The sequence below is a fragment of the Spinacia oleracea genome, chromosome 6 (assembly GCF_020520425.1).
Source record: "Spinacia oleracea cultivar Varoflay chromosome 6, BTI_SOV_V1, whole genome shotgun sequence".
Classification (NCBI taxonomy): domain Eukaryota; kingdom Viridiplantae; phylum Streptophyta; class Magnoliopsida; order Caryophyllales; family Amaranthaceae; genus Spinacia; species Spinacia oleracea.
In genome coordinates this window covers 93,420,872-93,492,960 of record NC_079492.1, presented here as the reverse complement: position 1 = coordinate 93,492,960, position 72,089 = coordinate 93,420,872, and the positions used below count along the sequence as shown (strand labels likewise).

Sequence of the window (72,089 nt, the reverse complement as noted above, 5' to 3'; positions counted from 1 at the left end):
TGATAGAACAATCAGATTTAGTTAGTTTAACAGTTCATAAAAAGGGCGAGGAAAGCAATTAAATCATCGAGAAGGGGCACATTACGACGCATCCTTGAGAGGTGCGTCACGGTTCTCAGAAAACTAACCACTTTGACTTTTCTATTTCTCCTTTTTATTTAACGAATCTCAATTATGGGACAGGATACGTTCTGTTCGATTTATGGATCGATTGCGACAGAACGCGTGAACAATTTCGCAGCGTGAGGCTTAGGCTAAGGGTTGGAGTCAATACTCAGAATATAATTGTGTTGTGTGTTCCTTTCACGTCGAATTTGGGGCTGTATTTATAGGGAAGAGTTCGTGGAAAGATAGAATTGCAGAGTTCTAATCAACAAAGAATTAGGAAAAAACACGTACCCAGGTATTTTCAGCGCCCAGGCCTGGGCGCCGAAGATTTCGGCGCCCAGAGCCAGGCGTTGAAAATAGGGTCTGGGCTGTTTTCTTAGTCAGATTCGGATTCTTGAAATCCGTAGAGTTTGAGACTTAATCGAGTCTTTCAGTGCGTATTAATCTTGTGACGGGATGCGTCTGGGCCCGTTACGAACTCTAGGCTCGTTAGGATTTTAATTAATACGTAACTCTTATTTCCGAATCATATTAGGAATAGGATTCTCGTAGTTTTCTATCTCATTTAGGATTTATGTTGGAATGCAACACCTAATTCTGACAGGTTTCTATCTTTTATGATTTGCCACTTTTAGAAGCTACCTTTTACGGCAGTTACTATTTTTAGCAGGTTTCCATAAATAGCAGTTTTCTATAGATATCAGGTTTCGGGTGAAATGAAAAGGGGAATTGAGATTCGTTTACTTTATAGGAGATGCGTTGTCAAGTGGAGATTTACGCTTTCATCATCGAACCTTTCCCTTTCGGGAATGGGGACAAAAGTAGGTGTCTACACATACCCAGATGAGAATTTTGCACTGGAGGAGCAGATTCTTACCCCAAAATCAGCGCTTCTTGATTTGCAACAACAATCACAAGCGCGAAGCACCTTTGGTTGCAGGGTGGAAAGAAGTATCGTTTTCAAAAAAAAGATACTTTCAAACAAGTACATGCTCTCAACATATCTCCCATGGTTTGGTTTGGATGACCATCGGTTGCAGGGTGGAAAGAAGTATTGTTTTCAATGTTTTCCCCAAGATTCAACTAGACCCTTTTGCCAAAATTTCAGGCTTTTATGGTCGGTAAGGATCTCAAATGTTTTCATATAAAGGTAATGTCTCCAAATCTTCAAAGCGAACATAATAATAGTTAGCTCTAGGTTATGGGTAGGGTAATTTGTCTCACAAGGTTTCAACTGACGCGACAACAGGGGCGGAGGTCAAACTCTCTTTTAAGATCTGGAAAGCTCCCTCACATTTCTCACTCCACTCGAATTTCGATTCCTTTTTCATCAAGTTGGTCATTGGTTTTTCTTTCTTTGAAAAGTTCCTCAAACCTCCTATAATAGTCAGCTAGGCCTAGGAAACTTCAGATGTCAGACACGTTTTTTGGAGAAGGTCACTCACTCACAGCTTGAATCTTAGCAGGATCTACAGAAACTCCTTCTGCTCAACTTTTCCTTTTTACTGAACCTCATTTTGCCTTTCATGGATGTATAAATTTCGGGCTTAACTCTTAGCTCTTGCACCGATTCATGTACTTCCTCCCGTCTTTTCAATACAATAAATGATTTCTAACGATTCTGGACAACTCGAATCTTCTCTTAAATTTATTCCCTTACGTAACGTAATTTTCAATCAATTTAGTCCTTCACTTTTCCGTCGGTGTCATATAAACACATGACTTCAAGATTTGTATACTTCATTCACATAAAAATAAATTCTTTCTAAGCGTCTCCAAAATAACTCTCAAGTGTTCATCATGCTCTTTTTCACTCTTCGAGTAGATCAGGATATCATCAATAACATAATAACGAACTTAATTCGGAATTCGTGGAAAATCTTATTCATCACATCCATAATTATGGCAGGTGCGTTGGTTAACCCAAAAGACATTACTCTAAACCCATAATGACAATAACGAGTCCTAATGAGGTCTTTGGCCCTTATCAGCTATCCTCAATTGGTGATACTTCAAACACAAATCAATCTTCGAGAACACACTCGCCCATTTCAATTGAACCAATATGTCATCTATCCTAGGCAAAGGATACTTGTTCTTGATGGTGTTTAGCTCCCTAAAATCGATGCATAATTCCATACTCTTATCTTTATCCTTAACAAACAACATATGAGCTCCCCACGGTGATGCACTAGGCCTAATATACCCCTTAACGAAACAACTCTTGCAACTGTGTCTTAATTCGCTCATTTCAGGAGGTGCCATGCTATAAGGTGCCTTGGATATAGGTGCCATTCCAGGATTTAACTCTATAATGAACTCAAGGGCTCTAGCAGGTGACATACTCGCAATTCCACTCGTAGACACATCAATGAATCCAATCACAATGGGAACACCCTCGATTTTCACTCCAACTTCTTTACTCACCTCTAACACACTACAGAAAAATAGTTCACACTCTCTATTCATCAATTTCCTCACTTGAATTATAGAAATAACTAAAGGTTCTTCGACTTCTCAAAAGTCTACATGAGGTCAACTTTCCAATAGGGTTCCTTAAACTTACTTTCTGAATTTCACAGTCTACCTTAGCCTTGTACAAGCTTAGACAATCCATTCCCAGAATTACATTTAGGTTTCCCAGATTAAACTCTATCAAATCAGAAGGAAAACGCAATATTTTATCTACAAAGGCAAGTTCTTAAATAATCTTATACACCTTATGGTTACACCAGTAGGCATAATAACAGGTAAATCAATCATTCAAAATCTACTAACTTCAGACTCTTAATAACAAATGACAAAACGAAAGAATAAGTTGCTCCCGAATCAAATAATGTTTTAACTAGCACGAAGTTAATAGAAAAAAGTACCATGAACTACGTCCGCAGAATGTTCAGTTTCATTTCTACTCATCACGAACAGTTTTCCCTGAGCCTTATTCTGGTTGTTGTTCTCATTGGCAGACTTATTGTGGTTTCCCTGGGTATTTTGCGACCCTATAGGCTTCGAACTCTGATTTTCGGATTGGTTAAACCCTGGTTTCCCTTGGTTACCACTCTCACTACCATTCTGCTCCCTCTTCTGCTTAGTGAAGCAATCAAACTCCCTATGCCCCTTTTTCTGACAGTAGTGGAAATTCACCAACTCTCCCTTATAGTCCTTCCCAGGGTGGCTATTGTTGCACCTCTTGCAGTGGTACGCTCTCTCAGATTGGTTTCTATTGTTGTAGTTATTTCCCTGGTTGTTTCTTCCCTGGAAATTACCATTCCCATTACCATTTCCATTCCCATTTCCATTCCTATTTCTTTTGAAGTTCCCTTGAGTTCCCCCAGCATTAAACTCTTTCCTTTTATCCCCAACAACAACATTTTTCTTGTCTCTCCTGGTCCGCAGGCCATAAATGTGAGCAGCTCTCAAATACACAATGTCTAAGGATGTAAAGGTTTCCCCACCTAATCCCAGTTGGATCTCATCGGTCAGCCCTTGCTCAAACCTCTGAGCCTTTAGCTCCTCTGTAGCTACAACCTCAGGTGCAAACCTCGACATCGCTATAATTTTCCTATAATATTCAGCGATGGTCATACCCCCCATCCCAAGGTTTATGAATTCCTGCGCTTTTCGTTTTGTTATAAAAGGAGGATAAAACTTTTCCCTCAATGCAACAACAAATGAGTCCCAATTAAATCCTTCAACAACACTTAGCTTAGTTCCATTCTCTTTCCACCAAAGATCGGCCTCATCTTTTAGGTAAAGGACAGCTTGACCTACTTTCATGTTTTCAGGACAGTTTACCGCCCCAAATAGTTTTTCGAACTCCCTAATCCAGTTTTCTAAGAAGGTCGAATCTGCTTGCCCCTTTAAGTATGGGGGCTTAACCTTTGCAAGCCTTTCAAACATGTCTCCTGCAGAATCGGGGAGCTCAGTTCTTTCCTGGGTTAGTTTTTCCGCCAAGAGGAGAATATCAACAACTAGGTCATTAATATTGGTCATCCTAGAGTGCGACCTAAAATTAATACATTCTACTTTTGGTTCGAAAGTTCACTTAACATTATCCTAGCAATGTAATATCACACCAACATCCAGAATTCACATAAAATAAACGATCATATATGAATGTGCAACAGTTATTTACGAAGGTGATCCCCTCGATCATTTATGAATGATATTCACATACAGGACATTCAACTGAGAAACAAGGAACAAAATCCAATCACCACGAATAACAAGGTAGCATAAAAGAAGAAAACATTCCCCTTGCGTGCCCAGAATAAACTCTTGATCCCTTGGATGATCAATAATCTAACTCTATTCCTTAAAAGAATGTTAATAACAATCCTAAATATTAACAACACACTTGTCCTCAAAATAAAATAAAAGTTCTATGATATAAACATAAACTATTGTTGGACGAACTGTCCAACCTTATTCCCAAACACAACTAAATAAATAAACAATCTAGAGAGAAACATCGATATTTTTATCTTTGGACTCATCATAATTTTCTGGGATAAATTGATCATATTCCGTTTCATCCTCATTGTCGGCATTATAATAATAGACTAGTCTTATTCCTCTTGTGGATCTCCGTGGAACTTCAAGTTGAGGCTCGTCCTCTTTAGGTTTAGAATCAGTTTCAACCCTCAGAAAAGCATTTTAGATATCCCTTTTTGTTTGACCCACAGCACGGTCAAACTCACGAATTGACCCATCATCACTATCATACACACCTACTCTCATTACCTCGCGCCAAGTGCGCTCTAGCTCACGAATTCTACTGTTGTCAGATTCATAATTCATCACATTTTCATCATCGCTCAGAACAATAGGGCTAGAGTCATCATCGCTCAGATCAATAAGATTGGAGTAGCTCCCTATTCTACTTTCTTCTATGTCAGACATGATCAGTGATCTATAGCAATCAAACATAATTTATATTATTAATTAGTACTCTCACTTACCGTACAATCCCATAATACATAATAAGTAAGGTAAATGGCAATCGTAAAGCATAGGAAAGACATAAACAATTAGTAAACAAAGAAAGTACAACCATGTTGAACTAAGTATTCAATGCAGACATAATGTTTCTATTCTATATGCCCTTTCCTATACTACCCATCTCTCATAATAAATCATAATAATTAGAGCATTGAAGCGTTTAAAGAATAAAACAAGAACGAGTAATAAGCAAGAAATTTTTATTAAACGAATAAATAATAAAAGAATAAATAGAATAAGAAATTTATTTATTTTATTTTATTTTTTACATTTTAATTTCGAATATATTTAATTTAAATTCGAAAAGAAAAAAATGTACTTAATTCACATAAACAAAAAGTTTCGAATAAATAAGTTAATTTCGAACTTAAATAAGAAATATTAATATACTTTCAAACAAAATAAAATGAATTTGGTCCCCCCAAAAAAAGTACGCATTTTTTAATGATATAATAAGTAGGAGCTCAATTCTAGGAAATTCGTTTTAGGAAACTAGCTAGTTTAGGCGCCTAAAAATTATTGAAGTAGACACAAAAAGTCAGTAAAACCTTTAGCTCAAAAATACCACTTTGTAACACCCCGACAATTTTCCTTTTTTCTAAAATAACCCTTTTTATAAATATAACTATAGAGAATTATCAAAGTATTATCACCTGTGTGAAAACGTAACGGCTTATTCAGAATTTTGCAGCGGAAAACATAAAACTAACTTTAGGTTTATAAATTATCAATTACAGAATTAATCCCAAAAACCAATCAACGAAAATAAGGAAATGTAAATAATACGACAGGTTTAAAGTCCAATTTAACAAACCCAAGTCACTTAGCAAAACAAAATAAATACAAGCTCTCTAATCCCGATCCCAATGATGCATCATCTTCAAACCTGTAGATGGGGCAACGCTTATTGATCCTTAGAGACTGCTCACCAAAATGGGTTATCACATGATCAATAAGGCATAGCCATAATCAACACACACAAACAAAGCACGTAATCATCAAAGCTGAGTACTACATACTAAAACAATAATAATCCTAACATGATTCTATTAAACGAACAACCCTAACATGATGCTAACAAAACATAAGCAAGGATAACCAAAACATATTAACTTGAAGACTATATTTGACCGAACTAGACCTTTGTATCATTAACATTATTTTAAATTGAAATAGTCAATGGACCGAGTTGCTACTAGAATTCTTCATTAAGAAAGACGAGGTACGTGCACGACTCCGTAACCCCAATGACCTGCGATATCGAGGAACTTTTTAATAAAATAGAAACGGTGATCAATTCGGCCCCAGAAAAAGCCATAGGCGACCTATGACCCCAACTCCTGATTGTCCGTCACTTCAGACGTGCACAGTCTAAAGCTATTGCTACTCAGTTTCACTTTACACGATTTACAGATTAATACTTTGTTATGACTCAACAATCACATAAGTCATACAATCAACAATTAATCACAATTGTTTTTATCTTGGAATTAAGTAAGTGATCACAAAGGTATAAATCAAGAACTCATTCCAATTAATTCAACCTTTCCTTTAACAATGATCAACCCCTCTATATGGGTATAAGGTTTCAACTTACTAAACAAGGTCCTCGGCCCTCATAAAGTAGTGAAAAGCTAAAAGGGAACAACGATCAATCAATCTAAACCAATATATTTAAAATAATCTAGTGTTCCCGACCAACATGTTTGAATCAATCATCCATACTAACATGTTATAATTCTCATAACGAAATATATGTTCAACATGTTCATCCAACAATATTAAACATGTAAATTTCAACATAACCAAGTTCATCGACAAATCCAACATGGTTTGAATAATAACACACATCTCCAAGCACATAGGTATGTACATACCTTGTGTAGACAAACTGATAGGCCACTTTAACACTTTCAAAAGTCGCCTAAAGAGAATTCTCCGCCTAAAACAACCAACAAGGATTCCCAATCAACTTCTAATCATTCACAACTATAATAAAGAATTCTAAATACATCCTAAACTTATTTAGAACCTTCCCCAATATCGAAATTTAACTAATTAACCTCCTAGCATAATAATTATTACACTAATGATCCCAAATCGTTCTAAACTCCAATAACACATCCCTTTTTAAAATTCCAGCAATATAAAATAATTTCGAACTACTCCAAAATATATCCAACATGTTTGAAATCATAAAAACAATAACTTTTATAATTTATAATCGTCCTACTATGATTTTAAAACTATTAAAACCCTAAAATTCATGCTTTAATAATTTAAAACTCTTATTTAACAAAATTATATAATCTGAAAAATAATAACTTTACTATGTAGTACATATAATTTGAAATCTAAAACATAAATTAAATTGACAAAATATAATTAAAACCCTAACTTAAACATGATTAACAAATCTGAAAATAAACTTATTTATAATATCAACATATAATCTGAAATCTAAATATCCATCAACAAAACTAATAATTTAAATCATGAAAACATAAATTCATTTAGTAAACATAAATAATAATTTAGATAAATTAAAGGGGAAGAAATAACCAAAGGAGAGAGGTAGGGCGCCGACCGAAGGAGGGACAACGGGTGCAGTGTGGTCCTCGCGGTGGTTGGCAGCGGCGCGGCTTCACGGTGGCCGGAGGCAGTAGCTGCAGCGTTGGGGGAAATAGAAGAAAAGAGCAGGAGGACGGTTGGTGTTTGCGAAGGCGAATGGAGGAGGTTAAGGCTAGCCGGCGGCGCAACAACAATGCACGGTGGCAGCGACGGTGCGGCGTGGATGGTCGCGCGGTGCAGGTGGTGTGCGCTGGTGGTGGCTGAGCAAGAAAAGCAAAGGCAAGAAAAAAAAACAGAGCCATTGATTAAGGAGAGAGGAACGAAAGAGATAAATAAAGAATGAAGGAGAGGAGGAAGATGGAGGAGTTACCGGTGGTGGTTGCCGGTGGCTGGTGGTTGACGGCGGCGTGGACAGCAACGTGACGGAGAAAGCACCAAGGTTTGTGAGGGTTGGCTGGTTCTCGTTCACGTGAATAGTGAAGGGTTTGGCTTCTTTTGTTTTATGTAAAATTGAAGGAGAGAAAAGGAGTAAAGTGTTTGGGTCTTATTATTTGGGCTTTGCCAATTGGGCTAGAATTAGGATTTAGTTTTAGGATTTCAATCCAAAATCGATTAGTATCGTTTCCTAAATTCAATCGGTTTTCGTAATACGTTTCTTTTCAACGTAAAATTCTAAAATTAATTTTGATTTCATAAATCGTTAAAGATATTCAGAATGTAATAAAATAAACATACGTTAGTTATATATTTACTTCTAAAATTCGTAAATTCTTATTTAAATATAATTAACTATATATTAAAATATATAAATAATGTTTCTAAATTTACGGGGGATTACACCAATACGTGTGCTATATGTGGCAATGGGGTTGAAACTAGTGCTCATCTCTACTTTGAGTGCAACTTCAGTAAGGATTGTTTGTTTCTTCTCATGCAGTGGTGAAAGCAGACCAGAAACATTTTGTTTCAAATGCTCCAGTGGGTAGGAAGACATTGCAAAAAGGGGTTCAGATGTAGAGTGGTGATGGCTGCCTTAGCAGGTCTAGTGTACTAGATTTGGAGGGCAAAGAATATAGCTGTGTGGGATCTTCTTGTTCCTTCTCAGTAGAGTGTAGTTCAGACTGTTCAGTTCAACACAAAACACAGAATTCATAACCTAATCTGTAAGAAGACTAGTTGTGTAGATCAGGAGTGGTTTAACTCTTTATGAGTGGCCCTTGTTGTTTTGGCTCAGTGTGTTGAGCTTCTAGTTGCTACAGGTCTGCTCCTTGGGTTTGTTTCCTTTGGTTCAGCCCTGATTGTATTCCCCCTTTTCTGTTGATATATATATATAAATCTCTTACTTGCTTGTAAAAAAAAAAGACTGAATTTTTAAACAAATACCACAAATTTGACAAGAAGCTAACAAAATAATACAATTCTCGAATCACATATATAGGCCTTCCACGAGTTCAACTAATGCGATAATAAAAACCATGGACATTATTACTATATTTGTTAACTGTATACAAAAATAAAAAGACTAATTTTTTAAACATATACAACAAAATTTGACAACAACAACACTTTGATATCTTCAACCATAACTATTCACGGAAATTGACAAAAAATAGACTTTGAACTCATTGTTAATACTTCACGGAATTATGTAACACCATAACCAAAAACTCATAATATAATAACCACCATAACCACCATTTTTGATATTTTGAACCCCTACAATAAACTAACAATAACCTACCCTCCTCTACAAATACCATTTCAAAATAGATTCAAGTTATTCAAATTATATCAAGTTAAAATTATCCAAAAAACCTAGATTTCTAGTTTCGAATACAACATGCAGACTAGAAATTGAAGCATTTCTCACAAACACTGATGGTTTAAACCCGTAAATTAAGAGAAAACAAAAACTTACAAAAGTTCTTAATTTTACCTCACCTATAGACTAGAGAAGAGAAGATGGAAATTCTTCGATGAGTTCTCGGTCTGACAAAAAAAATCGGGAATTCTAATTCTCCTTCGCCATTGTGTTTTCTCTCTCCTCAAGTTCCTGCAATTGTGTTTTCTTTCTCTCTCTTCAACTAGAAGATTGTTTTCTCCCTCTTCAACTAGTTGCACGTTCCCAAGGAAGAGTATATAAGGTTGGGATCCGGTGAGAAATACACTTATCGTGGGAAGGTGAGAAGTAATCTTAACCGTACAAACTAATTAATCTAACAATTGGTAATTCCATACCATGCCCGCGGCGTGCGATGAAAAACAAAAATAAAAGTACATTGAGAAATATAAACCTGCTCATTCGATCTCTCTCCTCCCTGTTTGTAACCGACCAAACCCAGAACTCCACAATCTCTAGATGATCACTACAACTTTCTCATTCAACCCATTTTGGCAATGTCCCAAAATCTCACTTGATCACTCCAGGTCTCCAGCTTTCTCTCTCCTGCCTCAAGCTTCCCCCCTCTTTTCCATCTTCATCCTCCTTTGTAACATATCAAGAAAGGAGTCCAAGATACATCAACAATACATTATAAATACATTGAGAATTAATATGAGATACATTGAGAATATATATAAGATACATTTGATAATAAGTACATCAAGTAACTTTCACAGGTACATTAAGTTACCAATGAAGGTACATCAAATTACCATTGAAGGTACATCAAGAAACTAGTAACTAATAGATGATGTACATCAATAAATATAATTATGTGATATTGGCCTTAACTAATGTCATTTTGTATCTCTCCAACATATAGATATTCCTAATTACTAATTACAATCACCATTGTTAGAGTTTGGTTAGAGGAGGTGATGGAGATGGAAGATAATTCAAATAATGTCATTTAATATTGGCGCAATCCGATTCTCGCCACAGTTGTCAAATTCTCACCGGAGTTTCAGGTTTGGGAAGGGGAGGGGTAACTGATTTCATCAGATAACCTTTATTCAAAAGGGACGAAGTTTGGAGAGATGGCAGGTCAAATGAATTGAAATAAGGAAGCACTACACTCCGTATAGTTTTAGGATTCATATTGCCTGTTGATAATGGTCCTTGGTACTTCTCACCCTTTTCACCTAAGTTATGCTTCTCACATGAGCCTAAACATATATATATATATATATATATATATATATATATGTATATATATATATATATATGTATATAGTGTGTGTGTGAGAAAAATTACATCACTCGACATACAATTTTCAGGTATCATAAAATATAATTTTTTTACCGTACATTCACAAACATTTGGTTAGTGTAAGATATAAATACATAGAAACACTTTATGTTTATTACTCTTTTTCTACTTTAAGTTATTATAAAATCAATCTAAACCAAATTAATGAGTAACAATCAATCGCAGTAACTTTAAAAATAGCAAAGAAAAATGATTAATAATAAATAATAATAGAAATAAATGTGAAAAATTAAGACATAGTCATAGAAAAGGTAGAAGATACATAAAATAAAAGCATATTACCTTTAGAAATGAATGTTTCTATGGTTGATTGTGTGAATGATATAATAAAAAATGATTGGTAGTAAAATTTATTTATAAGAGGGGCATGCAGGGGAGATGAGAGGTTGATATAACTCTTATTATTTTTTGAAGTACGTAAAAATTTACAAAGATTATTAAGTTATAAGTACTAATGCTTATTGATTTGTGATTATTTATTTCAATATTTTTCATATGGCGCCTTTTGAGTTGTTTATTTTTTTCATATACAAGGGTGTCTGTTTAGTTTCCATAATTTTAATACAAGTATTAATATTGAATAACATTTTTATGAATTAATCAAAAAATAAAACTAAAGGACAAAATATGGAGATGATGGAAAAGGTGGAAACATGTCACACATGTGACTATGATTTGAGTTTTTAAATACTAGGTATAGATGGTAACACTACCGAATATACCAATGTTTATTCGACTTATAAGGCGAGTCCGTGACTACGTAGCATAATATTAACGGATTTTTCATGAAATACCCCTGATTTTTTGTAATTTACCAAATGCCCCTCGACTTTCAACAATACCATAAAATTCCCTCCATGAGCCGTATAATACCATTAAATGCCCTCAGAGTTAACGGACGTTAAGTCGCCTTTAGCACGAGTTTACTATTTTGCCCTTATTTTGCTTTTGAGCGCCATAACTCATCCCTACCCAATTTCACCCATTCTAAAATTCCAAAAAAACGTGACCCTTAAACTGCTTCTCTCTCTCTCCCATGTTCTTCCTCATTCATCCACCATAACTGCATCCATCAATCACCCAAAAAGCTCCAGAATTTTGGTGCGCATTGCTTGGTTGAAGTTGTTTTCTGGGTTTTCAACCTCAAGCGAATTCTTAGAAGGGGGTTTTGGGCGGTTGCATGATTTCAAGTTCAAGTGCTTCGTGTTCTTAGGATACTCGCGCATCGTGTAAGGTATGTAATGACAATGGCACTAATGTTTTTCGATTTTTAAAACTTCAGCTGGGTAATTTTTTGGATTTAGGGTTTCTGGAATTTTGATGTTGAGATGACAGGTTTGTTTGTGATTTCACGAAATAAGTTATGAATTAGTTGTTTGATGTCTTACATGTCAATTTGGTAATGAAAATTTAACTTTTTTCTTGGCGATTTTGTGTGTGTTAGGATGTTTGTTATTTGGTTGCTGCTACAATATAAGTCTTATGATTTTGATGTGAGGGTTGCGGACACTGATAAATGTCAGTTGATGGACATATTTCTAGATTTATTTGAGGATTCGGCTAAGAAAAATCATTTTTTGCCTAATCAGTATAGGCTGTACACTAGCTCACCTAGTGGCAAGGTAGAATTGGTAGATGATAGTGTAATAAGCCGAATGCGGGGGTGGAATTGGGGCAAGGGCACAGTAGTGGGTAGGGGAATCAAATTGTCATGGGGTAGTTTTTAAGTCTGTTGTACCTATGACTGAGAGGCAAAGGAAGGAGGAAGAAAGAAAGCTAAAGGAGATACATGAAGAGCTTTTAAGGATGCAAAGAGAGGTAAAAGAACAAAGGTGGGTAGAGGGAGAAGGCGAGGAGGGAAATGGAGGAACAATTAAGCTACACAGTTGTTGTGGAGCAGGTTCTTGTGGTGGATTGTGAGGATGATGGGATTGCGTATGTGTGGCTTTTTAAAGTAGATGATGCTGATGAAGTGTTTAATGGGGTTTCTAAGCCACAACCACAAACACAAGACTCCCCTCCTAAGCAACCTACCATGCCTAAATCTAGGAAGAAAATGACCACAAAAAATAAGATACTAAAAACTGCACCCCCACAGCCTACTAAAACCACACCACACCAGAAATAACACAACAAACACCTCCACTACAAGTTAAATCAACACAACAAACAACTCCCCCACAACCTGAATTACCTCCACCACAAGAAACAGGCCTTGAAACCACTGCCCCACCTACATAGATAACAAAACCTAAAACTACTGCCCCAACCCAAAAAGACAAGAAGAGTGACCTAAGGGGTTTAAGGTGGGGAAAACCACACTGGTGAAACTGAAAACATATGTGCCTAAACTAATGCTGGTAAGGGAAAGACAGGGACAAGAAGGATATGTAAGGGTAAGGAAAGTATTGTGTTCTCCGATGGTGAGGGTGATGAAGACAGTGAGAATGATGATAACTTTGAGGAATCTGGGAGTGATGAGGACAGTGATATAGGTGATTTAATTGTTGATGAGGAGGGTTTGGAGGATTTGGTGGATTAGATCTTTGAAAATTCATTTGAGGACTGTCTTGATGGAAGTTCAAAGATGGACAAGAATTGCAAAAATGGGAAGGTGTATATTGAGAAGCCCTATGGAACTATTAAGGTTGAACCCTGGTTGATATTTACAAATAGAGAGGCCTTTATGAATGTCCTTATGGACTACTGTATACAAGAGGGGTTTGGGTTAAGTGTTGAGAAGTCATACAACTAAAGATACATTTTTGTGTGTGAAATTGAGGGATGTGATTGGAGGATTCATGCTTTTAAGATGGTTGATAAGATTAGCTAGGAAATCATGTCAATGAATAGGGAGCACAAAATATTTGATAGGCTTGAGGTGAACCCCATAGTGATCACCAATTAGTTAGTCACGAAGTTGTTGCCAGACATTGAAGCAAACCTAGACATACCTATGGAGACACTGAAGCGACTCACTCAGGAGAGGTTTAAGATACAAGTAAAGAAGAGGTTGTCCCATAAGGTGAAATCAGTGACTAAGGAGACTATCCATGGGAGTTTTAGTGAGTTATATGCACTGTTACCTAGGTATGAAGAGATGATAAAAGAGAGTAACCCTGGGAGTTATGCACTCATCACATGGAATAGTGATTATGGGAATGTTGAACCAAGGTTCAGGGCTTGCTTTTTCTCATTTGCTGCACAAGTCAAGGGATTTCTGAAGGGTTGTAGGCCCATTATTGGAATTGATGGAGCTCACCTAAGTGGGTATTTCAAGGGGATTTTGTTGTCAACCTTGGGGATTGATGGCAACAATGAGATCTTTCTGCTGTCTTATGGGTTGGGGCTATTTCATGAGGAATATGAGGGCACCGTTTCAGAGAGAAGGCAGCATGCAACAGGGATGATTAGACCTTCATTAGTGACAAAATGAGGGTAAGATCAAAAATTTTCTCTCTTATTCCTCTTTTCATTTTTTCACCAAATACCCCCATAGTGTAAACTTAATTCAACAAATACCCCTTTAGTTTAAACGAAATTCACCAAATACCCCTTCAATTAATTTGTTTGTTTCATCAAATATCCTTCTTTGTAACTTGTTTTCCTGTTTAATTTCTTGTACAGGGGGTGGATTTAGTTGTACATGAAAACTTCCCAAGGGCCACTATATATGCTATAGAATTTGTACATGAACTCCAAGAATAGAGGTTGGAGTGAGAACTGTTCCACAAGCTGTTGTGGGTAGTTGTAATGCCGACAACCACGCCCTATGTTCACAACAAGGCAATAGAGAAGATCACTGATTTTGACCCTAAGGAAACACAGTACTTGGACACATGTACTGAGTAGTGGTCCAGACATCAGTTTGATCTAGGAGTGTGCTGTGATCACAACACAACTAACTTTTTGGAATCATTCAGTGCTCTCACCACACCATACATGGATTTACCTGTTGGCACTTTTTGAAGGTAATTTCTATATTCTTTATTTTTCTGTTTTGTCTGATTTTCAGTTATTACGTGCTTATGTTCATTTTCTTAATATGTTCTTTCTAATTTTCCGCAATTAGAAATTGGTCCATGCTGAGAATTGGGGTTAGGTTTGACAAAGAAGCAAGCAGGAGCCTCATCACTTTACTGAGTATGACAAACAAGAGCTTGAGATCAAAAGTGCAGCATCCAGGTTTTCCTACTCTACCCCATGTGGTGGTGGGGAGTATGAGGTGAGGGATGACCATGTACACTGTCTAGTGAGGTTAGACACTACAACCTATGGATGTAGAGTTTGGAAGGTCTCTGGAATGCATTGCAATCATGGTTTGAGGGTGATTACAACCAAAGACTTAACCTTGAAGATATTGTGTCTGTTTTTTTCAAGGGTGTTGCTTATAAACAGACATATGCAGAGAATATGCACCCAATGCCTGACCCCACTCAGTGGCCTGAGTTAAGACTTCCCACCATTAACTTTCCTGGGATAAAGAGGGGTGATGGAAGACCCCCTAAATAGAGAAAGAGGAGTATGAATGAAGCTAAGAAGAGGAAGATGCATGCTTCAGTTAAATGTGGAAAATGCAAGGAAATGGGCCACAATACAAGGACTTGCAAGTCTGGTACTGGCATTACAAAGGCACCACCAAAACAGAGAGCTTCAACAAGGAAGAGGAAAGCTGCCTCTGATGGTGCATGTACTTCCAAGGCACCACAAAAGGGGAAGGAATCCAAGCAAACATGAGGCAGTGCGACATTAGGAGAGTTTTTGGTGATTTATCTATTGGTATTTGATTTTGCACATATGTTTTGATTTTTCACATATGAATTAAGTAGAAAACAACATCACATATAATTGGTGCACATATTTTTTGTGAGTAAAGCTAAAACAGAAATGCTTCCCAAATGTGGGTTTTTGTGCATATGTAATTATGCAAACACAATGATGATTTATGGGATATAAAATTATTGTTCATTGACTGTTTCACTTCATGACTACAAATAGTAAGATTACAAACAAATAGTATGTTTAAAACAATTGGTTTAACCATTTCATATTTATGAAATTCTATTTTCATATTCATTTAAATGTGGTTTAGTATTAAATGATAAAGCCCAAGTGATTCAAAACATTCAATGGGATATCAAGATTGGATTCCTTGATAAAGAAACACCCATAAGTGAACTTGAATATTGAAGTCACAACGGATCCCTAATCCAGCCCATTGAAAGGTTGGACGAACAATGACTAATGAAGATTAGATTGCAAGTAGATTATGGTTTAGTTTCTTGAACTAGATGGAACTTAGAAGTCATAACGTTTTTTCATAGATACTTATTGGAATTCATATGGGATCGACCATGAGAACACTTTAAGAGATTAAAGTCATGTCATAAGTCGTTCTCATTAATGGTGATTAGAACCATTCCTCAAAACATGAGTAATTATGATTACTTGTTTGAACATTAGTTCACTTTGATGCTCGCTAAACGTCGCACAGCATTAGCCCATGTGACAGTCCTTACTAGTTCAATGTAATGATGACGGGACATGCGTTAAACTACATTATTAATCTGGATTTCTTTTAATGCACAAATATTAACTAACAGATGTCAAGAGGATGATTTAGATTAATTCAGATTATCCAAAGAACATCCTATTAGGCGTTACAAATAATCAGAGTAAAGTTAGCAAATTTATAATGCTGATAAAGCAATAAAACAGATAACGACACGTTACAATATAGTTTTAGGCTTTATTGCAGTTCTCTGAAAACTAACCACTTGTCTTTACCAGGCGGTCCTGACTTGTTGGGGGCCCTAGGCGAAATAAGGGATTAGGGTCCCTTCCGAAGTGATACGTTTGACATAAAACTGAAATATATAGTTTTACCATTGGGAAAAAGATGCGTGCGACAAAATTTTATCCAATCAACTAAATATTCAAATTAAAATCAATAAATTTTTTACTTATGCCTTTCTAGAACTTCATTCGTCTTCTCTAAACACTTGCAATCTATTAATTAAATAGACGGAGTATTAGATAGTCAATATCCATAAATAGGGTTATTATTTGATCCAAAAAAATATATATTTATTTTGTAGCAAGAGAAGTATTAGTATCAACGTCTTATATTAGTAGTTCTTAATTTACTTGTATCTTCGTTAAAGTTTGAAATTTGATTTTTCAAGAATATATAACATAGATTCAGTCCATCACACAAGTAATTTCGTCCACAAATATTTACATGAATTACAATTGAGTATTAAGAACTAAATTAGATATCAAGCACTACATACGTAAGCTCGATGGGGACTTATTTGTCTTAAACATAATGCTAATACAAAATAGAGAGTTTCAATAACTTAAAAATTATATAAATATTATGAATGAAAAAAATTAATTTCTCAAAAATAAAAGTTAATATTAAAAAAAACACAAAAGCTAAATAATAAATAAAATTGAATGCACAAGACAAAAGATGGGAAAGTTGTTAACAACAAGATAAATGTATTGTTGCGGACGTGAAGGGTCGAACCCAAGTCCCTAGCCAAACAAAGGACTTTTCCACCCAATTCACCACTGAAGCAAAGATGTTTTACAGTTGATTATCGCGTTATGTTGTTATTATATTAATAACTGTACAGATTTTTATTTTGGGCCCCTTTTCGGCTTGGGCCTTAGGCCGCCGCACTCCCCGCCTACCCTCAGGGTCGGGGATAGTCTTTACTTGTTTTTCTTTAAGCAACTTACTTTCCTTGACTTGACTAGACTCTTGGGCAGGATCCAGGCTTAGTTTGAATGCTTATACGGGCAGAGTTCCACTTAACAAGAGTTAATACGGCAGAACTACGAAGTGTACGGGATGATCATAGGGACTATAAAGGCTTAGGCTTAGGCTTAACTTGGGTATAGTATCGAGATACTGATTTAGTGCCCTGTACTAAGGTGGTTTAAGACCCTATTTATAGTGAAAAGGCGCCGTGAAAGTTAGAGATGTTCGCAGTTTTAAAACTGTCGAAACGCTTTGTTGCGTGAGAAATTTCTCGCGCACAACACGTGGGCTTGAGAATTTTCTCGCGCACAAGCGTATGCGCCATATTTGTGAGGCTGTCATTAGATTTTCTTTCAGAGTTTGTATTTGGGTTAGACTGAAATAAGGGCGTGAGATAATTCTTGCGCGTGGATGTTGGCGCAAATATTTAGTTGCGCTGGTCCATTATCCAAGAAAATTCTTGCGTACGTTTATTTTCCACGTGTTTTTTCCAGTTTAATCCGGTTTTATTCCGGATATAAACCCTTCTTTACGCTTTTCAATCTTATTTCGAGTTATTTCCAACTAAAACACTTCTTATCTTTTCCAATCTCTTTTAGGGGTTTAGTTGGAATGCAACGTACTAAAACTCTTCTTATGCTTTTTAATCTCTTTTAGGGGTTTAGTTGGAGTGCAACTCTGCCCATTTGATGTAAATCTATCTTGGACGGTTTACTACTTTTAGCAGATACTTAGGATGGCAGCTACTATAAATAGCAGTTACTATAAATAGAAATATGGGTTTGGGGAATGAGTCAGTCAGTCTTAGAACGTTCGTTGCTTGATTAGGAATACATTTGACAAGTGGATGTTTTGTTTTATCACTGAACTTATCGCTTCTAGCTTGTGGTCAAATGTAGGCGTCTACACTAAGAAAAGCACTATTGCGGATTCTATAACTGAAGCCGAGTACATTGCTAGTCCAAAGTGAATGAAACGATTCCAAGACCCTAAAAGTCCTAAATCCTTAAGCATCTTTGGCATGTCTTAAATCTTTTAAGATTCTAGGTAAGCAAAACCTATTGCTAGTAATCTCCAAATTACTCTTGGTTAATAAATTAATACCATAATTTATTCCTTTGCCACAACATATGCCATTGTTGTTTGAGTGAAAACCACAATCAACGTGTTCCTTTGGGATACCTTACCATCTAAGTCAACTAAAATAGCACCTCGCTTTGGCGGAAACCTACTACCTTAGATCCCTAGATTTTTGTAAGTGCTTGATTTGGAAGGCAATTTTAAACTCAATATTACTTTGGACCTAGTTGTTTCTATGTTGGTTCGATTATTTAGTGAACTAAATCTAATCGAGCATACAAGCAACATTCATGCATAATATACATACATTCACAATATATATAGTGCATAAATTAATTTTGGTGAACTAGTATGGCCCAAAACTTTGTCTTCAACTTGTTAGCTTGGCATCGTCTTAAACTTCATTCAATAAGCTAACTTAAAGTTCTAAACTAGAAATACTTGAAATAATTAAATAATTACATCAAAATTTCAATGGTACGCATACCATATTTAAAACTTTACATTCAAAGATAAAACGGTACGCAGACCGTATTTAACTATCCTAGATTGGCCATACTAGTCACTTTGAGTACCTGCAATACGTAAAATATACATTCTATGTATTCATCCGTTCTTATCCTAAAACGTGTGGCCCAAATAAATATGCAAGTATTTACATGATTTATTTAAAATCACGTTCACATAAAACGCGTCCTAAAAGATTAATCAATTCCGAACAATTAATCCTTAGAATTATTCTAATAAAAATTTAATTTAATTAAAATAATGGTGCCCTACGAAAATAATTCAAATAATTATTTCATTTTAATTTCATTAAATGGCTCCCACTCAAACCAATATTTTAATTTGGATAATTTAATTTTAAATATTTAATTAAACTCACGGCCCTGCCCAAGTTAAGTAAAATAAATAAATAAATATCCACCGTTAGCCATTTCATGCAAAAAATAAAATTTAAAGCCCAAACGAACAAAATAGCCAATTTTGTGCAACACGGGCTAGGCTTGCGCCCAACTCAGCATCGCCTAGTGCATTGTGTGCCATAAAAGGCCACGAGGAACATCGCCCCTGCCTCGCAAATCACAGCGCACAGCCCGCAAGCCAAGGCGTGCTGCTGTTGCTTTGCTCGTCGCTGCTCGCAAGCCAAGGCCAGCTCTGTGCCTTGATTGCTCGATGCTTCGTCGATGAGCCAAGGCATAGCTGCTGCCTTGCTCTCTGCTTCGGCCAGCGCGCGCTGGCACGCCCAGCTCTCTTGCCGGCTTCCTCGCGTTGTTGTGCCAAGCTTCGGGGGGGTAGCGCGCATGGGCTACGCCCAACCACACGCACCGCACACCCATCGTTCCGCGCCTTCGGCTCGTGCCATAAGAGCCAATTAATTATAAAAAATTGATTTCACGAAACTTTATTTGCATGACGTTATTTGTCTTGAATTTAACAAAATTAATCGTTTTATTTTTGGAAAATAACAAAGTGGGTGATTTAATTAATTTTCCAACAATCCAATTTTGCAAAATTTATTAAATCTTGGCTAACAACATTCAAATTTAACGAACGAATTAATCAACAAAAATTTGAACATATTTGATAATCCAACCCAAAAATTTCAAATCGTTCTAAACATTTAAATTTCAGATTTTTATCAATTTGGTTTATGTGACGATTAAAATTAACGAATCTAATCAAAATTTTAATCCAATATTTTTTAAAAACTTCCACTTAATATGAAATTATTTTCCCTTTCCCAAATAAAAAAAATTTAAGATCTAAATTATTTAAAAAATGAATTTACAATCTAAAAATCACCAATTTAGGGAAAATTAAAACTAGGGTTATACTTAACATTTATGGCCGAAAATTTTGCCATAAATTTAAAATATACCCACGAACAGTAGAGAAAAATTCCAATTAATTCCGAGTAGTTTAGATCGAGAAATTAATTGAAAATCTTTCCAAAATTGTTAATTTAATTCATTAATTGACAAAAACGCCCCAAAACATGAACTTTGGGGCCTGTTTTTGCAATTGTGTTCTCATGACTTGATCTTAATAAAATGTTGTTTTCAATCAGATTAGGGTCAGAAAAATCAAATTTCCGACATTTAACGAGTTCAGAATTGCTTTCTGCGATCTTTCCAATAATCCAGAAACATTCGAAAAAATCACGAAAAATACAGGACAAATTCGACAACACCAGAAACATATTAACATGCCAAAAAGTACTTAAAATACATGTTGCTCATGATACCACTGTAGGGGAATACAGTTAAAGACATATTAACGCAGCGGAATAATCCCCAAAGCCAGGAAGCATGTATAAAGTACAGGTTAAGCAAACTTACATTCGAAGCGTGTTTTCCCTAGTTCAATGAATCACGAACACGAATAAAGAACTCCAATTGTCGTTCCTCTACTTGGTTCACCGACACGTTCAGATCCGTCTTGCGATTTGTAGCTTAGACGTCACTCAAGAGTTTTTAGCTTTTAGGGAAGAACAGTATGAACAGAGGCAAAGAGAGAATTACGGTTTCTCTTTGATTAGGTTAAACTGAACGTACGTAGAATTAGAATTAGTTTATGTTGGAAAAAACATTATTAGAGGTGGTGTGTTATAACCCTAAGGTGTTATAACATGACCGTCCAAGGCACAAGGCCTTAACCGGCGAACACACGCACCAAGCCCACGAGCAGCGCGCACAAGGCATCGCAACCATGGGCCTTGGGCCTCGCTTCTTTACTTGATGCCTTCATTTTTGTCCGTGCGCTCCCAATCGTGCCTTGCGGGCTGGCTCTCGCTGCTGGCTCGTTGGGCCTTGCGCGCATGCGCCCTTGGCTCAATGGGCCGGCATCCTCGTCTCGTTCGTATTCGCGACCAATGCCTTACGGCTATTGTTTATCGTATAGTACTTGACGAATCACCGTCGTACGATACGATTATTTGTTTCGCCTAGCTTACGAATATTCGCGATACGATATACGATTCCGATCCAACGTCATATCGTATATTTATGTTTTTCCGAACTAATTCCTGAAAAAGATATTAAATGAATTTCCGATTCATTTAATCCGATGATCTGTTACATGCCATTGGTGTGACCTTATAGGTTCAGACAAGAGTAAGCTGTGAGCCTAATATAGATTAGAATTCACTGATCGAAAGCATTGCTCCAGCTAGCTGTTCCGATCACTTGATCTCACTGAATTAATTGTTCGTAATTAATCTGAACCTTGGTATGAGACTAATGCACCTTGGGTGAAGGACACATTTCCTCAGAGACTAGCATAAAATAAGTGTGCATTATACCTGAAATCATGCTAGTTGTTAGTTTGATGCAAATTTTTATGTGCTATGTGAAACTAATCAACCAGGCGCTTAGTTTAAGGTCAACAAGCTTATCGAATTCCAAAAATATACTCTAAACGTCGAAATAATGTTAAATCTACGAATCAAAAACAAATTTTCGCAGTCAGGAGCCTAGTGCCAGAATAAACCAGCGCTGCCCTGACCTGCGCTAGAATATTCTAGGGCTCAAATTTGAAGCGCTAGAAAATAAGGCACAATGGACAGCGCATCAAATACTCACGCAATCTAGGCCAGCGCTGGAAAATTCCAACGCTGCCATCTTGTGCGCTGGAATTTTCCAACGCCCGCCTACTTTTCCTCGCATTTGAATCACTAACCAGAATGTGAAAATTCAGAACCCAGTCCATCGTGCAACCAATTCGAAAGACCAAAATAGGCATCTTCCCTGAGCATTACGTAGGTCTGGCTGAAAATACCCAATACGGAACGCATATTCAAGATTGCGCCGAAGGTATCTTCGCGGAATTGAAGCCTTATTAAGTCAAAATTAACAAAAATCCGCATTCGCTTTTACCAATCGAACCCAAAGGCCAGTACGCGCAAAATACTTATCATTTGCGTCGGAATGCTGAATGTCTAAGCGCAAGAACGCTCAAACAAAGGGGCCAGTTTTGTAAAATTCAAGCTATGAAACAAAATTGACTAAAAGGAAAAAACTGCACAAAATGCCTGCAAGCGCTGGAAATTTCTAGCGCACAACAGGCCAGCGCTAGAAAATTCCAAAGCTGCAAATTCAAGTGCTAAAATATTCTAGCGCAGTTGGCTTCATTCTCGACAATTTTCACGTTCCCTTGGCTTAAAATAAAAATGATTCGTAAAGTAGTACCGTTCATGTTAAAATAACCTTTGACGTTCACTAAAAGCAAAGATTTCCAAAAAAGAAAAAAGAGTCGGTTTTCTAAAATCAGTTGATAAAATGGATTCATACCAAATTGCTCGTTATAATCACTTAATAATATTCGAGACAAAGGACGAATCAAGTCGAGTCAAAAACCTTAGCCAAGTCTATCATCCCTTGAGTCAAAAACCTTTGCCAAGTCTGTGATCCCTTGAGTCAATCATGTCAATTAAAGCCTAAGTTCTTCTAGTCTAAGTCCACCTAAAGTCTTAACCAAAATTGTTTCCTAAGAGTCTAAACCAAGTTAAAGCCTACCGTATAGTCATCATTCACCTAAAATTACACTCTATAGAATCTCCACACACTTAGAGTCCTTCCCCTAGAATCCACTTACACCTAGGACAATTCGCTTAATGCCCATATCGTAACTTAAGTCAAACCCATATAGCCAAAAGTAAAAACACTAAGACGGTCATAAAAATAGTTTTTACGAAGAACTGTGACGCCCATAACCTATCAATCCGTAGGTCTAACCTTAGTCCATCATCAAGAGTCAGTTTCAGCCCAAAACAGTTAGCAGATCAAAAGTTGTAGCTGTTTCAGTCCAACAGCTTTTTCAAAATCGATTTTTGTGTTTTGAGTCAAACCCATGCCCAACCTTTGAGTCCGAGTCGTCCGAAATATCGTGCTAACATATCCAAAATAATTAGTACGTTTATTATAGATGGAATTCACCATCTAAAAGGATTATAAAATTCAGTCCATACCTCGAAGTTAATAAATTAACACTCTTCATTTATAAGCGGTCAATGCATTCCATTAAAATCACCTAGATCTTAAAAATATAGACCATGAGAGCACTATAACTCTCACTTGACTAATAGACACAGAATTACTGCCCAAAATACAAGTTTGGGCCCTTACCCGATTTGTTATTTTGATTAAATCTAGAAATGATCATGATGACCCAATTTCTAATCATCCAGATTTAGACCAACCTATTTATTCAGTCTAATACTTAGTCAAGAAAAAAGGGCAACCTTTGAGCTGGAAACCCGAACCTCCAAGTACTCAGTTTGCCACTCAGATTGATCAAGCATTCCTTATCATCTGAACTTGCTGGTAGCATTAATCTGTCAACATTTAATCATAGAACTAGGTGGGTCATGAAGGAAATATGTCCTTCACCCAAGGTGCATTAAGTCTAATACCAAGGTTCAGATTAATTGCGAACAATTAATTCAGTAAGATCAAGTGATCGGAACAGCGAGCTGGAGCAATGCTTCCGATCAGTGAGTTATAATCTATATTAGGATCACAGCTTACTCTTGACTGAACCTATAAGGTCACACCAATGACATATAACAGATCACCGGATTAAATAAATCAGAAATTCATTTAATAGCTTTTCGGGAATTAGTTTGGAAAACATAAATATACGATATGACGTTGGATCGGAATCGTATATCGTATTGCGTATATTCGTAAGCTAGGCGAAACGAATAATCATATAGTTCGACATTTGATCGTCAAGTACTATACGATAAATAATCGCCGTAAGGCATTGGACGCAAATACGAGAAGGCAACGCTGCCGGCCCAACGAGCCATGGCGCGCAAGCGCGTAAGGCCCACTAGGCGTAGCAGCGAGCCAGCACGCACAAGGCCCATGCCTCGGCTGGGCGTGCGCGCATGTGAGGAGCAGCAGCAGCAGCGCACATAGTGCGGCCCAAGGCCCAGCGCCTGTGTGGCTGTGCGCGTACGGGCTTGCGTGCTTGCTGTCCAGTTCTTGCCTTTGTGGCTTGGCCGGTTAGTATTATAACCTAAGGGTTATAATATTATTCCACACAAGTTTTCCCTAACCTAATGCAATAATTCAGTTTACACATCAACCCCTAAAGGGAGAGAGAAACCCTAATTCTCTCTCAGCCTCCATGGATGTGTTCTTCCCAAAAAGCACAAACTCTTGAGTGATTGTCTAAGCTACAATTATCAAGACGGATCTGAACGTGTCAGTGAACCAAATAGAGGAACGACAATTGGAGTTCTTTGTTCGTGTTCGTTGATAGTATACTCGGGAAAACACGCTTCAAATGTAAGTATGCTTAATCTGTGCTTTATACATGTTAATTTCCTGGCTTTGGGGATGTTCCGCACATGTTATGTATGTTTAACTGTATTCCCCTACATGTCATATCCAACTTTTCAAAATCAGTTCTATTTTCTTTCTGGTTTTCAAAAACAATTCATTAATCCTTCTCTAAGGGTCCTGACTAATTCAAGAATAATCCAAGGAAAGGTCACTCTACAACATAAAGTCCACTCTTTCAAGAAAGTCTTTATCAAGTCTGCTCTCTTCCACTTCCAGTCCAAATAGGGAAAAGGCCATTCGACCCAAAAATTGTTGAAGCCTAAGGAATTCATTACATGATCTAATTGAGGACAGGGTTTTGTGTTAGGTTATGAAGAATATAAACAATATATTTCATGCGGAAAAACCATAAAGCCAGGAATCCAAATTAATTGCCACATAGTCAATTAACATAATTAGGATACATACAATGTGATGTGTGCCTTCCCTAGATGCTCCGGAACCGAACAAGAACAAGTTTAGGACTCCAAATGTCGCCCCTCCCTAGATAGTCCACAACACGTTCGGATCCGCCTTAGATTCAACCAACTAGAGTATTCTCTAAGGTATTATGTGCACTCGGAAAGCTTATTATTAATTTTTGAAAAATTATTAAATTCTCTCTTGAACTTAATGTATGTGAATACTTATTGAATTGCATTATAAATTGTGATCATGAACCACATATTTATAGGGTGGAAATAACGGAGTTAGAATTCTACTAGGATTCCAATAACTAAATCTATTAGGATTCTAGTTGAATTATATCATTAGAATTTTACGTTTAATCAAATACCTAAGTATTTCAGATTTAACAAAATATCCAATTTGAGTAGAATTAGGAAAGCGAGATTAATTCACAAGGAAGTAATCCTAACCGGCCAAGGGAATGGACGTGGCACACACAGCCCGCCCCTTTGCACAGCCCGCAACACGTAGGCCCACGAGTGGCGCTGATGCTTGCTTGCTGGCCCAAAGGCGCTGGCAGCATGCACGCGACCCACTGGGCGCTGCTGTAACTCGGCCTGCTTGCTCGGCGCGCGCGGGATTGCTGGGCGCTGGGCCTGGCTTCGTGATGGGCCTTGCGTCTTGCAAGCTCGTTCGTCGATCGTTTCGTACGTCGCGCTTCCGATTCGTTTTTCGATTCCGTAATTCATTTCCGATTCGAACAAATATTTAATATTTCCGATTCCGAAATTTATTTCCGATTCCGGAATTTATTTCCGATTTGAACAAATATTTATTATTTCCGATTCTGGAATTTATTTCCGATTCCGACAATATTTCCGATTCCGGTAATATTTCCGTTTCCGACAATGTTTCCGATTCCGGTAATATTTCCGTTTCCGGCAATATTTCCGATTCCGGCAATATTTCTGTTTCTGATATTTTCCGATACGTACCATGTTTCCGTTTCCGGCTACATCTACGACTTAGATAATATTTATATTTCTGTCATGATCCATATTTCCGTTTCCGGCAATATCATCATTTCCGGAGCATTCTATATTTTGCCTTTTGACGATTTCAGCTCCCACTGGAACCGAGATCCGTCGTTTCCGAATGTTCATATATAGAATATTTAATTCACTTAAATACTTGATCCGTTCACGTACTATTTGTGTGACCCTACGGGTTCAGTCAAGAGTAAGCTGTGGATTAATATTATTAATTCCACTAGAACTGAAGCGGCCTCTAGCTAAGCATACAGCTCACTGAATTATTAACTTGGTTAATTAATTAATACTGAACTACATTTATTAGACTTAGCATTGAATGCATACTTGGACCAAGGGCATTATTTCCTTCAGTGTCCCACTTGTCCTTAGGGACAAGTGTGCATTACCTGATTCCTTTGTCGCTTGTTGCTTGCTCATGAGCATAAGGTAAGAGTAGTCATCCTTATTATGTCCAGAGGTATTTCTCGGTTTCACAGTTCAACTGATCAAATAAACAGATAATCATAGCCTATGATTCATCTGAGCACGGCCATGCATTTTTCAGTTTCTAGCTCTCCGAGTAGCCTTGTACAACTTTCAACATCTCATCCCGATTTATGAGAGGACAATCCCAATCTTGTGATCTTGAGGTTAGACTTCATTTGATAGGTGATTACCTAAGCGTTTTCGTTATAGTCTCCTTTTACGGCGCAACGCTTGACAACGTCAAAGTAACCAATTCTCAAACAAGTAATCTCAAATCACTCAAGTATTGAGGATTAGTGTCTAATAATGTAATGAAATTTACTTATGACAGATTTTCATCTCTTACAGTAAAGTTTCATAGGTCTGTCCGATACTAATCTTCTCAAAGTAAGTATCTATGCAAATGATTGCAACATTGCCATGTCCACATAGTTCAAGAAACAGAACTACTAGTCATCTTGCATTCTAGTCGTCTAGCATTTTCTATGCGTCCAACTTTATAGAAAAATTCCGACCAGGGACCATTTTCAACTTTTGACATTCAAGTTCACTTGGTAGACATTTCTTAGTCACATGACTAGTCCTGACAGTCTATCTTGAATATATCGTCAAATTGAAAGGACTCATCATTTAATAAACCACAAATTAAATGGAAAAATGAATTCTATTCATTTATATGAATGGTTAACCAAAACGTTTTACAAAGTATTAAACTCTAAAACTTTAAAACATTTATTAAAGACATCAAAGCCATTCTCCAACATGCTTGATTCCCATAGCTGCAGTGTGCGAGTTGTGCTTCGCTTGCGATAGAGGTCTAGTTAATGGATCTGAGATATTGTCGTCAGTTCCAATCTTGCTTATCTCGACTTCTTTTGTTTCAACGAACTCTCGTCGAAGGTGAAATCTACGAAGTACATGCTTGACTCTCTGGTGGTGTCTAGGCTCCTTTGCCTGTGCAACACCTCCGTTATTGTCACAATATAGAGCTATTGGTCCTTTAATGGAGGGCACTACACCAAGTTCACCTATGAACTTCCTCGGCCAAATAGCTTCCTTTGCTGCTTCATGTGCAGCAATGTACTACGCTTCAGTTGTAGAATCCATAATGGTGCTCTGTTTAGCACTTTTCCAGCTTACTGCACCTCCGTTGAGGCAGAAGACAAACCCAGACTGTGATCTAAAATCATCTTTATCGGTTTAGAAACTTGCGTTCGTATAGCCTTTAACAATTAATTAATCATCTCCACCATAGACCAGGAAATCATCTTTGTGCCTTTTCAGGTACTTTAGAATATTCTTGGCAGCATTCCAATGCGCTTCTCCTGGGTCTGACTGGTATCTGCTCGTAGCACTGAGTGCGTACGCAACATTCGGGCGTGTACATATCATAGCATACATTATTGAACCAATTAATGATGTATATGGAATCCCACTCATTCGTCTACGCTCATCTAGTGTTTTTTGGGCACTGAGTCTTGCTTAGAGTCATTCCATGAGACATGGGTAGGTAGCCTCGCTTGGAGTCTGCCATTTTTAACCTTTCAAGCACCTTATTGATATAAGTGCTTTGACTAAGTCCAATCATCTTTTTAGATCTATCATTGTAGATCATGATGCCCAGTTGTACTGTGCTTCTCCTAGATCCTTCATCGAAAAACATTTCCCAAGCCAAATCTTGACAGAGTTCAACATAGGAATGTCATTTCCGATAAGTAATATGTCGTCGACATATAATACTAGAAACGCAGTTTTGCTTCCACTGACCTTCTTGTATACACAAGATTCGTCTGCGTTCTTGACGAAGCCAGAGTCACTGACTGCTTCATCAAAACGTATATTCCAGCTCCTTGATGCTTGCTTGAATCCGTAAATGGATTTCTTAAGCTTGCATACCTTTTTAGTATTCTTTGGATCCTCAAAACCCTCAGGTTGTGTCATAAACATAGTTTCTGTTAAAACGCCATTTAAGAAAGCGATTTTGATATCCATCTGCCATATTTCGTAATCGTAATATGCAGCGATTGCTAACATTATCCGAATAGACTTTAGCATTGCAACTGGTGAAAAGGTTTCATCGTAATCCACACCGTGGACTTGCCTGTAACCTTTTGCAACCAATCTAGCTTTGAAAACTTCTAGTTTCCCATCCTTGTCCTTTAGTTTGAAAACCCATTTGCTTCCTATGGCTTGGTAGCCATCTGGAAAATCGACCAAATCTCAAACTTGGTTTTCAGACATGGAGTCTAATTCAGATTGCATGGCTTCTTGCCATTGCTTGGACCTAGGGCTCGTCATAGCTTGTTTATAAGTCGTAGGTTCATCACTTTCCAGCAATAGAACTTCATGGCTCTTGTTCGTCAAAATACCTAAGTATCTTTTCGGTTGAGACCTATATCTCTGCGACCTACGCGGGGTTACATTTCTAGTTGGTTCTTGATTCTCACCAGATACTTCTAAAGATCTATGAGTTTCAACCTGAATGTCATCTTGAGCATTCTATAGAGTTTGTTGTTCGACTCAAATTTCTTTGAGGTCTACTTTTCTCCCACTTGTCATTTTTGGAAATGTGATTTCTTTCCAAAAAGATACCATCTCGAGCAACAAACACCTTGTTCTCAGATGTATTGTAGAAGTAATACCCCTTTGTTTCCTTTGGGTAGCCCACAAGGATACATTTGTCGGATTTTGGTTGAAGTTTGTCAAAAATTAATCGTTTGACGTATACTTCACAACCCCAAATCTAAAGAAAAAACACATTTGGAGGCTTTCCAAACCATAACTCATATAAAGTCTTTTCGACAGCTTTAAACGGAGCTCTATTTAGTGTGAGTGCAGTTGTGTTTAGTGCATGTCCCCAAAATTCTATTGGAAGTTCGGCATGACCAATCATTGATCGAACCATGTCTAGCAAGGTCATGTTCCTCCGTTCTGACACACCGTTCCATTGAGGTGTTCTAGGAGGAGTCAATTCTGAAAAGATTTCACATTCTTTCAGATGGTCATCAAATTCATAGCTCAGATATTCACCGCCTCTATCAGACCGCAGTGCTTTAATCTTCTTGCCTAAATGATTCTCTACTTCACTCTGAAATTCCTTGAATTTGTCAAAGGATTCAGACTTATGCTTCATTAGGTAAACATAACCATATCTACTGAAGTCGTCAGTGAAAGTGATAAAGTAGCTGAAACCACCTCTAGCATTTGAACTCATTGGTCCACATACATCTGTATGGATTAAACCCAATAGATCAGTTGCTCTTTCTCCAAATTTAGAGAAAGGTTTCTTTGTCATTTTACCAAGTAAGCATGATTTGCATTTACCATAATCCTCTATGTCAAATGGTTCTAGAATGCCTTCCTTTTGAAGTCTTTCTATGCGCTTCATGTTAATATTGCCTAATCGACAATGCCACAGATAGGTGAGATCTTAATCATTATTTTTGGCCTTTTTGGTATTTATGTTATAAACTTGTTTGTCGTGATCTAGCACATAAAGTCCATTGACTAATGTAGCAAATCCATAAAACATCTCTTTAAAATAAAAGGAGCAACTATTATCTTTTATTATAAAGCTAAATCCCTTAGCATCTAAGCAAGAAAAAGAAATGATGTTTTTGGTAAGACTTGGAACATGGAAACACTCTTCCAGTTCCAAAACTAGCCCAGAGGGCAATGACAAATAATAAGTTCCTACAGCTAATGCAGCAATCCTTGCTCATTTCCCAATCGTAGGTCGACTTCACCCTTGCTTAACCTTCTACGTCTTCTTAGTCCCTGTGAATTGGAACATAAGTGTGAGCCACAACCTGCATGTAATACCCAAGAAGTTGAATTTGCAAGTATACAGTCTATAACGAAAATACCTGAAGATTGAACGACCGTTCCGTTCTTCTGATCTTCCTTAAGCTTCAAGCAATCTCTCTTCCAATGCCCCTTCTTCTTACAGTAGAAGCATTCAGAACCAGAAGTGGGTTGGCTTACCTTCTTCTTTTCAGACTTGGTGCCGCCAGCTTGCTTAGTTGGGCTGGCCTTCTTGCCACCTTTCTTAGCATTCCTCTTCTTACTAGATTTCTTGAACTTGCCCCCACGCACTATAAGCACATATTTCTTATCACTTTTCAGCGGTCTTTAGCATATTGTGAAGCTCAGAGAGCGTTTTGTTCAGACTATTCATACTGTAATTCAGCTTGAACTGATCATACCCGCTATGAAGAGAATAGAAGATGGTGTCTACAACCATTTCCTGAGAGAACTGCTGATCCAGCCGACTCATATTCTCAATGAGTCCAATCCTTTTTACAACATGTGGAATTACGGCCTCGCCCTTCTTGAGCTTGGTGTCAAGAATTTGCCTATGAGTCTCGAATGTTTTGACTCGAGCCAGATCTTGGAACATGTTCTTTAACTCACTGATGATTGTGAAAGCATCTGAGTTGATGAACGTTTTCTGTAGATCTGCATTCATGGTTGCAAGCATTAGACATTTTACATCCTTGTTGGCATCCATCCAACGATTGAGGGCTGCCTGAGTGACCCCTTCGCCCGCGGCTTCGGGCATCGACTCTTCCAGGACATACTCCTTTTTCTTTCTACATAAGAACTATTTGCAAGTTCCTTTGCCAGTCAAGGAATTTTTCCCGTTCAACTTCTCCTTTTCGAGAATTGATCGGATGTTGAATGAATTGTTGTTTGCCATAGTTAAAACTACAATTGAAAAGAATAAACAAATAAATAACCATTCACAATTTCTCTTAATAAACTTAAATCCTAGCATTCATGCATAATTCAATATTTATTAAGCATTTTATTTGAGTTATGTGTTCCGACAGGTGTGAATAAAATGAATCCAAGATCCTAAAATCATCGAAGAATTAAGCACATTATGTATTTAGACTCAATTCTATAATATTTTAGGTAAGCAAATCCTTTGCTAATAGTCTAGAAACTACTCTTAGTTGATAGGTTCGTCTAAGAACTTATTAGGTAAACCTATCTGTTTTGCCGCGACATAAAAGGACTCCTTACTTATATCGTTGAGTTTCACCAAAACTAACATGTACTCACAATTATTTGTGTACCTTACCCCTTTAGGATCAATAAGTAAGTGTTATTTTGGCATGGCACCTTTTAACTCAATTTTTAAAGTTTGGAACTTAAGGCTCTTACTATGTTGGTTAGATTTTAAGTGAACTAAAATACTTAATCACGCAACATAATCAAGCCACAATCTCATGCATAATTAAGACATATTTAAAGCAATAAATAACTTAAAGCATGCATAAGATATAAATGTGATCTAGTATGGCCCGACTTCATCTTGAAGCTTCAACTTCAAACTCCGTCTTTGAAAATGGATTGGAAACTCCGTCTTGAATTTCACCATGGGAGGCGCCATTTTCTTCAAATAGGATATGCTATAATTGAAACTAATTACAACTATTTGATGGTACGCAGACCATATTTTTTTTTAAAAAATGGTGCATTAGACCAATTTTACATTCAAATTAATGGTACGCAGACCATATTTTCTATCCTATTTGGGCCATACTAGTCACTTTCCATAAAGTGCAAAACAGTACATTTATACAATATACCATTCACCCTTTCATTTATCAATGAATGGCCCACATAGCTGGTTAGTAGAACATATTATGCATCACATAAATATTTGCATCAATTAATCAAGGCTTCCAATAATCTACAAATTATTCAATCCTTATTAATTATAATCGTGTTGTTTTAACCTTAAAGGATCCCACTAAAACCAAGAACTTTACATGCTTTACAAATTTTGAACATAAAATTGTATTTCCTAGTCCAACCGGAAACTTACAAATTTAATTAAAATTCAAAGCTCATATAAAATATTATTTAAATCCCTTAATTTTATTTTCAGTTGATTAAAATTAATTAATTTAAATTTTATCAAGGTTTTAAATTTAGTAAAATAATTAGTATAAAATAAATTTATAATAATTAAATTAATCAATATTAAATTCCGAGAAAAAATTAAATTACGAAATTAAATTTAATTAAAATCGTTTTCAACCGAAAAATTAAAACTAACCAACGGGCTAAGACAAAGCCACAGGCCTAAGCCCATGCCACGTCAAAGCCTCGTAGTAGCAGCGCCCATGGGCCGCGTGCAAGAGTGCAGCGCCCATGGCCTGCTACTGTCAATGGTCGTAGCATAAGCGTCGAGCAAGCCACGCACAACACGCAGCAAGCAATGCTCGCTGGGACGAGCCAGCGCTCGCTGGCACGGCTTGGCCTGTGTTTCTCGTTGCCTTCGTCTCGCCTCTCGCTCACATGCATACAGCACACACCGCACAGGAACGTAGCCCCGTGCGCGTGCTCGTGTCTTGCTCGCTGCCTAGTGCCGAATAGGCGACGAGCTCCCTTGCTCGTCGTCGCATGCCCGCACCATTGCAACACCCTTTAAGGGTAACACTTAGCTTCCATTGCTTCGTGCGTGCAAGATTTGTGAACGATTTACATAAAAATCGAAACTTTTATAATTAAATTTATCGACAAATTAATAACCCATATTAATTTCATACATTTAGGCAATAAATCGAAAATTTATTATTCATTAATTTCCGATTACATGTATTTTTAGGGATTCAAATCTAGGTCATAAAATTTTAAAACTTTTTAATTTTAACAAATTTTATGGTGTTTTTTAATCATAGGATCCTAATTAAATTGCTAATTAATTATGAAAATCAAAACAAATTCTAAATTATTAAAAATTCAACAAATTAATTACAATTACAAATTAGGTTGTATAATTAACAAGATTAGGCTTTAAAATTGTTAAACATATACAGTAGGTCAATCATAGATTCAAGATTTACATACAAGATTCGCAAATATTTAATTGAACATCATAAAAATTACAAATTTTGCATTCGAAAAACTAAAACCTCCGGAAAGTCATAGTTAGGCTTCGAATTTGGGAATTCTGGGTTCGGCGACAAATCTATGATTTTCGTCAAAATTTTAAAACGTCGTTTACATGCGAAATTCACTATAAAATTATAAGATTCCGACCATTATTGATAAAACTGCCGAAAAATCATGCGAACATATAATCAAATAATCGCACGAATTTGCAATTAATTACATACACGAAATTGATCACCCTTTTAATTCATTGCAAATTTATAAAATTTAATCCATGTTAACTATAATTGATTATGGAATTAATTAGAGGCTCGTGATACCACTGTTAGGGTTATGAAAAATATAAACAACATATTTCATGCGGAAAAACCATAAAGCCAGGAATCCAAATTAGTTGCCACATAGTTAATTAGCATAATTAGGATACATACAATGTGATGCGTGCCTTCCCTAGCTGCTCCAGTACCGAACAAAACCAAGTTTAGGACTTGTAGGGGTTTTTTCGTACTTTTCCTAGTGTATTCCCCTACGAGGGCAGTTTTTAGAAACCTCTGTATTTTTGGATTTTGAAGGAGTTGCCACCAAACATTTTTAAGGGTCCCATTTGGAAAGACCAAAAAGTGACTCTATTAGGATAAGGCATTGAATCTTAGAAACGGATGGGTGAGATCCGGGCAAGGGAACGAGAAGCTTATTCCGCGAGCTTTAGAAATTATTCAAATGCATGGCACAAAACGTTTTCGAATAACCCTAGTCATGACACTATGTGGGTTTGGATTTAGTATTTGAACAAATAGAATTTCTACTTTGTATCTTGACCACTTTGCTTTAAAGTTAATTTAAGGGAACCTAAGATCGGTTTGTCCAAGAAATTATCTTCGTTAAGCGTGGTGTAACCTTGTATTTTGTATTTAGCATGTGAGGTGATGAAAGTAATAAACAAGTAAAGCAACATCACAATAGAAAATGAGTGCATAATTAGTAAGGTAGAACACCACCTAGAAATAGACTAGGTGGGAAACCACATTGCCTAGAAGGACTAGGCAAGTAAAGTTGCATAATTGAAAGTGCGGAATTGAAAGGTGCAATATTAAAAGGCGTTATTGAAATTTCATAATTGAAAGTGCATAATTGAAAGACGTTATTGAAATTGCAATATTGAAGTGCGATATTAAACTTGAACATTAGCACATGAGATCCGAACGCCAAACGACTCCTTAAGAATAAGGGCGTCGAACACGGATTCAAAGCTAAAAATCTCAACTTTAGGACAAATTGATAATCCTAAAGTGTCCTAGATTTTGAATATAGAAATTGAACTTGAAATGTTTGAATTTGAAATATTGGACTTGAAATATTGAATTTTGAACTTGAAATGTTGAACTTGAAATACTGAACTTAGGAGTCTTGAATCTCAAAGATTGGACCTTTTAATGTTAAAAAGGCTTTATCTTTGATATGGTCCTATTTTGAAATGATCCTAGTTTAGGGAAGTGATTACAAACAACCCTAAGCATCATTAGATCTTGAAATTTGGAAACTTGAACTTGTATATTGAAAAATGGAGTCTTGAATCTCAAAGATTAGACCTTTTAACATTAGAAAGGCCTCACCTTTGATTACTCCATATTTGGAAGATGATTCTAGTTTAAGGAAGTGATTACAAACAACCTTAAACATCATTGAATCTTAAATTTTGTATTTGTATCACATAAAGTGTGGATTTTGCAAAAGTATATGATTGTTGTAATTAAGTGACACTTTTAAGAATAAAAGTGCCAACTTTACTAATCATTTGAAATAGAAATCATAGAAACATTGTAATTAGGTTGGGATTCGGAAATACCTAGTTAGGTTTAGGCTAGAATTCCTTTTGGAGCTCCCAATTGCTTAGAACTTTGAAATTGTATGAGATTTTTGGAGAGTTTTTGTATTTTGATTTGAGTGGAAATTTTTGTATTACGACGTTCTGTTTGCGATTTGCCCTCCCTAAATGCTCAGAATTAGGGTTTAAATAGAAAAATTTGTAGCTAAACACCAGCTGAGGCCAGCGTCCAGCGCAACAGCCTGCACCAGGTGCTACTGACGTGGCGCAGAAGCTGCCAAACAAGGACGAAGATGTCGTCCTTGTATTTTGGCTTGTAATGGTGTACCTTTGTACGAATTGTACGAAGTTGGCACGTAGTGTTTTCTTGGGGATTAAGGCTTGGTTTGCGTCTAAAAACAAGCCGTTTCGGGTTTTTGAATTCGGTTTTACGGGACGAGGCCCGGCTTTCTCGGTTTTGTGGTCGGCACCCGAATTGGGGTTGCTTAGTGTCATTTTGACTGGAAAAGGCCTTGTAAAACCAATGGAGTAGTCCATTGGGCGAGATTGTACTTGGATTTTGAAATTGATTTTTGGAATTTTCATTTTGTACCGAGTTCCAGAATGGGAACGGCCTCGGGTATTGGACTTTGGCTCTTGGATTTTGGAATGTGTTCTTAGAAATCGGGACTTCCGCACGGAGTTTTTCCAACCACCCAACAAGGACAATGGTATCGTCATCATCCCAATGGGGAGACACGATTTAGGTGTCTACAGAAGCCCCCACTTTGACTGAGCGTCCGGTTAGTAAAGCGCAAGTCAAAGTTTTCGAATCGGGACGGAGAACGGCCAAGATGTTTTGCAATCAAGACCATTCTTTGTACGCCGGTACCTGCACAAAACAGGCGTTAGAAAAAAGGATAGAGTCTACCTCCGTTCGGTTATGACGACTATGATTTGTACTTGTACTGCTCTTCCGCCTTTGGTTTAGGACGGAGCTTGGCATCGAAAATTTTGAATCTCGGATTTTTGAATCTTGAACTTTGAATTTTGAATACCCGGAATTGATCCGCTGGGGATGTGCGTCACTGGGATAAGAGCTTTTTATTTGCTCTTTGATTTTGAAATTTTGGCTGACTTTCCAGGAGCTTGGGTTCGTTTGGAGTCGAACGCCTGAATTGTTGTATTTTTTGGACTTTGTATTCTCTAAATGCTCATCTGTCGGCGCTTGGAGATACAGATGCATACCCGTATTTTTGGAGGGTAGCATGATTTGATGTTTGATGCCTGGTGTAGAAAACCGTAGCAGCAAAGGACATGCAATCAGCACAGAGGACCGTGCGCAGAAGATTCTGCGCATGTGGCAGATCTGCGCCCAGCGCAGAGCTCGGCGTTCAGCGCGGGGTTGGTCTATAAAAGCCCCCCTTGCCGTGCCATTTGAAGAGAAATCACTTGTATTCTCTTGCTTTTTCTCTCTCAAGGTCGAATACTCTCCCCTTGATCTTGTTCTTGCCTTGCTCATGTAAGTATTTCATGTTTTGCTTATGAAATAATCTATGTAGCTTTGATTTTTGTACCTTGAAATGCTTGTTGATATGATTTTTGTATGATAGTAGGCTTCTTGAATCTTGTAGAAAATTGTTTGATAGCCACTTGAACTTGAACTGTTGGAACTTGTAGGATTTGAATTTCCGTCGAATCTTGAATTTTGAAATTTTTCTTGAACTGTCTACTTGGTACTTGTAGATAGTGTCATGACTGGTGACCTTGTAGGAGAGTAGGCTAGGATGCCTAGATGTTGTTTGTAGAACTTGCATTCCGGCTTCGGCATGGATAGCCTAGGCATTGGTGTGGAACTTGTATTCCTGCTTCGGCATGGATAGCCTAGGCGTTGGTGTATAACCCGTATATTGAAGTAGAGGTCCCTGGCTTAATCAGTACCGCAACTGGGGATTTTTTAGAATTTTGACTTTTGTACGGGCTAGTATAAGATAGCTGTTAGGTTATAATACATATAAACGAATATAAATCATGCGGAAAAACCATAAACGCCAGGATTCCAAATTAATTGCCACATAACAATTAGCATAATTAGGATGCATACTCTTTGTAGCGTTCCCTCCCTTACTGCGCCAGAACCGAACAAGAACAAGTCTTTAGGACTCCAAGTGTCGTCCCTCCGTAGAAAGTCCACAGCACGTCCGGATCCGCCTTTAAGATTGACTAACTAGAATCGCCCTTAAGGTTCTAATATTTTCGGCTATTATGGGCAAAGTGTATGACTGATTTTTTTGCTCAAAATTCTAACCTTTGAATACTTCAAAACTCTTTCTAAATTATGAGCCTTGAACTCATATTTATAGGCCATGGAATAAGCAATCGAATCCTACTAGGATACGAATTAATTAAATTAGAATCCTAGCAGAACTCTTATTTAATTAATTTATCTTTTAGGATTAGGAATTTAATCATCAAACGAATCCTATACGTTTTAGTTTTCGTATGGAACCACAAACTCTACACGAGCATGACCCGCAAGCGTGCAGGCCATGCCCGCGCACAGCCCACACGGCCGCTCGGCCCACGCGAGCTACAAGCCCACGCGAGCGCAGCAGCATTGCTCGCAGCCCACTGCTCGCAGCTGTGCGCGCAGCCACGGCCTGCTGGGCCTGGCCTTGCGCTGGGCCTGGCGTGGCCTTGGCTATTCGTGTGGCGCGCTGGCTTGTTGGACGCGGGCCTGGCTTCGTACTGGGCCTTCGTCTAGCAAGCTCGTCCGATGCTAATTCGTACGACGCGCTTCCGATTAATTTCCCGATTCCGGATTTCATTTCCGATACGAACAATATTTAATATTTCCGATTCCGGAATTAATTTCCGTTTCGAACAAATATTTAATATTTCCGTTTCCGGAGTTATTTTCCAATTCCGATAATATTTCCGATTCCGACAATATTTCTCTTTCCAGCAATATTTCCGTTTCCGGCAATATTTCCATTTCCGATAATATTTTCTGATACGTACCATGTTTCCGTTTCCGGCAACATCTACGACTTGGATAATATTTATATTTCCGATACGATCCATATTTCCGTTTCCGGCAATATCATCGTTTCCGGAGTATTCATTTACTTGCCTTTGACGATCTCAGCTCCCACTGAAACCAAGATCTGTCGATTCCGAATATTGATTAGATAGAGTATTTAATGCCATTAAATACTTGATCCGTTTACGTACTATTTGTGTGACCCTACGGGTTCAGTCAAGAGTAAGCTGTGGATCATAAATCCACTGGAACTGAAGCGGCCTCTAGCTAGGCATACAGTTCACTTGATCTCACTGAATTATTAACTTGTATAATTAATACTGAACCGCATTTATTATACTTACCATTAAATGCATACTTGTACCAAGGGCATTATTTCCTTCAGTCTCCCACTTGTCCATAGGGACAAGTGTGCATTTCCTAATTCCTTTGTCGCTCGATGCTTGCTCTTGAACATAAGGTAAGAGTTGTCATCCTTATTATGTCCAGAGGTGTTTCTCTGTTTCAGAGTTCAACTGATCAAATAAACAGATAATCATAGCCTATGATTCATCTGAGCACGGCCATGCATTTTACAGTTTCTAGCTCTCCGAGTGGCCTTGTACAACTTTCAGCATCTCATCCCGATTTATGGGAGGACAATCCCAATCTTGCGATCTGGAGATTAGACTTTGTTTGATAGGTGATTACCCGAGCGTTGCCTTTATAGCCTCCTTTTACGGTGCGACGGTTGACAACGTCAAAGTAAGCAGTTCTCAAACAAGTAATCTCAAATCACTCAAGTATTGAGGATTAGTGTCTAATAATTTTAATGAAATTTACTTATGACAGTTTTTCATCTCTTACAGTAAAGTTTCATAGGTCTGTGTGATACTAGTCTTCCCAAAGTAAGTATCTATGCAAATGATTACGACATTGCCATGTCCACATAGTTCAAGAGACAGAACTACTAGTCATCTTGCATTCTAGTCGTCTAACGTTTTCTATGCGTCCATCTTTATAGAAAACTCCGACCAGGGACCATTTTCAACTTTTGACATTCAAGTTCACTTGATAGACATTTCTTACTCACAGGACTGGTCCTGACAGTCTATCTTGAATATATCGTCAAATTGAAGGGTCTCATCATTTAATACTAAACCAAAATTAAATGGAATATGAAATACATTTCATATATGATAAATGTTCAACCCCAATGTTTTACAATCATGGGCCTCTAACCCATCTTTAAAACAGCTTATGGAATTCAAAGCTATGCTTGATTTCCAGTGCCACAATGTGAGTGTTGTTTCTCACTTGTTGCATAGGTTTAGTTATCATGCTTTGCCAATCTTAATATCCTTTTCATCGAATGTTCTTCGAGATAGATGATAAGATCTTTTGAGTATGTTTGTGATCTAGTCTTTCTTGCTACAATAGCGGTTCTACGCATTTTGCAATGAAGAACCATCAAGTCAGCAGTCATGTGATCTACTCAAGTTCAGTGAAGAACTCTTTAACATAAACAACCCTGTTTTATTGCTTCTTAGGCAATAAGTAATTTTACTTCAACTATATAGGTTGCTAGTGATGCTTTGTTTGGATTTGCTTATCCAAGCAGTTCACGGATATGTGGAAGACTTTCCATCTGTATCTTAGACCATAGAAATTAATATTTAATTTCCCACGCAACAACTCATGGTCTCCAATCCATGTTGCCATTTTAAAACACGATGCGTATAGCTCGTTCTTGCTAATGGTTAACTCCAAAGGGATCTTTCTTGATCCTTTGCCAGTGTTTATGCGTGTAGCATCAATATTTAGCATATCTTTATTTCCTTGAATCAAGAACTATTCCTATGTACCTTTTCAAGTACCATAAGTTTTTCTTGATCTCAATCTAGTTGATCTTTACTTAGATCAATAGAGATTGGTATATGTTCGTCATGCCTAAAGTCATACGATACGTTTTTGGCGATCCTCATATTATATTATACATGATAAATTCTTGTGCAGAATAATTCCCAATTGAATTCTATTCATGTAACGTTAGCTTGTTCTAGTTTCAGTAGATACTAAATGCAGCTAAATTCTTTGATATATAATATAGGTGAAGAATCTCATCTAGATCCTTTGATGTTTAACTTAGTAAATGCTTATACATAGTTCAAACATTCTTTACTTAGATTTATTCATATGGGTCGAATATCTCCAGTGGAGTCTTTCGTGTTTGATTTAGTAAATGCCATTACTTAATCTAAAACAATATTATAAGATCTTTGTAAATAGATCTTGATACCCAGTATGTACTAAGTTTTGCCTTGGTCCATCATTGATGAATAATTTCAAATCTAAGTCATTAGCATTTGAATGTCATTTCACAATAGAGAGATATGTGTGTGATACACATAGGACCAATTAAGTTTTATGTACTCCCACTAAAATTCTTATACATCTATAAGAATCATGTACATTTTATGAAACTAAAATACTTATTAGCTTCACTAAAATACAGTTCCAATCCCCAATTGCTTTCTTAAATCTGTACTTAGATTTCATAAGCTACCTTTCCTTTTCAAGCATTTATTTGGATCCACAAATCCTATGACATACAATGTACATAGTTTATTCCAACATTTGATTGAGGAATACGTTTTGTCATCCAATTGCTATATGTACCAATATGCAATCATTGCTTGATTTATAGACTTGAGCATTGAGATTATGCATGAGGCTTTAACACAATCCACACCATGAATTTGCTTGTAACCTTTAGCAACTGATCTAGCTTTGTGTGTGAACACAATTCCATGTTTGATGGTTTTTATCCTTAAAACAAACTTGCAACCAATAGATGGGAAACTATTCTTGCAAATCAACAAAAATTCAATTTTGTCATCAAAACATTGAGTATGTTTTATGGCCTTTAACCATCTAAAACATTTGAGTCTATATATGGCCTCTAACCATTTTAGGGAATCTAGGTTTCGTCATAGCTTTCTTACAATTCACAAACTCATTAATCTACATAATAATAGTTTGACTGCAAGTTGTAGGTTTCTTCACTATCTAATAGAAGAATCTCATAGTTTCATTGACTTGAACTCTATGCCTACTTGGGTATAGAACATCAAACAATAGAATACCAACAGGCACTTTGAGAGTCCTTTGAATATTCTGTTCTCCTTGAAGCACTTGTAAAGTCTTCTAAGAGATGTCTATTATTAAAGCCACTTCTAAAGTCCTTAAAGAATACTTGTTTGGATTTTCTAAAGAACTTCGAAAAGCCTCCGGAATGTCCGTTTATGTTTGTTGTTCGCCTCGAATACTTTCGAGGTCTATTTTGTCCCACTTGTCATTTTGGAAACGAATCTCAAAAAGGACATTATTTCGAGCAAACAAACATTATGTTCTCAAAAATTCGTGGTAGAAACAATACCCTTGTGTCTCATTTGAATAAATCACAATGAAACATATATCTATACTTAGGCCTTAGTTTTTCGAATGAAAAACACTAAGCTCCCACTAAGTTTAGGAACTCTTTAGATATATTATGAAAAGATATTCTGAAATTACTTTTCAATAGCTTTGACGAATTTGGTTTAGTTTGGTGGTAGTTGAGCATTTTGTTTTAGAAATTATAGGAAAAGTCTTTATGATTCATCATTGATCGAATCAAGTACTAATTGACTTCGATCATTCCAACTTAGATATGCCATATCTCATGGAGCTAGATTGTGAAATTACAACACATAATCATTGATGATCATTTTGGTCTCAAGTAATCATTAACATGATCTATCCTAGATCTTTATGATTTCTTGCCAAGTGGACGTTTTTATACTTTTCTATGAATCTTTGAACTAGCCAAACAGATTCAAAGTTATATCACATTGAGTAAATAAATCCATATTCACCCAAAACTATGTGAAATAATAAAGTCATAAAATCTTTCTTTAGCTTTGAACTCTATTGTCTAGGTGTTCTAACAATAGTTCATATCTTTTGTTACTTTCAACAAGTAAGACTAGCTTGTCTTGAATTGATCTAGAAATCAATCAACTTTCAAAAGTCCAATAAAATAGAGCTTTAGAACGTTAACTTGTGGATATGGTCTAAGCAACAATGCCAAAGATTAGTGGAACTCAAATCAAAAGTTTGATTTGAACCTAGTAAAGCCCTATTGTTAAAGAGTTGTTTGTTTAAATCAAGCATATTGACTCAACCCGTAAATGACCATTTCATTCAAATAAACAAAAAAACATAGTTTTTGTTTTTCTTGAATGTGAGTCTTTCTGTGTTTGAAGCAGAAATTTAGGTATGCTGATTATGGAACAAAATAGTCATTAAGTTCCAGCCTTGAAAGGACTTAAAACAAACCAGATGACCCTACAACTAATGTAGCATTGCCATGCTTCATTTTCCACTTGTAGGCCATTAGTGTAGCCTAGCTTCCATTGTTTGAGTTATTACCGAAATAAGAACCTCAAGCGGTATATGACACCAAGGAAGTTTGATTGCTAGGTCAATTCTCTTTAAACATAAATTATAGGTAGAAACGGAATCGTAAATTCCTTTCATTTGTTCCTTGTTTTTCCTATTTCTTGTACCCTTTTTAATAGCCTTAAGAATTGAATTCTCAACTGTTGACTTTTATACTTTGTTTAGACATGTCCAATGTCACTTCAATAAAGTTCTTACTGATGTGGGTAAAAATACCCCGCCTACGTGGCTCAATTGTTGCATGACAGGTGGCACCTCCCGATTGGCCAGCCGCCTATTTGGCTGCCATCTAGGAAGTCATTGTATGCTGAGGTATGACTGGCCTAAATGTGCCAAGTACTTTTAAGGCCCATGGCCCATAGAGAATGTTATGATAGTGACACATGTCATTATCTGATAAACTAGCCAATCATATGAGATTATCCTAGGGTTTCCCCCCAAAAGGGGGAGACTATAAATATACTCAATTCCCAAGGAATTGATACACAATTCTAGATAGAGAAACATTCTACTTCTTACCTTTAATGCTTTCTGTTCATTAATTACATCTTCCTAAAAACCCGTGTCTTACTTAAGCATCGAAGGGAATATTCCTACGGGAATATTCTTGTTTTGTAGGTACGCCGCCGACATGGACTGGACTCGACACTACGTGGAACCTGATACCTCCTCGTCATCATCCAAAGGAAAAACTCCCACAACATTTGGCGCCGTCTGTGGGGAGGTAAGGTAACATGGTAGACGTCCAGCACTTCGGAGACACGCCCATCAGTCGAAACGAAAACGACGAAACCGCAATCAATGGTGATCGTCCTCCTCGAGGGAGGGACGACAGAAGCCACCAGTCTGTGGGGCAGGACGGTCGTCCTGAACCTCCTCCTGAGTCACAACCCGAGCAGGTCCTAGTGGAAGATGAGACGGGTCAACCTTTGTTTCCTCCAGGTGGCCACTTGAGGGCTGATGCCTACACAGTTATGGAAGAGAACCCAGAATTGCCGGTGTCTGCTGGGTAGCTCAAAGATATCCTTGCTGGATTCAAAGCACAGATGGACACCCTACAAGATGAGATCAAGATTATCCGTTCTCAGTCTCATGGGACGGGAATTCCGTTCTTTAATGGACTCACTCGGTCTAATGTCTGGCGGCAAGACCAAGCACGAAATGACAATCATGACAGACTCTTTGACAGGACAAGAACTTCCTTCCAGCCCATAGCTCCGCGTCGGATCCTGTCAACTTCTAGGCCTGAACCTGGACCGTCCCGAAGAGTACCGATCATTCAGCTAGATAGGCCCCAAGAAACTGAGTTATCAGATATAGGTTCCACTCCTGTCATGCAAGATTCACCCCTCGCAGCCCCTTCGCGCCGTCTCACCAGGACTCATGTCAGCCGCGCGGACAGCGAACGGCGCAGAACATCCCAGAATAGAAGGCAGGATCCAATATGCCATATTCAATAAGGGGTAGCCGCATCATCCTCGATTACACCACCCCATTCTGTGCTGATATCATGAATGCTCCCAAGGAGCCTAAAGTAAAACCACCTGCTATTGACGCCTATGATGGCACGTCTGATCCTGATGTACACCTCTTGGCCTATCGGCATCATATGTATGTCCAGGGAACTACTGATGCAACCTGGTGCAAATACTTCCCGTCCACTCTGAAAGGGGTTGCCTCCAAATGGTTCGAGAAGTTGCCTGCGGGAACGATCAACACATATGCCGAATTGGAAATGTTATTTTCAGCAAGATTTATGGCTTATAAAGAAGAGAAAAAGACGAGCATGCATTTGGGTCGAATACAGCAAGGAAAAGATGAATCTTTGCGAAGCTATGTTCGACGTTTCAATTTGGAATCAGGGCAGATTCCAGACCTACCTGACGGGGTGGCGTTTGATAACTTCTTTAGGGGACTTAAGAAGGGGTCCTTTAAGTTCGATTTGGTGAAGAAAAGTGTGAGAACTATGGCTGACGCTCTGGATGAGGCCGAGTCCTTTATTCATCCCACTGAAATCTGCTCCGTCCCCAAAGAGTCTAAGGGAACGGAGGCCACGGATCATCCTCAGCGCAAGGATAAGTCAGACAAAAAGACCAGCCGTCCGAATGGGACATGGGCCATTGAAAAGAAAGGATATCAGGCAGACTGCTCCCAGGGACAGAAGAGAGGAAGACCCTATGACAAAGAAAGGTTTAAATACAACACTGACCTGTATACGATACTGCTAGATGTCAGTGATAGGTATGAGATTGATCGACCGTTCCCCATGAAGTCGCCGGTGGAAACTAGGGATAGCTCGCTTTACTGTAAGTTCTATTGTGATGTGGGACATGAAACAAAAGATTGCAAATCACTATGAAGGGCTCTCGATGGATTAGCCGCTAAAGGGTTCCTGAAATCCTATCTCAGCGCAAGCACAGAGGGAAATGGTAAAAAATTCTACAAGAAAAGCAAGTCACCGTCATACCGACGTGATGACAACGACACTGACCCAGAAATTGTAGCCGTCATCTCAGGAGGTCTAGCCGCTGGAGGTCCAACAATGAGAGGTCAAAAAGACTATGCGAGCCGGTTGGGACAGGTCATGTTGTCTGGAAAAGCTCCAATTGACCATTTCCCTAAAGTGGAGATTTGTGAATCTGACAGAGGCAAGATCGCCACTCCACATGACGACCCCTTGGTCATTGAATTGAAGGTAGCAAACCTCAAAGTAAGGCGTATTTTAGTAGATACGGGGAGTTCGTCAGACATTATCAGCACAGCTTGTCTAAGTCGTCTTGAGCATGATCCAAAGACAATTGAAAAGATACATTATCCGATCATTGGATTTGGAGGCGGCATAATTCATCCCCAGGGGATAATCACTCTGCCCCTACGAGTTGGAGGCCGGCATCAAAGTAAGAACTTGAACGTCCGCTTTCTAATTGTAAAGGACCTCACTACTTACAATATCATACTGGGTCGTCCAACTTTGAATCAGGCCAAGGCAGTGGTCGTCACTCATCTTATGCTCATGAAGTATGTTTGTGATAAAGGTCAGGTCGGCACAATTCATGGTGATCAACAACTAGCAAGAGATTGTTACCTCACTACGCTAAGTCCCGAGGCTTGGGGGAAAACTGACGAAGCCAGAGCAAGCTCAAAAAGAAAACTAAATGAGATGGAGGAGAAAGTCAAGAAAGAGACCTTTACCATTACCACGGCTCACATGGAAACTAGGCGCCCTGAGCCGGTTGGTGGATATTATGAAATCATCCTTGATGAAGCCCGTCCAGATAGGACGGTGCCAGTAGGGGTCTCTCCTAACGACCAGCTTGGGGCACATTTAGTCACTCTCCTGAGGGAATTCCAGGACATTTTTGCTTTTGCTGTGGAGGAGATGCCAGGCATTGATCCAAGCATAGCTGTCCACAAGCTCAATGTAGATGAGTCCTTAAAACCTGTTCGTTAGAAGAAGAGAAATCATGGGGAAGCAAGAAACAAAGCCGTAGCTGAAGAAGTGCAGAAGTTGTTGGAGGCTGGGTTCATTCGGCCAAGTCAATATCCATATTGGGTGGCAAATGTAGTATTGGTGCCGAAGCCCAACAAATCCTGGAGAATGTGTGTGGACTATACAGATTTAAACAAGGCTTGCCCAAAAGACAGCTTCCCTCTACCCAAGATAGACCGGTTGGTAGATTCAACGGCTGGCCATGCTTTGATGTCTTTCATGGACGCATACTCGGGCTTTCACCAAATTCCTTTGTGGCCAGATGATCAGGAAAAGACGTCATTTGTTACTGAGCAAGGCCTATACTGTTACAAAGTGATGTCGTTCGGTTTAAAGAATGCGCCAGCCACATTTCAACATCTAGTCAACACTGTCTTCTCTTGTCAGTTAGGACGAAACATCGAAGCTTACATTGATGATATGATAGTAAAAAGCAAGCAACGTGAAGAACACTTGGCTGACTTAAGAGAAACTTTTGAGACGCTCCGAAAATATCAGATGAGGTTGAATCCAAAGAAGTGTGTTTTTGGGGTAACAGCTGGAAAGTTCTTGGGATTCCTTATTGATAAAAGAGGAATCGGGGCCAATCCTGATAAAGTACAGGCAGTAATAGATATGACGTCGCCAAAATCAGTCAAGGAAGTCCAACGCCTGACGGGATGTCTAGCGGCCCTGGGGCGGTTCTTATCAAGGGCAGGTGACAAGTGTCATTACTTCTTCGGCACAATCAAGAAGAAGAGCAAATTTGAATGGACTGAGGCGGCAGAAACTACCTTCGTCCGATTAAAAGAATACCTCCACACCTTACCTCGGCTTGTCAGTCCTCTTCAGGGGGAAACTTTGAATGTGTATTTGGCCATTTCTGAGTGGTCCTTGAGTGTTATGTTGCTAACTGAAAGGGAGGGAGTGCAACTCCCCGTCTATTTCGTGAGCCATGTCCTGCAAAACGCTGAATTAAGATATTCTCCAATTGAGAAGTTTGCACTTGCGCTGTTTATGGCCAACAAGAAGCTACGCCCTTACTTTCTGGCACACAAACTAGTGGTATGCACAGACCAACCTTTGAAACAACCCGTTACTAAGCTAAACGCTGCTGGACGAATGCTGAAATGGGCAATTGAGCTGAATGCATTTGATATCTCATATGAGCCTCGAAAAGCTATCAAGGGACAAGCATTTGCTGATTTCATTGCAGAAATGACGAGGCCGACTTTTGAAAAGAATGTGACGACTCGCTGGACAGTCTATGTAGATGGCTCGTCTTCCCAGAACGGGTGTGGAGCCGGCATAATATGTCAATCTCCTGAAGGAGACAAGTATGAGTATGCCATGAGATTCAATTTCCAAACATCCAACAACGAGGCAGAATACGAAGCTTTATTAGCCGGCATAAAAATGTGCAAAGCTGCTGGAGCTCAAGAAATACTTGCTTTCTCTGACTCACAGCTCATTGTGAGTCAAGTGAATGGGGACTATGAGGCAAAGGACCCTAACATGATCAAATATATGCAAGCTGTGCATCAAGAAATAGAACATCTAAAGAGCTTTGAAGCTAAGCAGATTCCCAGAACGGAGAACAATCAGGCCGATGCCCTGTCAAAACTAGCTAGCTCGGCTTCCTGTGATACCCCGCGTCACGTGTTCTGGGAAGTGAAAGATAAGCGAAGTATTGAGCAGGAATTGTGCGCTCCTATGGTAGCTATTCTGGATCGGTCGTCAACCTGGACGGACCCTATCATTGCTTACAAAGTGGACGGTTCGCTTCCGGACGACTCAAGTCTAGCCGCCAAAATACAAAAGAAGAGTTCTTGGTTTGAATGGTGGAATGGAGTTTTGTACAAGAAGTCATTTTCTAGACCCCTCCTGCGGTGTGTCACTCCTAAGAAAGGGAAAGAAATGCTAGATGATTTGCACCAGGGATTATGTAGCTCCCACATTGGAGGACGAGCCTTGGCAGAGAAAGCCTTGCGAACTGGTTATTACTGGCCCACTTTCAGAGAAGACGCCCTAGCTATGGTGCAAAAATGTGACAAGTGCCAACGGTTTTCTCATCTCATTCACAGGCCGGCCCACCCTCTCACTCCTATCATGAGTCCCATTCCGTTTGCCAAGTGGGGAATGGACCTGTTAGGGCCATATACAGCGGCCCCTGGAGGCCGGCGCTATGTGATAGTGGCTGTTGATTACTTCACCAAGTGGGTTGAAGCAGAGGCTCTCAAAAACATAAAGACAAGTGATGTGAGGGCGTTTATCTGGAAAAATATCATGACTCGCTTTGGAATACCACAAGCTATCGTCTTTGATAATGGGCCTCAGTTTGAGACGCCTAAGCTGAAGGAGTGGTTAGCAGACCACGGCATAAACAGCTGCTTTGCCTCTGTGGGACGACCTCAAGCCAATGGCCATGTCGAAGCATTTAACAAGATTATCTCCGAGGGGATCAAGAAGAAACTAGATGAAGCCAAGGGTCTATGGGCCGATGAGCTGCCAAACATCTTATGGTCCATCCGCACCACGGCTAAGAACTCAACCGGCGAAACCCCATTCCTGCTAGCCTATGGAGCTAAGGCTGTGTTGCCCATAGAAATGTGTGAACCTACACTAAGGGTCATATTATATGACGAGATTGCCAAATGGGAAATGATGAAGTTGGCCCTTGACTTTTTACCTGAAGTAAGAGTAAATGCAGCATTGAGGCAACAACTGTACAAGATAAGGATGGCGAGGGAGTATAACAAGAAAGTCTCCAAAAGAGTGCTCAAGGTAGGAGACTTTGTTCTCCGAAAGATGGAATATATGGGAAGAGCCAACAAACAGGGTAAACTGACGCCCACTTGGGAGGGACCCTATGAGATCTATGACGAGGTTAGAAATGGAACCTATCGCATTCAGGACATGCAAGGCCGACCAATTCTACGCGCCTGGAATGCAGACAATCTCAAAAAATATTTTTTCTAGGATGTATTCTAACTGTCTTTTATGAAAGAATCTGTGGTCTAGACAACGGCCGCTAATGGTCCTAATGGAGTAGTAGTCTCCCTTGTAACCGGCTAAATTCGCCTTACAAAGTATAAATAATACTACTCTTGTTTCGTCCTATTTATTACTCTTACTAACCTAACATATGCATGCAAAAAGCCTAATCGAATAAAGGCCTAAGAGGTGGCCCCAGATTAGCACAACATTTACAAGCCTAATTGATTGAAGCCTAAGGAGTGGCCCAGATTAGCACAAACATAGGCTGATCCCCTATTAAAATTGTAAAAACCGTTCCCGAAAACACGAACGTCTTTCTCCAAGGCAAATAGGTTCACTCCTATATGTCGCGGCAGCAAACATGCCGCTCCAAAGTGACGACGGGGGCAAACCCCCAACTAAGTCATATGCCACGGCATAAAAATGTCGCGCCCAATTTACGACGGGGGCAAACCCCCCATACAACTTATCGTTTTCTTAAAAACGAATATTTTTCTAAGGCAAATAGGTTCACTCCTATATGCCGCGGCAGCAAACATGCCGCTCCAAAGTGACGACGGGGGCAAACCCCCAACTAAGTCATATGCCGCGGCATAAAAATGCCGCGCCCTATTTACGACGGGGGCAAACCCCCATACAACTTATCATTTTCTTAAAAACGAATATTTTTCTAAGGCAAATTGGATTACTCCTATATGCCGCGGCATAAAAATGCCGCACCCAATTTACGACGGGGGAAAACCCCATACAACTTATCGTTTTCTTAAAAACGAATATTTTTCTAAGGCAAATAGGTTCACTCCTATATGCCGCGGCAGCAAACATGCCGCTCCAAAGTGACGACGGGGGAAAACCCCCAACTAAGTCATATGCCGCGGCATAAAAATGCCGCGCCCAATTTACGACGGGGGCAAACCCCCATACAACTTATCGTTTTCTCAAAAACGAATATTTTTCTAAGGCAAATTGGATTACTCCTATATGCCGCGGCATCAAAAATGCAACACCCAATTTACGACGGGGGCAAACCCCCATACAACGTATCGTTTTCTTAAAAACGAATATTTTTCTAAGGCAAATAGGATTACTCCTATATACCGCGGCATCAAAAATTCCGCACCCAATTTACGACGGGGGCAAACTCCCATACAACTTATCGTTTTCTTAAAAACGAATATTTTTCTAAGGCAAATAGGATTACTCCTATATGCCGCGGCAGCAAACAAGCCGCGCCCAATCTATAACGGGGATAATCCCCCATACACACCTTCCTTTTATTAAAAAACGTCTATTTTTCTAAGGAAGATAAGATCACCCCTACATGCCAAAGCAAAAAGAAAGCCGACGATGAGAAGCTGCATAACAATCCCCATACCCAAGTTCAGCGGCAATCATACTGATTGATTGACTTGCGTCAATCAATCAACTAAAATAAACTTGGGCATGGGAGTCTGGTCCAGAGACTTCCAAACACCTGCTCTGGGGCACAAAGTAGACGTCCAACCATACACGACAAAATAACAGAGAAGGCGTTTAAAAGTCCAACTGAAAAAGATAACATAAAAGGTGACGAATCACCACCGGTCTGCGCTCAAAACGGCACCATATTCATCAAACAAAAAATATTAAAATTATCCAAACAAAACGCCCTAGGCGTTAAAGCAGAAATAAAAATTATTCATTACAGACGCTCTGGGCGCCATAAAAACTGATCTTGATAAAGAAGGGTGGAGTTAAGACCCAGCAGGACGAGCAGCGGCAGAATGAGCTGAGGTCGACGTGCCCACACCATCTGGGCCGTCGACAGCAAGCTTTGAGGATGGCTGAGCTGAAGTCCCCTCCTCTTGAGACGGTGAGTTCACTTCCTCACTTTCAGCATCAGAATCCTCAAACACAAGAGGAGGAAGACCTTGTTGCTCAGCCTCAATGATTGCACTTTGCTTGCCAATTTGCCGCTCAAACCAGGCATAGGAGAAGTCCTCCATGCATGCGTCCCAGGCTCGGCGAGTTCTCTCTCTTACGCCCTCTACAGCCAATTTGTCCTCGGCCTTGACCCGAGAAACCTCGGCCTGAGAAGCCGAGACCATCTCTTCAAGACTGGCCACTTGCTGGCGCAAGCTTGCAGCTCCTTTCACCTTGGCCTCGGCTTCCTGGAGGAACGACTAGGTAGAAAGGGCTTCGGCATTAAGGGTCTCAATAGCAAGAACTTGTTCATTAATTTTGATCAAGCACTGTCTCTTGTCACTCCTCAGGACGGCCAGCTCCTTGCTCTGAGCTTCAATGGTCTCCTGCATCTCCAGCCGAACCTTCTCCACCGTCGCCATGGCATAGTCACTGGCATTGGTAGCCTTATGCACCTGCCGCTGAAGCTGACTGGTGACGTCAGCTCGCCAGCGTTTAAAGCCCTCGGCCTTAATGAGAAGCTGCGGGAAAAATACAAGTAAGAAAGGATAAAATTGTTAAGTAAAAGGATGGAGAAGAAAGTAGGACGCTTACATCCAAAAGAACCGCCTGCATAGCCCCAAACTGCGCGTCCGTCGCCGGAGGAAATTGGTTCACATACTCCTTCGGCACGGCCTTAATCACTGAAGAGATGATCTTAGCCTTATCTCGGGATGAGAAATGCCGAGATGGAGGAATATTGCGGACCTCATCGTCCAAAGCCGCCTGCCGGCCATAAGCTATACGAAAGAAAGGTAAGAGTTTACACCAGTCCTTAACCCAAAAAACAACTGGACCTAAAAGAATACTAAACATACCTGGATCGTCACCGCCACGGGGAGGAGGACGAGGCGCTTCTGGAGTTTGAGCTGCCTGAGCCAATGGTTGATCATCCTCGCCATCGAGGATCTCGACCGGCCTAGGAGACGCAGCTCTCCTGCTGGGACCACTCTTTGGTGCTAATCCCTCCTTTTTCCTGGGCCGGAAGCTTAGACATGGCAACCGCTGCAAAAGAAGAATTTTACAACCAAATTATTTTAACAAATAATGTTTTCACAAAAAAGCAGTAATGCCTTGTACCTTGGTCTAACCCATGATCTAGACCAGCTGCCGCCAAGAACACTGGGTCCTTGAACTGAGAACATGACGGGAGCCAGGACTTGGGAATGTTCAGGTTCTTAGTCCCAACCGTCACCGTCTCAGCTTGGAAGTGGGCAGCAATTTGGTCCCATTCCTGAGCCGTTAAGGCCGGCAGTTCCTCGTTCCCTCCAGAAAACCGAGGCTCCAATTGCCAACGGCTAAATTTCAGCTCCGCCGCCTCATCTGCGGTCCACATGACAACCCATCTCATCCTCCAATAATGATGATTTGACGGCTTGTCAAAATTGGTAGCATATTCACCTTTGTTGGCCAACTGAAACCAACCCTCAGCTCCCTTCACCTTTTGGAAGCGTACCAACCTGAGGAAAGCATTAAAAGACGGCCTCAGGCCCAACAGCTCACACTTCGCAACGTACCCAAGTACGTTCGTCCAGGAATTAGGAGTCAATTGGCAAAGACCAATGCCAAACCCATCCAACACTTCCTCCACGAAGGGATTGACGGGGAAACGTAAGCCGCTCTTAAAAGCGCCAGCATATACGGGAAACCCCCCAGGGCCCACGTCAAAAATAGTGGACGCCTCGTCCTCTGGAAACCTCATCTCGTAACCAGGACCAGTATTCATGTCGACCGCATAATTCTCCCCATGCCTCTCTATCCATTTCAACCACTTTGGGTCAGCCCCAATATGACCCGCATCAACCTGAGCATTCTCTCCCTGGACACCTCCTGCAACAACTTGAGGTACTCCAGCCTCCTCTTCTAAAAGCTCTTCACCCACAGCCTCGCCGTCGCTCTCATCTGGCTCCGACTCCTCGAACGAGTCGGCGGGCTGACTTGATGGACCAACGTCCTCCATCTCTTCCATCCAAAACTCGTCAAAGTGCGTAATCCCTTGACGTGCACCACTAGTCTCGCCAGGAGGAGTCCGGATTATCTCCCCTGCCGGAACTTTGATGGATCTCCCCCCTGAGAAAGAAGGGTCCATCTGCTGACCCGTAAGCCGCAAGTCAGCAATGTTTGCCGTCTTTTTTGTCCTCGCCATCGTGTCCTGCATAAGACGCAATGGGAGGCAAAACTTAACGACGGGCTTGAAAAAATGAGGGATATTGGTGCGGCACAGATCAGACCACCATACCCAGAAGTCCCATTCTTAACGACTCAAGAACCTTAAAGAGCACCGACCAAAATAATGGACGGTACCACAATAGACGGACAACGAAAGTAGTTCAAAATTTAACACAAAATAAAGATAAAATGATTAGGCAGTTACCTTAAAAATTTCGGAGATGATGTCGTCGAAGGCACTACTAGAAAATGCCTATTTAACGACAACACGGTAACGACGGAGTCGATTTATAGTCGTTGAATGTGTTAGCGCGTTACTTTATTACGACCCAGGAATACAATCATCGTAATTTGTGAAAAAGGGAAGCTGAAAAATAAAATAAAAGAAAAATGGTTCGTCGTTATTCCTAGCACTTCCGCAGCTTCCTGTAGTTCTCCTCAAGTTTAAAACCCTCAAATAAAACCCTCAAACCCTAATTGAATTTCTCAAATTCATTGCTTCATATGAGCAACTTCTTTGATTTGGAATTCCCAGCAAATCCTTGACATACACAACACAAATTCATATGTCCCTCTTTCTATCTTTATTTCACCAAATATTCTACAAATTTAGGGGTTTATTAGTCGTTTTTGTTCAATCCATTGATGAAGTTGGGTTGGATTTGGCTGTCAAATTCTTGAATCGTAATTATGAAACTCTGGTAAGTTTCCTATTCTTTCTTTGATTTATGCAATTTTTTTGAAAGCTTACTTATGGTAAATTGAACAGATAGTTTGAATTTATTTATTTTTTCTATTGCAGCTGCAAATTATATAATTTATTAACGCTCAAGTCAAAATGGTTATTTCTGCAATCAAGCATATTGGTATCCTACTTTTGGGATATACGAGTCTAGTACAACTAATTCGCAGGTAAATCAACAAACTCATGTCTCAAAATCTTCAATTACCTATTTCTTAGGATTTTTTTCATATACATGTGGTATTTACCCCTTAGAATGTTGGTAAACAAATCGGTATTTGTTGAGAAAATTTGACAACATGTCATTGAATTTATGAATTTATCTTAGTTGGGTAACTAAATTTTATTAGTTAGTTTTATGTTTTTAATATTTTCCCGTTGGAGTTCTCAGAGTTCTCTCTGAAAAGACAACCAAATTGTTTGATACTTATACCTGATACTTAATAGAAGGATAATCTGTTATATAGTAGAAATATTTAACATTTCATTAGTTCTAGAAGTGTAGTAACCTTTAGGGGATGGTTAATTCCAAAACTGGAGTTGTTTGAGAAAATGTTTCGCAGTTTCCTGTTTCTGGTTAAGACATACTACTGGGAGATTTGTTGTTGAGTCACACATACAAACCCAACAAGTATTCACTTGAAAATTGACCCTACAGAGGACCAAATTGTTTGATTATCTGTCAAAGAAACTGTTATAAATTTTGTTAATGTGAATGAATAACGGAGTGTTAATCTATCTGTAATTTATTTTGTTTCAATTTCATAATTAATAGTAATGTGTGTAGATTGGTATAGAATATTCGTACTAGTTAAGTTGTTGGATGATCGATATGCGTAGAACCTTTGAGTTTAGTCATAACACAAAGCCTATAGGCCAGTTCATGTTTTTAGGTTGGTGAGTGAGCGTGTGTGGTATGTGTACAAGACTGGCAGAGGCATGCCAATGTGTGTACAAGCTACTATGACGGCAAGAAGCTTAATGGGTGTGTGTATGTGTGAGGCTTGCAGGGGCAGCAGAAAAAACCATCGGTACCTATGTCCTTTGCTCCACCTCCTCTTCTTCACCCCCCTCCATCGTATCAAGAGGTGAGCAATCCGATGAGATCACAATCAATGCCTGTAAGACCGGATTCAAGACCGAAGCCTGCGTATTCGGTTGGAAGGAAGCCTGTTCTTAAGAATCCTAAAGTCAAGGATCTTCACAAAAGGCACATGACCTTTGAAGAAAAGCAAAAGCTTAGAACTCATCTTCAGAGTTTGCCTTCGGAGAAGCTTGATGCTATAGTGTAGATCATTCAAAAGAGGAATTTAGCTTTATCACAACATGATGATGAGAATATTGAAGTGGATATGGACAGTGGTGATGCCGAGACACTTTGGGAGCTAGATAGATTTGTAACAAATTACAAAAAAAGCCTGAGCAAACATAAGAGGAGAGCCGAACTTGCTCAAGCTAGAGCAGCAGTTGTCCATACTCAAGTAATAGTGAGTTTCTATTCTTAGATTCCAGGTTTACGTAGTCCTTTATTGAATTGCTTTATGCTTGCTTATTGAACTGCATGCCCATTTATTGTAGATTCAAGCTCCTGCAAATGTTGAAGCGCCTAGAGAAACCACAACAGGTAAATGCGTAATAAATGAGTCTGATTCACCAAATTGATTTATTTCTCTAGTGTACAATTTGATTAAATGAACTGTCTGCTAGATAAAGGAAATGTTACCACTTCACCTCGTGTTCAACAAGAGAGTCATAGCGATAATGAAAGTGGTTCAAGTGGGTCAAGCAGTTCTAGCAGTGATTCTGGATCTTCTAGTGGTAATCTTCTAGTACAGAATCGTCCTGCCCTTTTCTTGAGATAGAAAATTCATTGTAGCTTACCCTGATTATTTCTTGCAGATTCAGATAGTGATAGCTCTTCTAGTTCGGAGTCAGATGGAGGCCATTACATAGGATCTAATTGTGTTTGTTAAGGTGGGTAGCAACTAGCCTTAAGTTTTACTTTCTTTCTAGGACCCTGTGAATTTATTCAAGTTTTCAGCAATTTGAGATGCTGATCGGTTGGCTAGCTGGTAAAATATCCTTTGCTTGTTGCATTAGTTTCACGATGTATATGTGAAAACGTTCTCAATGCGTTATAATCAATGCTTTTATCTCTTGCTCACACCCTTTCATCTCAGTACACCAAATTTGCTCTTGTGCCTTTTATTACACTGCCTAGACAAGTGATTAATGGGTTTGATTCACGGGCTTCACTGAAGATAGAGTTGTTTACATTTTTTTGGCTTCGTAACAAGTTTTGCTTTTTGTATTTGGCTGTCTACTTTGCCTTTGAATTAAACACAATTATGGTATGATTTTGTCTTGGAAAAGAACCATCTTAAGCTATTTGGGGTGCTCCTTTTTCGTAAATGTACAATTGAAACTTGTGTTCACATGTAGAGAGAGCCGAGAGGCAGAATATGTAAAATGCATATTGAAGTATGAATGGCTATGCTTCACTTTTGGGTTACCGGGGCTTATTTGTGTGGTGTTTCCCTATCACGGGGGAGGGGAAAGGAGTTAGATGATTCTTATCATAAAGGTGGATTATCTGAAGTTTCGAGGTTTGTGATCGTGTTAGAACTAGTCACGGTGGTCGGGTATTCTTTCTACTTGGAATTTGGTTCATTTTGTGAGTTATTTTAGGTGACTTTTCATTTTCCTGATGTTAATTATGCACTTTACTTAAGACGATGTAGGGAGATGATCTCGTTTTTGAAGCTATTGTGAAGAATCATGTCAGCTTACTCTGAAATTCTTTTGAGTCATTTTTTTCTTACACCAGCTCTATGTAAGTTGCATTATTAATTATTTCCATTGTTAATATGTTGGTTGGGGGAAATTGCAGCCATTGTATAATACAAGAGTTTGCTTCTTGAGCTTACTAGTGTTCAGGCTCGAAGGAGAGGGAAGCGAGCTACAGAGGTCAGTAAATTTTACATTATATGAAGTTTTTTTTAGCACTTACAGAGAATCAAAGTTGCTAATTGTGTGAGTTGTTAATTTACTAATTTTTTATACTGTATATAATCAGTTGGAAAAAAGGTGGAAGATATCCTGGTTGATCAAGATAAGAATGGACAGAATACTCTGCTGAACTTTGTGGAGGTATGATTTCTCCTTGATTTTCTAACTGTTCGTTTTCGAATTTCTAATTAACTTTGTTCTAAAACATGCTTTGTGGATCATGTAGGAACCCATATATCTAATTTAAGAGAAGCCAAGGCATTTGCTCTTTTATCTTAGCAGGGGATTGCCAAAGGAATTCGTAGAGTGACTGTTGTTACGTCTGAGGTTGCGTTGAATGCAATTAATTTGGCATGCTCCCTCGAGCAACAATTGATTGATGCATCAAAGATAGATGCAAGCGTGCTGGAGAAAGTTAGTTTGGGATATTGTTCTTTTTTTTCTTCAACACTAGCAATTTTAGCGATTATAGCTTGTAGATGACTGACTTATTAGTTTGGTTGTTTTGACTCACATTGAATTTGTTTATTATAAATTTTTTGTGATTGATTACGTTTAATTAATATAAATTTAGTGCATTTTTCTATATACTTTTTATGGTTTTGAATGAATGGTAGTTATATATATTTTTCATATTTACGACAAACTATATTTATTTTATAGTTTCATTAACGTCGAAATATTTGTCGTTGTTGGACGATAATTAAAATTATTGTGTCCATTTGATTCTCTTTTTCGTCAACTTTGTTGGTCGCGGTTTGCTGTTTGTTTGACGTCATTGAACACATAATAGCGACGAACAACATTTTTGTCGTTAATAAATAACGACGAACAACTATTTTGTCGTTAATAAATAACGACGAACAATAAATTCGTCGTGTAAAATTCACGACGAACGTTGACGTTAATACTAATAACGTCGGAAGCTATTACGACAAAACTCACGACGAACTTTGTTCGTCGTTAAAGGTTTTAACGACGACTTTTGAGACTAATAACGACGAAAACGTTTGTCGTTATAAACCCTTTTTCTAGTAGTGAGGTGAGCGTCACGAAAAGGAGACGAAGGGTTTGTCCGGTCTATCCTACGTCTTAGGAGATGGGCCGAATCGATGAATGCGTCAGAAATCTCTGTAAATTCTCTCTCTAGAAAGCACAGAGGTGAATTTTGGAACGTGAAAAATGAAAAATTTTACCCCCCTCACATATATATAGGGAGGGCAGAATAGGAAAAGTCGCCATGTGGCGCACCCTCCTCGGTTCAAGGAATCTGATTAAGAGATCAATGATCAAGAACGGGCAGTACCCGAACTATTTTACGCTACTACCCTTCTTGAGGGGCAAATGATGTGGGTAAAAATACCCCGCCTACGTGGCTCAATTGTTGCATGACAGGTGGCACCTCCCGATTGGCCAACCGTCTATTTGGCTTCCATCTAGGAATTCAGTGTATGCTGAGGTATGACTGGCCTAAATGTGCCAAGTACTTTTAAGGCCCATGGCCCATAGAGAATGTTATGATAGTGACACATGTCATTATCTGATAAACTAGCCAATCATATGAGATTATCCTTGGGTTTCCCCCCAAAAGGGGGAGACTATAAATATACTCAATTCCCAAGGAATTGATACACAATTCTAGATAGAGAAACATTCTACTTCTTACCTTTAATGCTTTCTGTTCATTAATTACATCATCCTAAAAACCCGTGTCTTACTTAAGCATCGGAGGGAATATTCCTACGGGAATATTCTTGTTTTGTAGGTACGCCGCCGACGTAGACTGGACTCGACACTACGTGGAACCTGATACCTCCTCGTCATCATCCAAAGGAAAAACTCCCACAACACTTACAATTTATGTTGAATATTCTGTTTCAACTAGATGATCTTACCAGAAGCTTCTAAAGTTCTCTAAGCATCGATCTATTCGAATGTCTAGGGACTAGACTCATTCGAGAATTAAATGGAAAAAGATATTAGGTTGTTAACCATTGGTAAAGCTGAGCGTGTAAACTCAATGCTTTAGGATCTCAAAACTACATTGTATTTTGAATTCACAAGCACTAATCGGTATGCCATTCGACTTTGATACTCGAATACAACCATAAAAGTCGCTATAAGAAACGTACATTTAAATTGCTCATTTTATCTTATTTCCGTGAATCGTTCTTGGATTCACTACCAATCGAGGAAATTTACTGTTACCTTTCTAAAAGGATTTACTGCAGTGCAAGATATTTAATTATAAATTAAAACATAGATTAAAGCATGCAAAGTCTAAACATTTATCATGAGTAATAACTTGAAAATTAAAGCAATCATGCAATTTAAACAAGTCATTGGCATTTTATTCGAATTTATTGTTCCGGCAGGTGTGAATAAAATGATTCCAAGATCCTTAAATCATTGAAGAATTAAGCACATTATGTATTTAGACTCAATTCTAAAATTTATAGGTAAGCAAAGTCTTTGCTAATAGTCTAGAAACTACTCTTGGTTGATAGGTACGTCTAAGAACTTATTAGGTAAACCTATCGCATTTGCCACGACATAAAAGGACTCCTTACTTATATCGTTGAGTTTCACCAAAACTAACATGTACTCACAATTATTTGTGTACCTTACCCCTTTAGAATCAATAAGTAACACCTCGCTATGGCGGAAAACTATTACTAAGATTGATGTAAAGGTTATCCAAGTAAGTGTTATTTTGGCATGGCACCTTTTAACTCAATTTTAAAGTTTGGAACTTAAGGCTCTTACTATGTTGGTTAGATTTTAAGTGAACTATTATCCTTAATCATGCAACATAATCAAGCCATAATCTCATGCATAATTAAGACATATTTAAAGCAATAAATAACTTAAAACATGCATAAGATATAAATGTGATCTAGTATGGCCCGACTTCATCTTGAAGCTTCAACTTCAAAGTCCGTCTTGAAAATGGATTGGACGTAACTCCGTCTTGAATTTCACCATGGGAGGCGCCCGTTTCTTCAAATAGGATCAGCTATAATTTAAACTAATTACAACTATTTGATGGGACGCAGACCATATTTAAATTGAAAAACTTTGGTGCATTAGACCAATATTACATTCAAATTAATGGTACGCAGACCATATTTACTATCCTATTTGGGCCATACTAGTCACTTTCAGTAACCTGCAAAACAGTACAGATACAATATATACCATTCACCCATTCATTATCATGAATGGCCCACATAGCTAGTTAGTAGAACATGTTATGCATCACATAAATATTTGCAGCAATTAATCAAGGGCACCAATAATCTACCAATTATTCAGTCCTTATTAATTCTAATCAAGTTGTTTTAACCTTAAAGGAATGTAGACCTAATCAAGAGTTTATGACTAAAATGCTCCCACTTAAACCAATAAATTCATATGCTTTACTAATTTTAAACATAAAAATGTATTTCCTAGTCTAACCGGAAACATACAAATTTAATTAAAATTTAAAGCTAATATAAATTTATAATTGAATACACTTAATTTATTTTCAGTTGAATTAAATGATTTAAATTAATTCAAGGTTTTAATTTTAGTAAAATAATTAGTATAAATTAAAATTTATAATAATTAGATTATTCAAAATTAAATTCCAAGAAAACAATTTAAATTACGAATTTTAAAATTAATTAAAATCGTTTCCGAACTGAAAATTCAAAATTAAAATTAAAACGAACCAATCGGGTCAAGACAAGGCCGTGGGCTTGCGCCCATGCCTCGTCAAGTCCAACAAGCAACAAATCCCTTGTCACTCGACTGATCGTATCGCAAAATCCAAGCAACAACGCACCAATGCAGCAGGCCCAGCGAGCCACGCTTGCGCGCAGCCCACTCGCCCACCGCACTGGCACGCTGCTGGGCAACGCTGCTGGACAGGCCAGCCGCCCGCGTGCACGTTGTGCTGCGCTTGTTGCTGCCTTGGATTCTCCCTTGGCGTGTTTGTTGGGCGAGGCAACGCACGTTGTGGCGCAGCATCCATCGCTGCCCACGCGTGCTTGCCTTGTTCGTTGCACTGCTCGCCCATCGCCCATCGCCCCACACGCGTAGCACACAGCCCCTAGGCAGCCATTGCCTTGTGCATGCCACGCTCGTTGCTCGCTGCATTCGTACCGCATGGGCGACGAGCTCCCTTGCTCGTCGTCGCATGCCCGCACTATACAACACCCCTTAAGGGTAACACGTATCGTCCATTGCTTTGTGCGTGCAAGTGTTATGAGCGAATTTCATAAAAATTAAAACTTTTATTTCAAAATTTATGACAAATTAATAAATCATATAAATTTCATAATTTTAAGGCGAAAAATCGAAAATTTATTAATCAATTAATTTCCGATTATCATGGATTCAAATCTAGGTCATAAAAATCTAAAATTTATCATAAATTAACAATTTTTATGGTGGTTTTTAATCATGGATACCTAATTAAATCATTAATTAATTATGAAAATCAAATCAATTCTAAATTATTCGAATTTCAACAAATTAATTACAATTACAAATTAGGTTGTATAATTAACAAGCTTAGGCATTCAAATTTGTTAAACATATACAGTAGGTCAATCAAAAATTCAAGATATAACAACAAGAATCGCAAATATTCAATTTAACATCTTAAAATTACAAACTTTTGCGTTCGAAAAACTAAAACCTCCAAAAAGTCATATTTAGGCTTCGAATTTGGGAATTCTGGGTTCGGCCTAAAAACAATATTTTTGTCAAAATTTTAGAATGCCTTTTACATGCGGAATTGACACAAAAATCACTCCATTTCGTTGAGTAACGAAGAAACTGCCGAAAAACTGCGTACATATAATTAAATAAACGCAATTTGCAATTAATTAACAATTACGAAAATTAATCACCCCTTTTAATTCTTTGCAAATTTGTAAAATTTACCATGTTAAGCAATTATTATAGAATTAATTAGAGGCTCGTGATACCACTGTAGGTTATGATACATATAAACGAATATAAATCATGCGGAAAAACCATAAACGCCAGGATTCCAAATTAATTGCCACATAACAATTAGCATAATTAGGATGCATACTCTTTGTAGCGTGCCCTCCCTTGCTGCGCCCGAACCGAACAAGAACAAGTCTTTAGGACTCCAAGTGTCGTCCCTCCATAGAAAGTCCACAGCACGTCCGGATCCGCCTTAAGATTGACTAACTAGAATCGCCCTTAAGGTTCTAATATTTTCGGCTATTATGGGCAAAGTGTATGAATGAATTTTTTGCTCAAAATTCTTACCTTTGAATACTTCAAAACTCGTTCTAAATTATGAGCCTTGAACTCATATTTATAGTCCATGGAATAAGCAATCGAATCCCACTAGGATATGAATTAATTAAATTAGAATCCTAGCAGAACTCTTATTTAATTAATTTATCTTTTAGGATTAGGAATTTAATCATCAAACGAATCCTATACGTTTTAGGTTTCGTATGGAAGCACAAACTCTACACGAGCATGACCCGCAAGCATGCAGGCCATGCCCGCGCACAGCCCACACGGCCGCTCGGCCCACGTGAGCACATCAGCATTGCTCGCAGCCCACTGCTCGCAGCTGTGCGCGCAGCCACGGCCTGCTGGGCCTGGCCTTGCGTTGGGCCTGGCGTGGCCTTGGCTGTTCGTGTGGCGCGCTGGCTTGCTGGCCGCGGGCCTGACTTCGTGCTGGGCCTTCGTCTAGCAAGCTCGTCCGATGCTAATTCGTACGACGCGCTTCCGATTAATTTCCCGATTCCGGAATTCATTTCAGATACGAACAATATTTAATATTTCCGATTCCGGAATTAATTTCCGTTTCGAACAAATATTTAATATTTCCGTTTCCGGAGTTATTTTCCGATTCCGACAATATTTCCGTTTCGGGCAGTATTTCCGATTCCGGCAATATTTCCATTTCCGATACGTACCATGTTTCCGTTTCCGGCAACATCTACGACTTGGATAATATTTATATTTCCGATACGATCCATATTTCCATTTCCGGCAATATCATCGTTTCCGGAGTATTCATTTACTTGCCTTTGACGATCTCAGCTCCCACTGAAACCAAGATCCGTCGATTCTGAATATTGATTAGATAGAGTATTTAATGCCATTAAATACTTGATCCGTTTACGTACTATTTGTGTAACCCTATGGGTTCAGTCAATAGTAAGCTGTGGATCATAAATCCACTTGAACCGAAGCGGCCTCTAGCTAGGCATACAGTTCACTTGATCTCACTGAATTATTAACTTGTATAATTAATACTGAACCGCATTTATTAGACTTACCATTAAATGCATAGTTGGACCAAGGAAATTATTTCCTTCAATAGCCCCCAATCTGGAATTTTGATATCTTGTATTTTAAATGACTTAGTATGCCTCGTCACACCCGGAGAAAGCTTGCCGAATGTTCGGCGGTTCGAGCTGCCATGTAGGATGCTTCGGATGATGAAGCGGGGGTAACAGACGTGCCGTAGGCGGCCATGGTACCACGAAGAGCACCCGCCTTCGTTGGCACTGGCCGGAGGCCTTCCGATCTTGTGTTTCGACCGGAGTTTCATTTGTCTCAGCGGCCTCGCGCTGGTTTGGTGAGTCTTTGTAACACCCCGACAATTCCCATTTTCTAAAATAACCCTTTTTAAATATAACTGTAGGGAATTATCAAAGTATTATCGCCCGTGTGAAAACGTAACGGCTTATTCTGAATTTTGCAGCGGAAAACATAAAACTAACTTTTAGGTTCATAAATAATCTTATTACATACTAGGTCCAAAACCAATTAACTGAAATAAGGAAATACGAATAGTACGACAAATCTCAAATTTAAGTTAACAAACCAAATCACTTAATAAAGCAAATATAACTACAAGCTCTCTAATCCCGATCCCAATGATGCATCATCTTCAAACCTGTAGATGGGCAACGCTTATTGATCCTTAGAGACTGCTCACCAAAGATGGGTCATCACAGGATCAATAAGGCATAGCCATGATCAACACACACAAACAAAGCACGTAATCAGCAAAGCTGAGTACTACATACTAAAACAATAATAATCCTAACATGATACTATTAAATGAACCCTAACATGATACTATTAAACATAAGTAAGGGCAGACAAGACATGATAATTTGACGACCATACTTGACTAGACTAGGCTAGACTTATGACAATAATATTATTTTGGTTGAAATAGACAATGGACCGAGTTGTCCATCCAGAAGTCTTCACTAAGGAAGACGAGGTAGGGGCGCGACTCTGTAACCTCAGTGACCTGCGATATCGAGGAACGTTTAAATAAAAATAGAACACGGTGATCAATCCGGTCCCAGAAAAGGCCATGGGCTACCACCATGAACCCCAACTCTTGTTTGTCCGTCACTTTAGACGTGCACAGTCTAAAGCTATTGCTACTCAGTTTCACTTTACATGATTTACAAATTGAGATTTCGTTATGACTCAACAATCACATAAGACATACAATTCACATTTGTTCACAACTGTTTTTATCTTGGAATGAAGTAAGTGATCATAAAAGCATCAATCAAGACTCATTCCAATTTATCCAACCTTTCCTTTAACCATGAGCAACCCTGTATATGGGCATAAAGTTTCAACTTACTAAACAAGGTCCACTGCCCTCATAAAGTAGTGAAAAGATAGAAAGGGAACAACAACCAATCGATCCAAACCAATCATATAGAATAATCTAGTGTTCCCAACCAACATGTTTGTATCAATCATCCATATAACATGTTACAGTTCTCATAGTGCAAAATAAGTTCAATAAGTTTGTCCAACAGTATTAAACATGCACATTCCATATAACCAAGTTCGTCCATAATATCAACATCACCAAGTTCAACAATAATATCAACATAACCAAGTTCAAAAACAACAAATTCAACATGGTTTCAACAATTAGCACACATTCCAAGCACGCAGGCATGTACGTACCTTGTGTAATCAAACTGATAGGCCACTTTAACACTTTCAAAAGTCGCCTAAAGAGAATTCTCCACCTAAAACAACCAACAAATATTCCCAATCAATTCCTAATCATTGACAACCATAAGAGAGCATTCTAAATGCATCCTAAACATATTTAGAACTTTCCCCAATATCAAAACTTAAACATTTGATTTCCTAGAATCATAATTCTTGAATTAGTGATTGAAATTCATTGAAAACTTTTGCAAACATCGTACTTTAAATTTTCAGCAATATAAATTCATTTAAAAGCTTCACCATGGTCAATCTACGTTCCTAGTATCTCAACACAACCAATTCAATGATCCATAATCAACTTATCATGATTAATAATCATAAAAACCTTGAATTTCATACTTTAAACAATCAAAAACCAATATTTCAATGTAATTAGATAATCTGAAAATTAATAACTTTATTATAAAATTCATATAATCTTAAATTTATAATTTAAATCACAAAACCCATAGCTTTAATTCAAGAAAACATAATTCAACTAATAAATCATGATTAAGCCCTACTTTAATTTCAATTAGTCAAAACTGAAAATTAATTCGTTTTTAATCTCAACATCAAATCTGAAAATCATATTTACCATAAAAATTATAAATTTAATTTAAGAACATAATCTAAATTAACAAACTTTAATTTAAAATAATTAGTTACTTAGGGTTTAAGAAAGTAACCAATTGAAGATTCAAGGGAATGCTGGCCGGCGGCAAGGGAGGCGTGACAGCGGCGGTGGTGGCTGGGCACAGAGTACGAAGACGGTGGTCGCGTTCGGTGCTGTTGTGCGGCTGTTTGAATTACATGGCCACAATTAGGGATGAGGAATAAACTAAAGAAGGGACAAAGCAAAAGAGGGAGGATGGAAAATCATTACCGGCGGCAATAGGGTGGCGGCTCAGCGACGCGGTTGGGCGGAGGAGTGAGAAGACGGTGTCAGGTAGTCGTGGTTGCTGGTGGCTACGGCTAGCTTGCACAAAGAGTAAAGGTTTGCAAGAAACAAAATTAACATTCAAAGGAGGAACGAAGGAGGAGAGATCAAAGGAGAAGGAGAAGGAGACTCACCGGCGTCGAGGAGTCCGGCGGCAGGAGACCGACGAGAGGGAGGAGAGCAGCGGCGAGGAGAGGGAGAATGAGTTCTTGAGGGTTTGAAAACTTACGTGAATAGTGAAGGAGGGTTTTGTTTTTCTTTTTTTCTAGCTTTCACGTGAATTAGAAGAAAGAAGGGGAGGGTTTGAGTTTGGGTTTTAATGTTAGGCTTTCTAAGTGGGCTAGACTTAGGATTTAGCTTTTATGATTCGAGTCCAAAACTGAATAGGATCGTTTTCTAAATTCAATCAATTTTCGTAATTCAAATTCTTTTCAACTTAAAATTCTAAAATCATTTTCGATTTCGTAAATCGTTGAAAATATTAAAATGTAATAAATAAATATACGTTAACTATATATTTATTTCCAAAATTCATAAATTGTTATTTAAATATATTAAATATACGTTAAAATGTATAAATGAAATATATAAAATTACAAGGGATTACAATCTACCCCTCTTAAAAGAAGTTTCGTCCCGAAACTTGACACGAAAATTCACATATTTTTCCAAACTTTTCAACTTACTCTTATTGTAGAAGTACTTTGTGCCACTCTTGTGCATTATTTTGCCAACTAAGAGTTACTTGTAATACTCAAGAACACATTTTCTTATGTGGAGGATCTATTTACTTGCATCAACATGTAAAAATAAGCATAAAATGCATAAAAATACTATAAAAATAGGTAAAAAGCGCGAATTTCTATCGCATTCTACCCCCCTTAAATAAAACGAGTTACGCCCTCGTAACTCACCTCAGAAAATAACTCTGGATACTTGATCTTCATTCAGCTTCGGCTTCCCACGTTGCCTCTTCGTACTCGTGGTTCGACCAAAGTACTTTCACTATGCTGACGTCCTTATTGTGCGTACTACGCACTTTCCTATCAAGGATTTTCACAGGCCTTTCTTCGTATGTGAGGCTACTATCAATCTGGATTCTCTCAGGCTCTAAGATATGACGCTCATCAGGGATATAGCGCTTTAGTTGGGAAATGTGAAACACGTCGTGCATCTTTTCGAACTCCATTGGCAAGGCTAACTTGTATGCTACTTTCCCTATTCGTTGCAGAATCTCATATGGGCCTACATACTTGGAACTTAGCTTGCCCTTTTTCCCAAATCTCATCACACCCTTGGTTGGTGATACTTTCAAGAACACTTTATCACCTACTGCAAATTCATCATCTCTTCTTTTCAAATCAGCATAACTCTTTTGCCTATCCTGGGCAGATTGAATTCTAGCCTGAATCATTTTTACATTCCTGACAGTCTCCTCAATGAATTCCGTTCCCAAGACTATATTCTCACTGAAATCATTCCAGCAGGTGGGACTTCTACACTTTCTCCCATATAATGCCTCAAAAGGTGTCATCTTAATGCTTGCATGGTAACTATTGTTGTATGAAAATTAGATCAAGTCTAGATGGTCTTCCCAACTACCCTTAAAGTCAATCGCACAAGCCCTCAACATATCTTCCATAGTCTGGTTAGTTCTCTCAGTCTGACCATCGGTTGCAGGGTGGAAAGCAGTGCTCATTTTCAAAGTTATCCCAAGGTTCAACTGGACCTTTTGCCAAAATTTCGAGAGGAATCTTGAATCACGGTCTGAGATAATATCGGTTGGGACTCCATGCAACCTCACTACATGCTTAATGTAAGTCTTTGCAAGCTGTTTCTTTTTCCATGTCTCCTTAATCGAAATAAACACGGCTGATTTTGTTAGACGGTCCACGATCACCCAAATGGTATCATTTCCGTTCTTTGATCTAGGCAAGGCAGTAACAAAATCCATAGAAATGGAATCCCACTTCCATCCAGGCACTTCTAAAGGTTGAACCTTCCCCATGGGTCTTTTGTGGTCTATTTTGACTTTCTGACAGGTTAGGCATCTAGACACAAACTCAACCACTTCCCGTTTCATATTAGGCCACCAATAGATTTGCTTCAGGTCTTTGTACAGCTTGTCACCCCCAGGGTGCACAGAATATGGAGTATTATGCCCCTCATCCATAAGACGTCTCTTGAGTTCTTCACACTTCTGTGGTACACACCATCTCCCTTTGAACCTCAAACTACCATCCTCATGAATCTTGAAATCCACTTCCTTCCCTTGACCCATCTTTTCTTTGATCTTCCCTAAGTACTCATCCCCAGCTTGACTTTCTCTAATCTCTTCGAATATGGACAACCCCAATGACAATGCACTCAGTTTTGCTTTGGTTTCCCCAGGACTTACTATTTCCAGGCTAAGTCTTTGCATGTCTCGACACAACTCTTCAGGCACTACCAAGATATTCATACTATGGCTAGATTTCCTACTCAATGCATCGGCAACTACATTTGCTTTCCCCTCATGGTGCTGAATGTTCAAATCATAGTCCTTGATCAACTCTAACCATCTTCTTTGTCTCATGTTGAGATCTTTCTGGGTGAAAATGTATTTTAGGGTTTTGTGGTCTGTGAAGATCTTACATGTTGCCCCATAGAGGTAATGTCTCCAAATTTTCAAAGCGAAAACAATCGCAGCTAGCTCTAGATCGTGGGTAGGATAATTAGCCTCATATGGTTTCAATTGACGCGACGCATACGCGATCACCTTCCCATTCTACTGTAACACACACCCCAACCCATTCTTCGACGCATCAATATATACCTCAAACCCTTCATTCCCATCAAGCAAGGTCAGAACAGGTGCTGAGGTTAAACACTCTTTGAGAATTTGGAAGGCTTCCTCGCATTTTTCGCTCCACTCAAACTTTGATTCTTTCTTCATCAAGTTGGTCATGGGTCTTGATATTTTTGAGAAATCTCTCACAAATCTCTTATAATAACCAGCTAGGCCTAGAAAACTCCGAATATCAGACACACTCTTTGGAGTAGGCCACTCACTCACAGCTTGAATCTTGGCAGGATCTACAGAGACTCCTTCCTTTGACATATAATGCCCCAAAAATGCTACCTTTTCCAGATGGAACTCACACTTAGAGAACTTTGCATACAAATGATTCTTCCTAAGCGTCTCCAAGATAACCCTCAAATGCTCATCATGTTCCTTTTCATTCCTAGAATAGATCAGAATATCATCAATGAATACCACCACGAACTTATCTAGGAATTCATGGAAAATCCTATTCATTAAATCCATAAATATGGCGGGTGCATTGGTTAACCCAAAAGGCATTACTGTAAACTCATAATGGCCATAACGAGTCCCAAATGCAGTCTTAGGAATGTCTTTTTCAGCTACCCTCAATTGGTGATATCCCGAACGCAAATCAATCTTTGAGAATACACTTGCCCCGTTCAATTGGTCAAACGGGTCATCTATCCTAGGCAAAGGATATTTGTTTTTGATTGTTACGTTGTTCAACTCCCTATAATCAATACATAGCCACATACTCCCATCTTTCTTTTTGACAAACAATACTGGAGCTCCCCACGGTGATGCACTAGGCCTAATGTACCCCTTGTCGAACAAGTCCTGCAATTGTGTCTTTAACTCACTCATTTCTGGGGGTGCCATCCTATAAGGTGCTTTGGATATAGGTGCGGTTCCGGGATTTAACTCTATGGTAAACTCAAGGGCTCTAGCCGGTGGCATACCCGGAATCTCATCTGGAAACACATCTACGAATTCTCTTATGATTGGGACATCCTCTATCTTTACCCCAACTTCCTTACTCACATCTTGGACACTATAGAAAAATAGTTCACACCCTTTATTGACCAATTTCCTCACTTGCAATGCGGAGATCACCCCAAAGTTCCTAGACTTCCCAAAACGTCTATATGATATTGATTTCCCAGTAGGGTTCTTTAGGCTTACTTTCTGAATCTCGCAATCTATCCTGGCCTTGTATAAGCTTAGCCAATCCATCCCCAGAATCACATCTAGGTCCCCCAAACTAAATTCTATTAAATTAGATGGAAAAGTGCAATCTTTTATCTTCAAGGGCAAGTTCTTAAATAATTTCGTACACCTTATGGTTGCACCAATAGGCATACTAACAGGTAAATCAATTGCCTCAAAATCTACTAACTTCAAACTTTTAACAATAGAGGACAAAATAAAAGAATAAGTTGCCCCTGAATCAAACAACGTTTTAACAGGTAAGGAGTGAACAGAGAAAGTACCCGAAACTACATCTGCAGAACGTTCAGCTTCATTTCTACTCATTACGAACAGCTTTCCAGGAGCCTTGTTGTTATTGTTGTTTCCATTGGCAGGTTTGTTTTGGTTTCCCTGGTTATTTGGTGCCCCAGCAGGCTTCGAACTTTGGTTCCCCGAATGGTTAAACCCTGGTTTCCCTTGGTTACTACTCCCACTACCATTCTGCTCTTTCTTCTGCTTTGTGAAGCACTCAAACTCCCTATGTCCCTTCTTATGACAATAGTTGCAAATTACCAATTACCCCTTACAATCCTTCCCAGGGTGGTTGTTGTTGCACCTCCTGCAGTGGTACACTCTGTCAGTTTGGTTTCTGTTGTTATAGTTATTCCCCTGGTTGTTTCTTCCCTGGAAATTACCATTACCATTACCATTACCATTCCCATTTCTATTCCTTTTGAAGTTCCCCTGACTTCCCCCAGCATTAAACTCTTTCCTTTTATCCCCAACAACAATATTCTTTTTGTCTCTCCTGGTCTGCAGGCCATAAATATGAGCAGCTCTCCCATACACAATGTCTAAGGATGTAAAGGTTTCCCCGCCTAATCCCAGTTGGATCTCATCGGTCAACCCTTGCTCAAACCTCTGAGCCTTTAGTTCCTCAGTAGCTACCACCTCAGGTGCAAACCTCGACAAAGCTATAAACTTACTGTAGTATTCAGCAATGGTCATATTCCCCATCCTAAGGTTGATAAACTCCTGGGCTTTCTGCTTCCTCGTAAAAGGAGGATAAAACTTCCCCCTCAAAGCATCAATAAAAGAATCCCAATTGAATCCCTCAGCAGCACTTAGTCTAGTCCCATTTTCCCTCCACCAAAGGTCGGCCTCATTTTTCAGGTAGAGGACAGCTTGGCCTACTTTCATATGCTCAGGACAGTTTACCGCCCAAAATAGTTTCTCAAACTCCCTGATCCAGTTTTCAAGGAAGGTGGGGTCTGCCTGCCCCTTAAAGTATGGTGGCTTAACTTTCGCAAGCCTTTCAAACATGTCCCCTGCAGAATCGGGGCGTTCAGTTCTTTCCTGGGTTAGTTTTTCCGCCAAGAGGCGAATAGCAGCAGCCAGGTCACTATTATTGGCCATCCTAGAGCGCGACCTGAAATTAATGTACTCTAATTCTGGTTCAAAACTTTACTTATATTATCCTCTAGCAATGCAATATCACATCAAGTCATCAACATTCAAAATTCACACAAGATGAACAATCATGCAAAACATTCGACTGAGAGACAAG

General features: G+C 38.7%; 1 protein-coding gene and 1 long non-coding RNA gene across 2 annotated transcripts; both read left to right on the top strand.

The window, feature by feature from the left end:
• Window positions 1-44,680: 44,680 nt before the first annotated feature.
• On the top strand, window positions 44,681-46,687 carry LOC130463370 (uncharacterized). Its single transcript, XM_056832479.1, has 2 exons — window positions 44,681-45,542; window positions 45,615-46,687. The coding sequence occupies exons 1-2, from the start codon at window positions 44,681-44,683 to the stop codon at window positions 46,685-46,687; spliced, it is 1,935 nt and encodes a 644-aa protein (XP_056688457.1).
• Window positions 46,688-56,462: 9,775 nt separating this feature from the next.
• Window positions 56,463-58,063, top strand: LOC130464390 (uncharacterized). The gene is made up of 4 exons (XR_008924778.1): window positions 56,463-56,528; window positions 57,445-57,521; window positions 57,631-57,704; window positions 57,790-58,063. It is a non-coding gene; the product is annotated as an uncharacterized lncRNA (long non-coding RNA).
• Window positions 58,064-72,089: the final 14,026 nt, after the last annotated feature.

Excerpts from the sequence above, each read along its gene's own strand:
- LOC130463370 (XM_056832479.1), top strand. The coding sequence starts at position 44,681 with ATGCCATATTCAATAAGGGGTAGCCGCATCATCCTCGATTACACCACC. Across the intron at positions 45,543-45,614 it reads TAGGGATAGCTCGCTTTACT|CCGCTAAAGGGTTCCTGAAA; the intron begins GTAAGTTCTATT and ends TCGATGGATTAG.